General features: G+C 54.8%; 2 protein-coding genes and 1 non-coding gene across 10 annotated transcripts in view; 1 reads left to right on the top strand and 2 right to left on the bottom strand.

The window, feature by feature from the left end:
- Positions 1 to 6,693, bottom strand: part of RHPN1 (rhophilin Rho GTPase binding protein 1) — a 13,253-nt gene extending 6,560 nt beyond the window's left edge. For 2 of the 5 annotated variants that reach the window (XM_055287504.2, XM_055287503.2), the window contains exons 1-2: positions 6,469 to 6,693; positions 516 to 631 (exon numbers count right to left, since the gene is read on the bottom strand). In XM_055287504.2, the coding sequence (XP_055143479.1) occupies positions 516 to 631; positions 6,469 to 6,528 (176 nt within the window). In that variant the 5' untranslated portion in view covers positions 6,529 to 6,693. Of the gene's footprint in view, positions 1 to 515; positions 632 to 1,865; positions 2,111 to 6,468 lie in introns of those variants that run through there. The other 3 variants (XM_055287500.2, XM_055287501.2, XM_063643646.1) reach the window with 2 other exon arrangements.
- Positions 6,694 to 25,103: 18,410 nt separating this feature from the next.
- Positions 25,104 to 25,210, bottom strand: LOC129487032 (U6 spliceosomal RNA). The gene has a single exon (XR_008659170.1). It is a non-coding gene; the product is annotated as a U6 spliceosomal RNA (small nuclear RNA).
- Positions 25,211 to 43,886: 18,676 nt separating this feature from the next.
- On the top strand, positions 43,887 to 68,333 carry TOP1MT (DNA topoisomerase I mitochondrial). Of its 4 annotated transcripts, none has more exons than XM_055287498.2 (14): positions 43,887 to 44,081; positions 47,399 to 47,514; positions 49,283 to 49,404; positions 52,493 to 52,615; positions 53,304 to 53,491; positions 54,207 to 54,351; positions 54,699 to 54,842; positions 56,102 to 56,287; positions 59,566 to 59,634; positions 59,834 to 59,948; positions 61,588 to 61,715; positions 61,893 to 61,987; positions 67,470 to 67,619; positions 68,145 to 68,333. In XM_055287498.2, the coding sequence occupies exons 1-14, from the start codon at positions 43,960 to 43,962 to the stop codon at positions 68,245 to 68,247; spliced, it is 1,806 nt and encodes a 601-aa protein (XP_055143473.1). In that variant the 5' UTR covers positions 43,887 to 43,959; the 3' UTR covers positions 68,248 to 68,333. The 4 variants fall into 4 exon arrangements, with proteins under 4 accessions (XP_055143473.1, XP_063499068.1, XP_055143472.1 ...); XM_055287497.1 differs by lacking the exon at positions 43,887 to 44,081 and adding an exon at positions 46,133 to 46,302; XM_063642998.1 differs by lacking the exons at positions 67,470 to 67,619; positions 68,145 to 68,333 and adding an exon at positions 62,437 to 63,874 and having other exon boundaries at positions 43,923 to 44,081.
- Positions 68,334 to 68,754: the final 421 nt, after the last annotated feature.

Genomic DNA, 68,754 nt, shown 5'->3' with positions numbered 1-68,754 from the left:
CCCTCTGTGCCTGCATCAGGGCCTGGCAAAGGGACCAGAGGTCCCCAGGGAAGGCCAGGATGGGGGCAGGGAGGTAGCAGGTGCTAAGGGGACCGAGGGGCACTCACAAGCACATGTGCGGCTCACAGGCGGCGTGCTATAAGGAAGAGACAGCCCAGGTCTTCCACCCCTCTCCCACGTCCCCAACCTTGGGACGCGCCGTCACCTGCCACAGCTCAGCCTCAACCATGCCTCTTCTGAGAAGCTCCCACGTGCACTGTTGGGGCTTCCCAAGCTGCACAGTCGGCAGGGACACTGGTTTCCTGGCACCTCCGGCCCAGCACAGAGGCCCATGGGGGCAGGTCTGTGAGGGTCATAGCTGAGCATCACGTGTACTGTGTGCCCATCAGGACCCAGCTGCTCATGCACCTGTCTCTCTGACCCGGCCATGGGGCAGACATCTGCCTGGGTGGCTGTCCTGTCCCCCTCACCCAGGTGGGCCCTGCTCCCGGGGCCGGGCGGCCTCAAGCACTCACCTGTAGAGGTTCTCAGCGCCCGTCCGCATCTGCAGCTCCTTGTCAATCTGCTGGTGAATCTGGGCCCTGCGGCTCTGCAGCTGGCCGCACTGGATCTGCGTCAGGGAGTCATAGCCCTGCAGGGAGGCCACAGGCGATCACAGCCCGACCCCGTGGAGCCCATACCAGGCTGTTACTCACAGCCACTAAGAGGAGTGCATCCTGCCCATGGGTAACGGGGTGGTCACCATGGGCTGGGGCTGGAGCTGGCCTCACAGGGAGGAGCTGGACAGAACTAGTGTGAACACGGGCCTGGCTAGAGCAGGACAGGAGGCAGTCAGTGCAGAAGGACATGGTCGGGGGGGGGGAACGCTGCTGACTCGTGATGGGGGTCGGTGGGGAGGCTGGCACCTGCCAAGGACACCAGGAGCCAGGGTCTCACCAGGCAGCCTGGACAACTAGGGGCTCCAGGAGCCCTGCAGGAGGCAGCCCACTGCTCCTCACAGCCTTCCTGCTGCACTTCTGGATTTCATTCTGGATCCCCCCCTCGCCCCTCCCAATTTTTTTTCCATCCAACTCACCCACGCCTCCCAATCATTCCCGCGTGGGTTTAGGCGTGGGCTCAAAGGACAGGGTCCCCGAGGCTCTGGGGGCGGCCACTGGCCCCCGATGGTTGGTGCAGAGGCTGCGGTCTGACTTTGGGAATGGTTCTCGAAGTGAACGCACACCTGTGCACTCCGTATCCACAGAGAAATGACTCTGAGCCTTGCACCCACAGACTGCACCCCCGCGGCCCTGCCCAGCACCAGCCATGGCGAAAGAGTGGGGCATGCCCGGCAGGGCCCCTTCTGGACTTCAATGACTCCTGTGTCTTCAGTGGTGCGAATGTGCTGGAGCTTAAATTTCACTCCAGGGCGATCCAGTTTCATGCCTCAGCCCACCCCACCCTTGTGGTGTTGGGGTCCTGCCTGCGTGATCCTCACGTGTCCCTCCCTCTCACCATGGCCCCCCGCACCCCCCTTCCCCATGGCCGCGTGGGAATGCCTGCGTCTCCACGCCAACAAGATTCTTTGCAGCTACCTGTGGCTGTCCCCTGGGCTGGCTTGCCTCTCCAGCACCCACTCCTTCCACGCTTTGAGACCCACAACGCCGCTCAGGGCTCGCTGCTAAGGGACACTGACTCCCACCTAGCCCTGGGGCGAGCCTGGTCTGTGTCAGGTGTGGCCATCCTGGCCATTTCTGCCAGTCAGCAGCAAGACAAGGCCTCTGGTGGCTCCTGGGACTGCTTCCCGCCCTTGTCGGGAGACAGGACCTCTTCTTCCCCAGGACCTTGTCGCGTCTGAAGGTGAATCTTGCCACCATGAAACTGACCTACCACTGCACGAAGCTGCAGACTCATGGGGCCAACACGCACATGCACTGGGTCTTCCCTTTGTGGACCTGACACCCTCTCCACGCACACACGTCTCTCAGGCCTTCCTGTCTTCCCCGTAAAGAGCTCGCACGTGTTTTCCGGGGTTTTCTCCTAGATATCTGGAGAGAGTTCTTTTTGCTAATGTGAACGAGATCTTTGCATTTTAATTAGTTTATTCCCATTATACAGGAATGATTTGATTTCCTAGATAGAAGCCCTGCTCGTCTGGCCCCCCAAGCTCACAGCAGCCAGCTGAGCAGGTGACCGTCTATTATGGGTGAACTGTGTCCCCACAAAAGACAGGTTCAAGTCCTAACTCCCAGTACCTGTGAGTGCAATTTTTCTAGAAATAGGGTCTTTGCAGATATAATGAGTTAAGATGAGGCTACCGTGGAGTAGTGGGTCCTTAATCACAGTGACAAGGGTCCTTACACGAGGTGGGAAATTTGAACACAGCCACATGGAGGTGGCCATGGGAAGGCAGAGACAGAGACTGGAGGATGGCGCACCGTCCCCTGGAACCCACACCATCCCCAAACCCCCACACCGTCCTCTGGAACCCACGCCATCCCCCAAACCCCCACACCATCCCCTGGAACCCACACCATCCCCCAAACCCCCACACCATCCTCTGGAACCCAAACCATCCCCCAAACCCCCACCCCATCCCCTGGAACCCCCGCCATCCCCCAAACCCCCACACAGTCCCCTGGAACCCACACCACCCCTCAAACCCCACCCCATCCCCTGGAACCCATGCCGTCCCCAAACCCCTGCACCATTCCCCGGACACCTATGCCATCCCCCAAACCCCTGCGCCATCTGCTGGACACCTGCACCATCCCCCAGACACCTGTGCCATCCCCCAAATCCCTGCACCATCCCCCAGACACCTGTGCCATCCCCCAAACCCCTGCGCTGTCTGCTGGACACCCATGCCATCCCCTGGACACTGCGCCGTCCCATGGACACCCACACCGGCAGCCTCCTACTGAATGCTGGGGTGAGGGAGCCTGACGGAGGTCCCTGAAGTGAAGATGAGCCGGCGCTTAGGGGCTGGGGGGAGGGACACAGGCGCTGAGAGGAGGGTGTGCTGGCCCAGGACCCTGGCCTCCCCCAGCCCAGTCCTGCCCCCGTGGACAACACCCAGCAGCGGACAGGCCGATGTGCACTTGGGAACCCTCACCCTGCTCCCGTTTCCCACTCCTGCCTCCTCCAGAAAAGAAATTCCCTCCAGAGCTGCTTCAGGGGCTTGGGCTGGAGAGGCCCACAGGTGGGAGAGAGGCACGGGCGCCTCAGATCTGAGAAGCTCCCCGAACCTGAGGCCCGCCCACCCCCGCCTCCCATCCCTACCTTTCCCACCGGCGCTACCACCTCGAGGGCCTCTGCCCAGTACCTAGGAGACCCCCGTGCCACCCATCGCAGCTACACCCCCTCCCTGCAAAGGCCCCGCTGCAAGGCTCCAGCGGCTTTAAGGGCTCTGGCTGTGCAACAGGCATCAGACACCCAGCCAGGTCCCTGCTCCCCTCCTGGCCCCAGGAGAGCTGCGGGGAGCCTGGCCCCTTGGACCCCCACAGGCTCCTGCTGTGACCCTGGTCCATTCCTCGGCCTCCCTACCCGCAGTGCTCCCTGCAGGCCAAGTGACTTCCCGGCCTACACGTGGATGAGCAGACCCGAGCCGGACCTCTGAGGCTGGGTCGACCTTGGAAGTGGGCAGCCCATGCCCCACTTTCCACACTGGGCTGAAGGTTGTGCCCAGTGGAAGGGGTGTGGACACAGGCGTTCAGCCCCCTGCTCCTGTTACAACCTCCCCACCCCCACCTCCACGGTGCTCTGACATCCCACTGTGGCCATTTCTGCCTTGCATTAGGAAAGGGCAGAGAGGCTGTGGTCTGTGGGGGTCCCGAGAGGCAGCCACACATGAAGGGCCTGGCCATGCCTCGATGGAGAGGGACGAAGAACAGAGAAACAGCCCCCCAACCCTGACAGTGGGGCTCCTCTGCCCAGGAGGAAACAGTGTGGCCGTGGCCAGAATGGGGTTGACCTGGGGACTGGCATAAGGCGGAGATAGTTATCCCAGCCCAGGTCTGGGAAGAGCAAAACATCAGAGCAGGGCCAGACCTCCATCCTCCCCCAGGGTCCCCTGGCCCTGGGCCAGGCAGTCCCCAGGGAGAGGCCACCCACCTGGAGCAAACCAGCTTCTTCCCCTCACAGCCCTGGCCCTGGGCACCCTGTATGCTGATACCCACCCATCTCAGGTATGCCTCTCCTCTGCCCCCACTGAAGTCTCACCTGAATGCAAGAACTGGAAGCCCCAAGAGGGTGGAAGCCCAGCACCTGCCCGACCCACCATCTCTGCCCCCCACTGATGAGGGAACAGAATTCAATGGGCATTGCTGCACAGGGGTCTCCTGGGACACAGGGCTATAAGCAGCACGCACGCCAGAGGAATCATAGACTGGCCACTCACACCAGGGACCCCCACTTTCTCTGATGCTCCCTGGGGCACCCAGGCACTGGTGGTTCCTCAGCACCCCTCTTCCGGAGCCCAATCTACCTGGGCAGGGGCCTGGGAATCTGTAACCAGCACCCACAGGCTGCTCCTGTCCAGCCAGGCTGGGGAACCTCAGGCTGACCCACTTGGCATGCTGGAGACCAGGTGAGGGGGGCACAGCTACCCTGCCCACCTGCGCTCCAACGCTCTCCCTCCGCAGCCTGCTCCCCCTTCTCCCACTGGCCTCCCCAGGAAACCATAGAACCTGCATACAGCCAGGCTGTATTACCTGTGGTCCTCCCCCGGGAGCTCCTGCAGCCCCTGCAGGAGGGACGGGAGCTGGGTTGGCTGCCCTGGGCCGTGCCAGGCTTCTCCCCTTCCCAGCTTGGCAGCCTTGGCCACTTATCCTGTTCCTCAGACGGGCTGAGGCCCAGGGCTTGGGAGGCACCAATGGCAGGACTCCAGCTGCGGCGCTGGCCCTGGCACCAGGTAAGCGCTTGCTGGAAGCCCGCTCTCATCACGCCTGGGGCAAATACAAGTCACCCAGACCTGTCCACAGGGCCTCAGGCCCAGGCGTGGCCTCTAAGTGGACGAACGACCGACCCCTGACCCACTGAACTCTGAGCTTTAGGGCCAGTTTGGGGGCCAGCCTGATGGGGGTGGAATAGGCCTCACTGTAGCCCGGCAGCAGGCATCGAGGAAGACTTTCCAGATGGCAGGACAGCCTGAGTGGTGCGTGTGTGACACAGGGCCTGCCTCCGCCCCACTGCCACCTCCCACGGGCCCCTCCCCAGTACCCTGACTGTGGGGTCATTTCTGGACGCTGCGAGAGATGAGGCAGCCTGGAAACAGCTTCTCCCCGACTTTCCAAGGTGGCAGCCCAGGGAGGGCCAGGACAGGGAGCCCAGGCACAGCCCCCAGCCTGAAAAGCGTCAGCTCCGGAGCCCTCTGGGACATCTTGTTTGTACAGCCTCCCAAACATTCCACCCAAAACAACATGTGCCGTCCCAGGCCACCTGCAGGCATGGCCGCCCTGACAGAGCGAGTTCACAGGGGGCAGACACTGGCTGCCTCTCTCCCTCCAGTGCCCAGGAGGTGCTGCAGCCTCTGGCACACCTCGGGGTGGGCAAGAAGGGAGTCCTTGAGGGCTATGGTCAGCATCACCAGCCCAGTGACCTGAAGCCAAGCCCTGGCTGATAGCACCGCCTCCTCCTCTAGGAGACCTAATCCCAAACACCAAAGCTGAGTAGAACCAGCCCAGGGACGACGCAGTCCGACGTCCCAGAGGGGAGGAGGGCCGTGCCCTATCAAAGGCTCACCCGGGGCGAGGAGCAGGAGCAGCCCCCGGCTGAAAGCCTGTGGCGGGCGTGGGCGCCCAGGGCCTGGCAGGAGGACTGGGGCAGCCTCGAGCTGGTCCGCAGGGAACAAGTAGGCTCTGGGCTGCAGAGCAAGGCCCACAGACGTCCCCTCCTTCCTGGGCACAGACTCAGCAGGTCTCCATAGCCCTGCCCACCCCTCCCACTTGCCCAGTCAGCACCCCGGGTTAGGGACTTCAGAAGGGAAGGAGGTTTGGGAAGTGAGGAGAGGCCAGCCGGGAAGACCTCTCTCGGTTTCCCATACCCAGGAGGCTTCGCTGCCCGCTGCTACCAGTGCACCCAATGGGCACGCAGTTCCTGAGCGGGTGCAGAGGGAGGACTGAACTAGGGAAGGAGGCCGTACAGGTGCCGGAAAGGAACACGATGGCGGGTGTGGGGAGGGCGCTCACAGAGCCCAGCCCTACACCCGCCCGGAAGGGGGCCACGAGGAGAGCGTCCCCCCGACCCGCTTCAGCGGTGAGGATGATCCAGATTTTGGCTCCCCGCATTTCCCGGCTCACATGAGTGGCCTGAAAGCACCTCCACCGAGCTCAGAGGAGGAGGGACGCAGGCTCTGGCCTCAGTTTCTCTGCCTGCGTCCAGGCCGAATGAGACGTACGAGGGGGGCGCCCGGAACGCGCCTCAAGGCGGGGGCAGGAAAGGGCCGGGATTCCGGGCCCCTTCTCCCGCCGCCGCGCCAGTCCTGCGCACCTGCAGCCGCGGGCTCTCCTCGCCGGCGCCCGCGCCGTCCGGCCTCTCCTCCAAGATCATCGCCGCGCCCGCCGCGCTGGGGGTCCCTCGGGTTCAGCCAGCCCGCCGCTCGCGCAGCGCTCCGCAGCCGGGCCAGGGCCGCCCGCACCACCCGGGCCGCGGGCTCCTGAGTGCCCGCGCCGGTCCCCGACTGTCCCTCCTGGGTGGGGGCGGCCCCCCGGCGCGGCTGGGCGGGGCACGGGTCTGGCGTGTGAAGCAGGCCGTTGCCCAATAGGCGGCAATGCCGCTTCGACGGACAGCTATATCAGCCAACCAGAGTTCCAGGAAGGCGGGCTCTGGACGGCCAGCCCCGCCCACCGCGGGACGGTAACCCCTGGCAACCGCGGCAGGAACGCCCGCGGCTGGCAGGCAGGTAGTACTGCGCATGCGCCGCAGCGGCCGCTGAGCTTGCGGGAGAAGTTCGGGAAACGGAGAAAAAAACTATACGGAACGTCCCAAGCTGAGCGTCAGGGCGGACCTGGACTCGGCGCGCCTGGCTCTTCGGCTCCTTTTGCGGGGACTCCAGGAGTCTGCCCGCTCGCGCCGTTTCGTCCTGTCACCCCGGCAACGGGACCCTCTAAGAGGCTTGTTCCAAAAATGTTCACAATGGGGTTTTTAAAAACGGTTTTGTTAGGGACAAGTGCTTGTGTGAGTTCTCCGACAATGCCTGCTTTCTTCTCTCTGCCCGCGGAGCGGAGGCTCCAGGCCTGGCCCCAGTCCGAGGCGCCTCTGTCGGGGTCGTCCTGCTTCCAAAACCGGCCTCCAGAACCCGCCTCCTTCCAGAACCTCCGTCCAGAACCCACGTGCTTTCAGAACTACCTGTTTGTAGACCTTGTTTCCAGAACGAACCTGCTTTCCGAATCTTTTTACTTCCAGAGCTTGCTTCCTGGACTGACCTATTTTCAAAACCTACTTTCAGAACCAGCTTGCTTCCAGGACTACCTGCTTGGAGAACTGGCCTGCAGCCCCAGGACTGGACGCCTCGAGCCTGCACAGCTCCCTGCGGGGCTCACCCGACTGTGTGTGTCCTTCCGGGCCTTCCGTACTTCCCTAGGTGTCTGGTGACTCCGGAGCCCGCTCAGATTTCGTGTGGGTCTCGCCTCAGCTCAGAACACATCCTTTGAAGGGCAGGAAGACCAGGGCATAGGCGGTACCCACGGCTCCCGTTCATCAAGTTCCTCTGAAGCCCAGGCCTTGTCCACGTTCACTGCCCCACCACAGGCCCAGCGGAGCCTTGGAGCTGAGCTCTGGGATCACTCTGGTTCCTGTGCTCCCGGCTCCGCAGCAAGCACACGTAAGCCTGTCATCCCCAGATCTAAATCCTGAAGGCTAAGCTCCGTGGTCTGCCGCAGCCATCTGCAGCAGGCCCCTCCCAGCAACAGCCTTCTCATAAGGCCCCTGCCAGCCACGCCAAACCTCCTGGCCAGGGCCTGTCCTCCACTCCTGGCCTTTTGAGACAGGGTCTCACTCTGTTCCCCAGGCCGGAGTGCAGTGGTACCATCACAGCTCACTGCAGCCTCCACCTCCCGGGCTAATGTGATCCTCCCACCTCAGCCTTCTGAATAGCTGGGACTACAGGCTTGCACCACCACACCCAGCTAATTTTTGTATATTTTGTAGAGACAGGGATTCGCCACATTGCCCAGGCTGGTCTCAAACTTCTGGGCCCAAGCAATTCGTCTGCCTCAACCTCCCAAAAGTGCTGGGATTACAGGGATGAGCCACCACATCCGGCTTTTTTTTTTTCTTTCTCCTGGCCTTTTGGGGCCCTTGAAGTGTCTGCTCCCTGGGAGCCCTTCAGCTTGTTGTCCACCTGGTGGGTTCCCACCTGTCCTTCTCACTTCTGCCTGAATCACACAGGCTACATGAGACCTTCACCTGCCCCCTTCACCAGCAGCTGTGTGGTCCAAGTTTCCTCAAGGGCAGGGGCTCCTGGCCATCTTACCTGTGGGCCTGAGCATGGGCCGATGCTTCCAAAGCTCACACTGGGTGCACTTGTGTGGGGACTTCCATGTGAGTCATCTCCTTGCAGGCTGCCAAGGTCCTGTACAGCAGAGACCCAAACCCTCTTCGCAGTCTTCAGAGTCTGCTATGTGTACAGGAGGTATTGCCATGTCAGTGACCGTCAGCAAGCATGTGTGACTGTAATGGCATCCAGTTCTTACATATTTGTTTTGCAGGCTTCTTGGTTCAGCAGACAGAGGCCATTGGGAAGTTAAGAGCGGCTCTCAAACTTTGAGGGTCATAAGACTTCCCCTCCCTGCAGGGTGCTGTTTCCTGAAGGAAAATATTCAGTTATTATTTTATTTATTTATTTTTTGAGATTGAGTCTTGCTCTTGTCGCCCAGGCTGGAGTGTGTGTGTGTGTGTGTGTGTGTGTGTGTGCGTGCGTGTGTTGGAGGGGCTGGTGCTGCCTTTTTCTTTGCATGCTTCTGTATTACTGGATTTGGCACAGCAAGAATGTATCACTGCACTTAAAAAAATTTAGAGTTTCCTTTTAGTTTTTAAAAATTATTTTAGATTTGGAGGTACATGTGTGGGTTTGTTACATGTGTATTGTGCAGTTCTGAAGTTTAAAAATTTAGGGGGAAAAATGAGAGGATGGGAGGTGAGAAAGTAGAGGAGAATTTTGGTGTGACAAGCAGGGAAATGGACAGCGGCAGGAGGGGCACGGCAGTGAGCGCAGGGACCTTTTGCAGATGAGATGATAATTGCTGATGGGGCTGCTTTATGCTTGTTTTTTCTTTTGTAATTTATTAAAAAAAAAATTGAGACAGGGTTTCGCCCTGTTGCCCAGGCTGGTCTTGAACTGCTCCAGTGATCTGCCTGCCTTGGCCTCCCAAAGTGTTGGGATTATAGGTGTGAGCCACTGTGACTGGCCTTTTTTCTTTCTTGCTTTCTTTTTTTTTTTTTTTTTGAGACAGGGTCGCCCTCTGTTGCCCAGGCTGGAGTGCAGTGGTGTGATCATGGCTCACTTCACTGCACCCTTAACCTCCCAGGCTCAGGCAATCCTCCCACCTCGGTCTCCCAAGTAGCAGGGACTGCTTGCACGCGCCACCACATCCAGCTAATTTTTGTATTTTTTGTAGAGATGGGGTCTCGCTGTGTTGCCCAGGCTTGTCTCAAACTCTGGGCTCAAGCAATTGGCCCATCTTGGCCTCCCAAAGTGCTGGGATTACAGGTGGGAGCCACTGTGCCTGGCTTGCTTTATGCTTTTATGTGGACCAGTACTTTGCAAGTGTGAGCCTGGCAGGCTCTTGCTGCAACCAGGAACATGCAGATTTTCCAGATGGGCAGGAACCTGGGCTCCTTTCTGAGCCTCCACATGTCCTGGGTGAAGACCCCAAGGTCTGGAGAGACTGACTGACTCACCCAAGGCCCAATGGCTGTGAGCAGGAAGCCAGGAATCCTCACAGCGCCAGCTTCTTCCATGCATGCCAGCCCATCTGCAGAGCCCGGTCAAGCTCAGGGGAACGCCACCACTGAACCAGAGAGGCAGCCGGGAGGAGGGGGTCTAAATAGAGAAATCTGGAAAAAGCAGCTGATTCCAGAAATTTCCTGCTTGGCCTGAATTAGGCCATGCTGGGGACTGGCTGCCCCTTGCCCAGTGGGTGCTGAGGCATTCAGGCTTGTGGTCTTTTAGGTCAGCCCTAAAAGTTGATTTGATGCCGATCGCTGGTACTTACTTCAGCTTTCCTTCTGGTTGGAAGCCTTAATTAGTGGAGGTTGCTGACACTGTTTATGCACATCAGGTTTTTTTTTAGAATGTGGAGCGGAAGAGGTAGGCTTTGGAGGACTGGCTAAATCCAAAGAATTTAACTGGCCGTGTATTTTGGCCACTGTTGCGGCCTATTAAGATCTTGGAGTATGGGTTTGCACCTGTATTTAGAGGTGCACAAACCCACACAAATTCAAGGATAAAGAACATGCTGTCCCGCTGCATGCGAGCCACTCGTCTATGATGAATGGAATAACACGTACCACGGGGCGACCAGGAAGCCTTCATCAGTGGTGGTAATAGCCACCAATGCATCATCCATGTAGGCGTCACGAGGGACAGCTGGGGCAGAATCAACAGAACGTGAAAATGAATTGTTTGTAAATAACAATCAACAATTTTGTGTTCGTGAGAAAGCCATTCATCATTCAGAAACCACCTTTAGTAAAAGATGCACCTGGCTTCCCGGTGAGACGAGGCCATTAATCCCTCCCCAGTCACAGGGTCAGCTCGGGGCTGCCTAAAACCCCAGAGAACAGACACACATATTTATTCTTATTTGAAAATACGAGTCGTTAAAAAAAAAAAAAAGAGCCACTGAGAACATTAGCTTGCCGGGAGCGTGGTAGAAGGAGCCACGTGGGGAGAGAGAGCTCTTTAAAGCCCTCATCTTCTGGGTGCCCTGACAGGCCCTGGTGGTGGGCCCTCCGTAAGCAAGGAGCACCCAGCCTGCTCTGGGACCTTCCCGGGCTGTGTGTGCTCATGTCCCTCCCGGGTGCTGAGGTGCTGAGTGTGCTTGGGGAGGGAGGGAGACGCCCATGGTTGGCCTGCTGGCTTCTGGAGAACTGCACTTTTCTGGCAAATAAAAGGAAAAGGATATGGGGAAAGGGAACACATGATTGTCCTCGGAATGTGGCAGAATGGCCTGCTGTGGGCTTTCTTCTGGTTGCCAGTTTCATCTTTAGGATGGCACCTTGGTGAGGGTGCCCCAGGCACAGTGCGCTGGGTGTCTGCAGCGGGCACTTACCTGCACTGTTCCCGGCAGCTGGATGCACCTGTGGCGCGTTTTATACAACTGAAGCCACCCATGGCCTTCCATGGTCCAGCCTGGTGCAGAGCCCATCGCCATAGAGCAGTGAAACTGGAACGGGTGTGAGGGTTGCTGGTGGGTTCCACGGGGCGGTGAGAGGAAGAGGTGTACAGGACTCAGACACTATTTTGGCCTTGGCAGCTCAGAGATGGCTGGTGTGACCACCAGATGGGGACGGTTTGGGAGGAGGAGGTTTCCGTAGGCAGAGCCTTGGGTTCGGGATGCTGGGCTGGAGCTTCTGTCACACAGCTCAGGGGAAGGGTCCTGAAGGCTGCCGAGTCTCGAGCTCAGGGGCCAGGCTGGAGGCCAAGGTCCACACTGTAGATGTCTTTGCTATACAGTTGCTGGGGACAGAGTGCCAGGATAGTTCACGACAGTGGGCCCAAGGAGGAGGGCAGCAGAAACAGGGTCAGGTGGCCCCCAGGAGCCCAGGGAGGAACCAGTTCCAAGGGAAGCCAGTGACCAATATATGCGCCATCCTGCGCCATTGACAAGAAGACCAGGCAGCCAAGAGTGGAGGAGGCCGGTGGGGACCCTGTTGGAAGTGGTCTCAGGGGGCTTTGAGAGTGAGACCCTTTCTTTTTGAGACAGGCTGTCTCACTCTGTTGCCCAGGCTGGAGTGCAGTGGTGTGATCACAGCTCACTGCAGTCTTGAACTCCTGGGCTCACAATCCTCCTGCCTCAGCCTCCCAAGCAGGTGGGATTACAGGCCTGCGCCACCATGCCTGGCTCATTTTTGTATTTTTTGTAGAGACAGGGTCTCCCCATGTTGCCCAGGCTGGTCTCGAACTCCTGGGCTCAAGTGATCCGCCTGCCTCATCAAAGTGTTGAGATTACAGGCATGAGCCACTGCGACCAGCCAAAGAATGAGAGTGCTTTAATGGGGATTAAAGTGAGCCAGAAGAGCAGAAACGGCCATAGGGAGTGGGCACACCTGAATTCTGAGGACAGGTGCAGTACTGTTTGTGGGGCCAGGGGAGGGCTGATGGGTGGCTGGCCTTTAATAGGAGGTGTGAAGAGTTCAACCACCGTAACAGGAGAAAAGATAGAGGGGAGCAGAGATTTGGTGGGTGGGGGGCACAGGTGGGACAGATGCCGTGTTGGGAGTGTGGGGTACCTCTGTGGATTGTTCCCAGGTGTCAGTGACACAGGAAGCAAGGCCTCTGCCCAGAGTGGCCAGGGAGGGGAAGCGGGCACGACGGGCTAAGGACAGGGGCCGGGGCCCAGCCGAGGTACATGGAGGCTCAGAAGACTGAAGGTTGGGCTGGACCAGGGCTTAAAGGGAAGGAGAGGGGCAAGGGCCAGCCCCATAGTGGCTCGGATGAGGATTGTGTCTCGCTGAAGTATTGTGATGCACACACAAGAAAAAGGTTCTTTTTTAAAAAATATTTTATTTTATTTTATTTTGAGATGGAGTCTTGCGGCCAGGCATCATGGCTCATGCCTGTAATCCCAGCACTTTGGGAGGCTGGGGCGGGCAGATCACGAGGTCAGGAGATCGAGACCATCCTGGCCAACATGGTGAAACTCCGTCTCTACTAAAATACAAAAAATTAGCTGGGTGTGGTGGTATGTGCCTGTAATCTCAGCTACTTGGGAGGCTGAGGCAGGGGAATTGCTTGAACCCAGGAGACAGAGATTGCAGTGAGCCGAGATTGCGCCACTGCACTCCAGCCTGGCGACAGAACAAGACTCTGCCTCAGAAAAAAAAAAAAAAAAAAAAAAAAGAGACGGGGTCTTGCTCTGTTGTCCAGACTGGAGTACAGTGTTGCGATCTTGGCTCACAGCAACCTCCATCTCCTGGGCTCAAGAGATTCTCCTGCCTCAGCCTCCCGAGTAGCTGGGATCACAGGCACCTGCCACCACACCTGGCTAATTTTTGTATTTTTAGTAGAGACAGGGTTTTACCATGTTGCCCAGGCTGGTCTCAAACTCCTGGCCTCTAGAGATCTGCCCGACTCTGCCTCCCAAAGTGCTGGGATTACAGGCATGAGCCACCACACCCGGCCAAGATAAAAGTTTTTAATTCCAAGGACTGTTAATCATTTGTGACCTAATCTAGATTCAGTCTGGATGGAGTCTCTGATATCATTACTGAATACCTTGTTGTCGGACATTTTTGGATACAATTTATAGTTTTTGAGCCCTTCCCAGACAGTCAAGTGAGGCCAAGGCTTTTACCCCAAATCTGAGCCCACCTAGGCATAGCTACCCTCGAAAATGTACATCATCAGGAAATATGGATCATCTATTTACCAAGCAAAAGAGGGGGCATTATTCAGTGGAATCAAAGCCTTCTTCTCCCTGAAAACCTGTTTCTATTTTCCACGTGTGACTAATTTTTAATCTTGGTGACTGAGCGGTAATGGTGTTGTCACTGATGCTGACGATGGGCTTTTTAAAAAGCATATGATCTATGTTGCCTTCATAGTATCCTTTTTTGGTTATTGTTTCTGTGGCTTTCTGAGTAAAATAAGCTCAGTGTCTGTGTGGCTCTAGCAACCCCGGAGCCTTCGTAGAGATGCCATCTGCATGCATAGGTTCTGCGGTGCCTGCTCCACAGAAGGCTGCCTCGCCTGGCCATTACTCACCACAACAGGAAAACAGCTATCTGCCTAAGTCCATTTGTTAAGAAGGCAGTAACATGGCATCTTTAATAACCTCAAACAAATGCACTAAAACTTATCACAAACTAGCCAAGTTGTTAAGTGAAGGTGTGTTTGTAATAACCTCCTCTGTCTTCCCCAAGTGTACATTTTCCAGGCAGTTCTCCTTGCCGTGACAGGGCTTTAGGGCCAGAAGACAGCGCCACTCACCCGACCACCCAAACTGGAAGCCTGGTCACCATCCTCAACTTGCTCATTCGCATTCCCACACCCTACTAATTATCAGACACCTCCCCTCAACCTCTGCAGGCCTGCGGTTTAGGCTCCTACTGTCTCTGGCCTGACCAAGCCGTTTCCTCCTGACCTGCGAGCAGTGTGCCCACTGGTGCCATCATCTCTCTGCAACATACAGGGGATCATGTAGGGGTGGTGCTCCCCGGTGCCCGCACCATCGTGTCCACACGCGTCGGCCCTTCCCCAGCCCCAACACGCACACACATGCAGTGCGGCTGACGCTCCAGCACCCTGCCTTTCCCATGCACCCCAACGCCCCCTCCCGCCCCCCCGCACCTGCAACTTCCTGCCTGAGGGCTTTTCTCAGTGCTTAGGGGTGCTGGCCTGTGCCCGGGGCCTGCTGGAAGTACAGCTGGCAGAGGTGGGGGCGGCGAGGATGGCCCCTAGAAACCAGAGCAAACCAACTCGGAACTGTGTCCTGTGCTCTCCCAGAGGCCTCCAGGAAGACTAGTCCAGGGGCCCCGGCTCTCACCTGCTCCCCAACACGTGTGCTTCCTAAGTCCACCTCCCGGATAAAATACCTGCAGGAAGAGCCTGCTTTGGAGGGAGCCGTACTCCACGCTGGCCACCTGTGGCCACTTGCTGTGCCCTTGTCCACACAGTGCCCTCTCGGCCTGGGGGCCTTCATCCATCCTACTACCGTGGCCACATCCGCTCAATTTTCCAGACTCATCCTCTGGGATCTCACGTCACCCCAGACCCACGGACCCCGACGTGGCGCGTCCTGCACCCCACAGGTGTGGCCTGGCGGCCCTCCTCCTCCCACGCACTACGTTCAGGCTGAGTGGAGACTTTTGCTAGCAATGTGCAGGCTGCTAAGCAGATGCGACCCGGTGACAGCTTGCACCTCAGGCCTTGCTCCTTGAGCTCCGTGCTCCATGATCTTTTCTCAAAATACGATCCTCTTTATCTTCAGAGTCGCAAAAGCGCTGCAGGGACTGGCGAGGCTCCACCACGTGGCGGAAGCCAACAGCATGGCGGCCCAGGAACGCCCCTCCACCCTGGCTGGCCGCCTCCCACCCACCTCCTGGGTGCTCGTCAGCACCGTGGCCCGCGGAGCGCGCGAGCCCAGGTGCCCAACCGAGCGCAGCCACCAGATGCCCCGCGTGGCCACCGCGTGGGCCTCTCCTGCGCCTGCGCAGCCCGCCCCCTTCCCGGCAGCACCTGCGGCGTCAAGGCCAGGCACGTGGCGGCGGCTGCGCATGCGCGGGCTCGGGGCCTTCCCAGCGTCTTCACGCAGACCTCGGGGAAGCGGGGTCCGGTGGAGCCGTGGTGGAGTGGCTCCGCATAGGTCCTGGAAGAGCTGCAGAGGAGGTGGGACTCGGCCTGAGGGCACGGGGCCGCCAGGAGGGAGGGGTCAGGCGGTGCCCTCAGCGGCCCTCTTCCTGTGGGTGACCCAGGTCGCGCTCTTGGTGACGACCTCCCACATCCCTCGCCGCTCCGCGACTCCTCCGTGTACCTCCCCCTCCGTGCACTACGCCACCAACGTGTCCCCTCCTCCTCCTCCCCCGCCCCTCCTCCGTGTCCCCCCTCCATGTGCTTCACCCCTCAGTGTTTCCTCCACCTCCGTGGGCCCTCCTTTGGTGTCCCCCCTCTAGGCCCCCTTGTTCTCTTCCCCCTTCGCTTACCCCTCCCCCGCCACAGCCCCTGCCCCTCGCTGTGCTCTCCCCCCCGCTGCCCCACCCCTCCTCATCGCTCCCTTGGCTGCTGACTTTCTGCTTGGGCCCTGCACCTGACCAGCGGTGGCGCTCTGGCTGCCTAGGAAGAGGGTCTGGAAACGGCCGTCGCTGATGGGATCCCACTCTGTCTTCTGCCCCAGAGTGACGGCTTTGGATGTGCTTTGTTCCAGGGCCTTTCGTCATGGAGTTAGCTTTTTCCCTGCCCTTCTCTTCTCCTGGTGCGGTGACCTGCCTCCCTTCTCCTGGATCACTTTGCTGGCGGCCACCTTGTAACACCACAGGTTTGCAGCTGTTTTTCTTTTTCTTTTGGTCTGTCTGACGCATCTAAAGCCATAAGTTCCCAGCTAAACCACGAACAGACTATTTTCAGGGGAGTCTTTGCAGCATTCAAAATAGTCTACTTAAGGGCCAGTGCGGTGGCTGACACCTATAATCCCAGCACTTAGGGAGACTGAGGCAGGAAGATCTTTTGAGCTCAGGGTTTGAGACCAGCCTGGGCAACATAGTGAGACCCTGTCTCTAAAAAGAAAAAAAAAAAGTTTTACTTAATAGTGATTTAAAAAACATGAACATGATGGCATATTACACCCAGGAATATACTCCAGACCGGCTAATGGAAACTTTCCAGTGAACCTGGTTGCGTAGTGATGGGGTCAGGAATAAGCACCATCCATTGGTGGTTGGAGCCAACAGAGGCTCGTGGCCGGTTGCCTCCTGCTGTCTCAGCTGCTGCTGTGTTTTTGGTGTCACTCCAGCCACAGGTGCAGCAGTGTCCCTGCTGCCTGGGTCCAGGCTCACCTCTGTGGAACGGTCCTGCCACTCACCCCAGGGCCCTGGGGACATGTGTGTTTTCTTGCAGGTGGGGACACTCAGTTGCAGATAGGCGACGGGAGACTGTCAGGGGCCCAATTTGAAGCAGTTGCCGGTGGATGATAAAGTTGCTCTCAAGAGGTAGCAAATACTTTTGGGAAGCAGTGGCCTTTGCATGTTTATGATGATGGATTTTGTTGCTGGGGGTGCTTCACCTGCTTGCCCAGCTTTTGTAACATTCAGGTCTAACCTCATCACTACAGCAGTAGAGAATGGGGTGGGAGGAGCTGTCTTGGCTGTAGGTGGTGTCTGAACCACAGCCCAGGATCAGAACGGGAGGAATGGGAGGGGCGTGATGTCACTGCTTTCCTGTGAAGTTTATGTTTCTTCCTGTCAAAAACATCATTTTGGCATTGGTGTTGCTGTTTCTTCTTTGGAGTTACAGGAGCATATTTCTTTGATTAAAGGAACAGAGAGAGTACTGGACAGATAAGGCTGGAAAATGCAAAGAAGCTCAAAGCGAAGGAGCCAAAGCAGAAAAATCAGGGAAGACAGGGCGAAGACCAGGTTCCAACCTTTTATTTACTGCGAATGTTTCATTTTTATTTATTTATGTTACTAATTTTGTTTAGAGACAGAGTCTTGTTGTGTCACCCAGGTGGGAGTGCAGTGGTGATCATAGTTTACTATAACCTCAAACCCTTGGGCCCAAGTGATCCCCCACCTCAGCCTCTCCAGTAGCTGGGACCACAGGCGTGTGCTACCATGCCCAGCTAATTTTTTTTTTTTTTGAGATGGAGTTTTGCTCCTGTCACCCAGGCTGGAGTGCAATGGTGCAATCTTGGCTCACTGCAACCTCTGCCTCCTGGTTTCTAGCGATTCTCCTGCCTCAGCCTCCTGAGTAGCTGGGACTACAGTCGGGCGCCGCCACACCTGGCTAATTTTGCATTTTTAGTAGATATGGGATTTCACCATGTTGGCCAGGCTGGTCTAGAACTCCTGACCTCAGGTGATCCGCCCGCCTCAGCCTCCTAAAGTGCTGGGATTACAGGTGTGAGCCGCCGCACTTGGCCTAATGTTTTTATTTTTATTTTTGTAGAAACAAGGCCTCACTATGTTGCTCTGGCTGATCTTGGACTCCTTGCCCCAAGCAGTCCCTGCCTCAGCCTCCCAAAGTGCTGGGATTACAGACGTGAATCACCACACCTGGCCTTAATGTTTCATTTTTAAACTCACAATCTTCAATATGTTCAATATGTTGTATTCTTAATTTTTGTCTTTACTCATGAACTTTTTTTTTTTTTTTTTTTGAGACAGGGTCCCACTTTATTGCCCAGGCTGGAGTGCAGTGGTGATCATAGCTCACTGCAGCCTCAACCTCTTGGGCCCAAGTGATCCTCCCACCTCAGCCTCCTGAGTAGCTGGACTACTGGTGTGCACCATCACGCTGGCTAATTCTTTTTAATTTTTGTAGAGATGGGATCTCCTTATCTCCCTAAGTTGCCCAGGCTAGTCTACAACTCCTAGGCTCAAGAGGTCCTCCTGCCTCAGCCTCCCAAAGTGCTGGGATTACAAGTGTAAGCCACCGCGCTCAGCCTCATGAAGCTTTTTTTTTTGAGATGGAGTCTCACTCTGTCGCCCAGGCTGGAGTGCAGTGGCACGATCTTGGCTCACTGCAAGCTCCGCTTCCGGGGTTCATGCCATTCTCCTGCCTCAGTCTCCTGAGTAGCTAGGACTATGGGCGCCCACCACCACGCCCGGCTATTTTTTTCTGTTTTTTAGTAGAGATAGGGTTTCACTGTGTTAGCCAGGATGGTCTTGATCTCCTGACCTCGTGATCCACCCTCCTCGGCCTCCCACAGTGCTGGGATTACAGGCGTGAGCCACTGCACCCGGCCTTTTTTTTTGTTTGTTTGAGACAGAGTCTCACTCTGTTGCCCAGGCTGGAGTTCAGTGGTGCGATCTCAGCTCACCACAACTTCTTCCTCCTGGGTTCAATCTATTCTCCTGCCTCAGCCTCCCGAGTAGCTGGGACTACAGGTGCACGCCACCGTGACCAGCTAATTTTAGTATTTTTAGTAGAGACGGGGTTTAACTATGTTGGCCAGGCTGGTCTCAAACTCCTGACCTTGTGATCCGCCTGCCTCAGCCTCCCATAGTGCTGGGATTACAGGCGTGAGCCACTGCGCCTGGACGAACCTCTTTTAAATGAATATTTTACAAGTATAAAAAGCTTTTTTGATCATTTACTTAGATAAATTTAAAAATACGTACTTTGTGTTCACACAAGGTGCATTTATGTCAGATTTCAGGAGGGTTGGATCTGCTGCCAGCATGCTGCCTGTGTTGTGTGTGGGGTGTAGAAGGAGCTGGAGTTAGGTGTGGGGACTGCACGCTTGTCCATCCTGGGAGGGTTGGTTACTGGTTATCTGGAATCCTTTGACGGCTGCTGCCAGGCTTTGGTTGAACTGTAACGGCAGCAGCCGTGGGCCGGGGAGTGAGTGGCCTGGGCCTGGCTGGCCCTGTCCTCAGAGTTGTGTCTGTCTGCCCACTGGCCACATGCAGGATGCTATGGTGGGATTCATCCTAGTGTTTTCACAGAAGTTCTGTTTATTATGACATGGAAATGTCCTCAGCGTACCCGTGTTCTCTTGTGACTTATAGCAGTGCTTGAGAGAAGAAAATAAATTCTCCATTTCAAAAGAAAATCCAGGGTGGGACAATCTTACTGTCGGGTAAGGTTTGTTCTCTTTATCCCTTTTCTAAGAGCGAGGTGAAATGGGGCGGTGAGGGAATGGGGGGAGCGAGGGCACGGGGTGAGATCAGCTTTCGTCCTGAGAGCCTGGCCTTTGCAGTGGAATTAGGACCTGCCTCCTGTTCCTTTTCCAGTCTTTGTTTCCGCTTGAGCGGAGTTAGGAATCCACAGGACTGTGGAGCAGGTTCGTAACGCGAGCTGCCTCTGACGGGTGCAGAAATCTGGCTCTTGCACATTCGTGTCGGGGCCCAGATGTAACAAGGGGGTCTGGCATCTCCCTCATGTGCCAGGGGCCCTTTCTGTTTGTTTTTGTTTTAGATAAATGATCTTGTCAGATTGTTAGTGTGGTAACAATCAGTGTGACCACATCTTTTTCAAAGATTAGAACCAAAAAAAGGTTGAAAGGCATTAGGCCTGCAGTCCTCACTCACCTTTCTCTCCCTCTGCTCTCTTCTCTCCTGCTTTCTTGTGTCAGATAATCATGTAAATAGCTTTCTGTGTCCAGCAGAACAAAGAAAAGAGCCCGATGGAAAAATGGTTAGCTTTTGCTTTTGAGAAATGTGGTACCTCCATGGCTTGATGGCAGGCTGTGTGCATCTGTTCACGGTGAGTAGAATCTAAGGTAGGATGAGTCAGTTTGAGCTAATTGTGTCGTTTTAAATAAGGTTTCCATAGATGAACTAAGCAGCTGGCCTTGGAACGCAGGAGTTGTTTAATGTGGTGTTTGCTGATTTCCGGTACCTGCCCTCTGGTGAGGAGCTGGGCCGTCCCTGGTTGTGTCTGCCATATGCCGCTTCTGCGCTCTCCTGCCATCCCGGCTGTGAGCTGGGAATGTAATTCTAAGTAGGCAGGTGGTGCACAGGCCACACCTCCCAGGTTGCTGAATCTGTTCAAATGAAGGCAGAAATGGAGACTTTTATGGTGAAGTATCCCAAGCATTAAATGTTGCTGCAACTTCACAAACATGCGTGGCTGTTTTCTGTACGTCACTTTCCTTTTTTCTTTTCTTTTTGTTCTGTTTTTGTCTTTTTCATTTTTTGTCACTTTTTTTTCTTTCCGTAAGTGTGGTCTGACCATGCAGCAGCCCCGGACTCTCTCTGGACCTGTTCTGGTTCTGGGAGCTGCCCAATTCTCGGGTGACTCTTTGCTCAGTTAAACTTTGTTAAATTTAATTTATCTGAAGTTTTTCTTTTTCTTTCTTTTTTTTTTTTTTTTTTGAGATGGAGTTTCGCTCTTGTTGCCCAGGCTGGAGTGCAATGGCATGATCTCGGCTCACTGCAACCTCTGCCTCCCAGGTTCAGGCGATTCTCCTGCCTCAGCCTCCCTAGTAGCCGGGATTACAGGCTTGTGCCACCACGCCCGGCTAATTTTGTATTTTTGGTAGAGACGGGGTTTCTCCATATTGGTCAGGCTGGTCTCGAACTCCCGACCTCAGGTGATCTGCCCGCCTCAGCCTCCCAAAGTGCTGGGATTACAGGTGTGAGCCACCGTGCCTGGCTGAAGTTTTTCTTTTAATGTTCCCATTCTCCGTTCCCCCAGCCCCTGGCAACCACTAATCTACTTTCTATTTCCATGGATTTGCTTATTCTGGATATTTCCTGTAAACAGAATCCTACAGTATTTTTCCTTTTGTGCCTGGCTTCTTTCATGTCAGGTGTTTTCAAGATCCATCTACACTGTGCTGTGTTAACACTTCATTCCCTTTCACAGCTGAAAACACCCTGCTGCATGTATATCTGGGATTCGTTGATCCGTTCATCTGTTGATGTACATTTGGGTTGTTTCTACCATTGGGCTATTGTGAATAATGCTGCTACAAGTATTTCTTTATAAGTATTTGTCTGAATACCTCTTTGCAGTGCTTTCGGGTACATACCTAGAAGTGGAATTTCTGTCTCCTATGGTAATTTCATGTTGAATTTACTGAAGAACCAACAGACTTTTTTTTTTTTTTTTTTTTTGAGATGGAGTCTCTCTTTGTTGCCCAGGCTGGAGTGCAGTGGCGCGATCTCGGCTCACTGCAACCTCTGCCTCCTGGATTCAAGTGCTTTTCCTTCCTCAGCCTCCCGAGTAGCTGGGATTACAGGCACCCGCCACCATGCCTGGCTAATTTTTGTATTTTTAGTAGAGATGGGGTTTTACCATGTTGGCCAGGCTGGTCTCGAACTCCTGACCTCAAGTGATCCCAAAGTGTTGGGACAGGCGTGAGCCACCATGTCCGGCCCCAACAAACTTTTTTAAAGCAGCATTACCATTTTACATTCCCACCAGCATTGTACAAGGAGTCCAGTTTTTACACATTCTTGCCAATACTTATTTTCTGTCTTTTTCATTATGGCCATTCTGGTTGATGTAAAGTGGTAACTCAGTGTAACTCACTGTAGATTTGATTTGCATTTCTCTAGTGATTAATGATACTAAGCATCTTTATCTTTTCATGTGTTTATTGGCCATTTGTATCTCATCTTTGAAGAAATGTTTATTTACATTCTTTACCTTTTTTTTTTTTTTTTAAAGAGACAGGGTCTCACTTTGTTGCCCAGGCTGGAGTGCAGTGACAACCATCATAGCTCACTGCAACCTTGAACTCCTGGGCTCAAGCCACCCTCCCACTTCAGCCTCCTAAGTAGCTGGGAATACAGGTGTGCATCACCACGCCCAGCTAATTTTTTAAATTTTTGGTAGAGATGGGGTCTCCCCATCTTGCCCAGGCTGGTCTCAAACTTGTGGGCTCAAGTGATCCTCCCACTTTGGCTTCTCAAAGTGCTGGGATTACAGGTGTGAGCCACCCTGCCTGGCCCTTTACCTGGTTTTAATTGGGTTATTTGTTTTTTATTGTTGAGTTGTAAGAGTTTTTTTGTATATTCCGAATACTAGACGCCTGTCTGTGGATTGTCTTTTTGCTTTCTTGATGGTGTCTTTTGAAGCACAAAAGTTTTCAGTTGATCTGTTTTACCTGAGTTCAATTTATGTGTTTTATCTTTGATTGTTTGTGCTTTGCGTGTGTGTGTTTTTAAAAAACATTATCTGCCTATGATCCCAGCACTTTGGGAGGCTGAGGCAGGAGGATCACTTGAGGCCAGGAGATTGAGACCAGTCTTGGCATTGAAGTGAGACCGTGACTCGACGAAAAATTTAAAAATCAGCTGGGCATTGTGGTGAGCACATGTAATCCCAGCTATGGTAAGCTGAGGTGGAAGGATTGCTGGAGCCCGGGAGTTCAAGGCTGCAGTGAACTATGATTGTGCCACTTTACTGCAGCCTGTGTGACAGAGTGAGATCCGGCCTAAACAAACCAACCAACCCAAAAACCATGATCTAATTCAGGGTCATAAAGATTTATACCTATGTTTTTTTCTAAGAGTTTTATAGCTTTGGCTCCTACATGTAGGTCTTCGATCCACTTTGAGTTAACGTTTGCATTTGATGTGAGGAAGAGGCCTAACTTCATTCTACGCATGTGGACAGTTAGCACCCCTTGTTGAAAAGACTGTTCTTTCCCCATTGAGTGGTCTGACATCCTCGTTGAAATCAGTTGCCCACAGGTGTGTGGGTTTATTTCCAGACTCTGAGTGGACCCACCGATCTCTGTGCGTGTCCTTCTGACATTGCCCCGCTATCTTCATCACTGTAGCCCCGAAGTTTTGAAATCAGGAAGTATGAATCCTCTAATTTGTTCTTTTTAAAAGATTGACCCTGGGTCAAACAATCTGGGTCCTTTGTGTTTCCCTGTGAATTTTAGGATCAGGTTGTCAATTTATGCAAAAACACTAGCTGGAATTTTGATGGGGATTGCATTGAGTTTTTCGATCCGTTCGGAGAGTATTGCTGTCTTTTATTTATTTTGAGACAGAGTTTCACTCTTGTTGCCCAGGCTGGAGTGCAATGGCACAATCTTGGCTCACCACAACCTCCCGGGTTCAAGCGATTCTCCTGCCTCAGCCTCCTGAGTAGCTGGGATTACAGCATGTGCCACCACACTCAGCTAATTTTGTATTTTTAGTAGAGAGGGGGGTTTCTCCATGTTGGTCAGGCTGGTCTCGAACTCCCGACCTCAGGTGATCCACCTGCCTTGGCCTCCCAAAGTGCTGGGATTACAGGCATGAGCCACTACACCTGGCCGAGTATTGTTGTCTTAACCATATGAAGTTATCTAGTCCATGAACACAAGATAGCTGTTCATTTATTTAGGGTGTCTTTAATTTCTTTCGGCAATGGTTTACAGTTTTCAGAGTATAAGCTTTATATCTCTTTTGTTAAATTTATTGCTCAGTATTTGATTTTTTTGATGGTATTGTAAATGGAATTGTTTTCCTTTCCTTTTCTTTTCTTTCTTTTTCTTTTTTTTTTTTTTGAGACAGGGTCTCACTCTGTCCCCCAGACCGGAGTGCAGTGGCATGATCTTGGCTCACCGCAAGCTCTGCCTTCCAGGCTCAAGTGATTCTCCTGCCTTTGCCTCAGCCTCCAGAGTAGCTGGGATTACAGGCACACGCCATTACTGCCAGGCTAATTTTTGTATTTTTAGTGGAGATAGGGTTTTGCCATGTTGGCTGCGCTGGTCTCGAACTCCTGACCTCAGGTGATCCACCCACCTCGGCCTCCCAAAGTGCTGGGGTTACAGGCCTGAGCCACCGCGCCTGGCCAAGCAAGTTTTTACAACACTTGTTAAAGATGGTAAGGCAGACTTTTCCAGGAGAGGCTGCTGTAATGGGGTTTTGCAGTAGGGGAGAGAGATTGAGCTCAACTCCAAATACAACAAAGACGTGGGGATGTACAGCCAAGAAGCAGAGTTGGAAAGTTACCATGAGGAGACATCTGGGGTAGGGGTTCTTGCTGAAGGCAGGCCAGGGTGATGAGCTGTAGAGGCTGAGGGAGGAGGAATTTAACCTGATGTTGAAGGAGATCAGATACCAAGGTGGGCGTTTTCACTGAAGCGACCAGCAGGAGTCTTGCTGAAACTGGACTAAGTAGGTCAAGGACTAAGCCAAGGTCAGGGCCTGGTCGAAGAGGAGGACCCAGGAGCCAGACTCAAGTGTGGTCGAGGACAGTCTCTGTCAGTGGGGAGTGCTTATAATTGTACTGCATATGCTTGAAATTTTCCAAAATAGTAAGTTTTCTAAAAATTTAAATTGAAGTAGATTACATTAAAAATAAAAAGAGACCAAAAAGTCTATTCAAATGCATTGGACTTTGTTTCAATTCTGATATACAGAAAGATTTTTTAAATGATGAGGCAGTTAGGGAATTTGAGCATTCCGTGGATATTCGATAATAAGGAATTTGTTTTTTAAAGTGTGATAGTGGGCCGGGTGCAGTGGTTCACGCCTGTAATCCCAGCATTTTGGGAGGCCTAGGCAGGCGGATCACTTGAGGTCAGGAGTTTGAGACCAGCCTGGCCAACATGGCGAAACCCCATCTCTACTAAAAATACAAAAATTAGCCAGGCATGGTGGCAGGCGCCTGTAATCCCAGCGACTTGGGAGGCTGAGGCAGAAGAATCACTTGAACCCAGGAGACGGAGGTTGCAGTGAGCTGAGACCGTGCCACTGAACTCCAACCCATGTGACAGAACGAGACTCAGTCTTAAGAAAAGAAAAGAAAAGAAAGAAAGAGTGATGGTGTGTAGTGGTTGTGTTCTTTAATTGTTTCTGTGGAGAGCGTAACGAATTTGCCTGTCATCCTTGCACAGGGGCCTTGCGAATCTTCTCTGTATTGTTCCACTTTTAGCGTATGTGCTGCCAAAGTGGGCACGTGGTTGTGGTCTTTAAAGAAGAATTCGCATCTTTGGACATAATTGGAAATGTCTGTGGGTGAAACGATGTGCTGTCTTGGAGTTGCTTCAGAATAACCCAGTGGGGAGAGAAGAGGGTGGGCACTCAATGGAAAGAGATGGGATGTAAGCTGATAAGTTTTGAAGTGGTATAATGGGGTTGTGGGAGTTTATTAATACTTGTCAAACTCAAATGAAAATACACAGATGAGGCCCAGCACGGTGGCTCATGCCTCTAATCCCAGCACTTTGGGAGGCTGAGGTGGGCAGATCACCTGAGGTCAGGAGTTCAAGACCAGCCTGGCCAACATGGCGAAACCCTGTCTCTACTAAAAATACAAAAATTAGCTGGGCGTGATGGTGTGTGCCTGTAGTCCCAGCTACTCGGGAGGCTGAGGCAGAAGAATTACTTGAACCCACGAGGCAGAGGTTGCAGTGAGCTGAGATCATGCCACTGCACTCCAACCTGGGTGACAGAGCAAGACTCCGTCTCAAAAAAAAAAAAAAAAAAAGTGTACAGACGAATCTCTAAACAAAATGTTTTATTTGGAAAAACAGAATTGCAATTCAGGCATACACAGAGACCAGAGTGGTCTTTGGTCCCAAGAACAAAGAGCATGCTGAGGGGTTTATTGGAAAGAGAAATGTTACCTGTTGTTTTGAAAGAAAACACATTGGCACTAGTGAAGTTTTGGGGAGCTGGCAAGCTCGGGTTGGTGAAAGACACAGTAGGTAAACCTAGTCTTTGGGTCAGGTAGGTTGTTCTGGCAGCCATTAGGTACACCCGGTCATAAGGTTGCAGCAGTTCATTTCAGCAGGTAGATTTGCGGGGGGAGGGGGGTGGAGGGGGGCTCTGGGAGCAGGTGCCGTGTGCCTGAGAGCTTTTCCTGGGTCCCTCGACTCTGATTTGGTTGGGTGTGGTAGGAAAAGCTCAATTTGTATAATGAGTTTTCATAAGCCTTTCTCTCTCTGTTTGTGTGTGCTTGAGATTTTCTCTAATGAAACATTAAACAGAAGAGGCTCTGGCCCGCCTGTTGGCCTCTGGCGGGTGGTTTTGTGGTGAGGAGCTGAGAACCTGCCTCCTGAGGAGAGGCTGCTCAGGTGATTTGGCTGCTGCCCTGGAGACCGCGGCTCTGCCCTCTAAGCCCGCGACGAGCGTTCTGTGCAGGTGATAAGCAATGCCTGGCCATAGCTCACAGTTCTGTAGGTCAGATGCTCAAGTGGGTTTGGCGGGATTCTCAGCTTAGGGTGAGTTGGGGTGTGCTGAGCCAGGGTGCCCTGGCCGGGCTGGGCTCCTGCCTCAAGGCACCAGGCTCCTGGGAGTTGGGTCAGTCCCTGCAGCTGTGGGACCAAGGGCCGTTTTCTTGCTGGCTGTCAACTGGGGTCTGTTCTCCGTGCCCCTCCATTTGGCCCTTCATCCTCACAGCCAGCAGAGGCACCCGAATCCAGTCTCTGACTCTCCCTGTCACCACCTGGAGGAAACTGCTTTTCAGCGGCGCATGGGGCTAGATCAGGCCCACCTGGAGGGCCCCCCACCCCCACACCCTGGCTGGCAGTGAGTACAAGAGTGACACAGGGTGAAATGTGCTGGTCTTCTTAGGACCCTCCTGCCATACCCCTGCAGGGCACCCCTTTACATGGCAGGATTAACAGGCTACACAGGTGGGCTTCTGGGGGAGGTCAGTGGGGGGTGTCTATCAGGTGAGTGTGGGACAGAAGGGCCACAGGGTCATGTGGAGTCCTGAGCTGCAGCTGCGGCTCAGGGCGTGAGGTCCTGGGCCCTCTCAAAGCCGTGACTGGGTTTTCTGTCAATCCTCTTGTTGCCCCGGGTGGTCTCATGGCCTTACCACCCCTTGTGCTGTCCTCTGTGTGGACATTTTCTTGTGATTTTCTCACATGTCTGCTGCTCACTATTTGTGACAACGACTGAGGGACTTTGGAGCAGGGAGCTGGTGGGAGTGTCTCTGGATGGGGCGGGCCTGGGTTTACCAGTGGCCTTTGTCCTGACTGGGGCCTCTCCAGGGTGGTAGGGCTTAGGGGGCAGGACTTTCCAACTCCAGGAACTCCACCCTTAGCACAGAAGGAGGCCCTGGGTGGAGGTCCCCTCTGGCTTGCAAGGCTGCTGTGGGATGCAGAGGCCCTGGTCAGGCCCCACATCTCCTGGGCACCCTCCATGGCAGCCACCCCTCGTCACCCTCCTCAGCGTGGGGAGACCCCTGGCTGCTGCAGCTGCATCACAGAAGAACCTGCTGAGCTCCAGGCACCCGTCCTCACCTCGGTGCCTGAGCTTCGAGGCCTGGCCTGCTGTGGGGCTGGAAGAGGTGGTCCCGCACAGCCCACCTTGGACTGAGGGTGGCTCTGCCCTCTCTCCCATTGTGCTTTATAAAGTTCCTGGATTGTTTCAACTCTTCCCGCTGGCTGGCTGGCTGGCTGCTGTGGTTTCAATGTTCCTTCTAAAACTCAGGTTGCAATTTAGTTGCCATTTGTAATACTTAATACTAAATAGTAACTACTTTTAAGAGGTGAGGCCTGGCCAGGCACGCCTATAATTCTAACACTTTGGGAGGCCCAGGCGGGTGGATCACTTGATGTCAGGAGTTCAAGACCAGCCTGGCCAACATATAGTGAAACCCCGTCTCTACTAAAAAATACAAAAATTAAGGCCAGGCGCGGTGGCTCACGCTTGTAATCCCAGCACTTTGGGAGGCCGAGGCGGGCGGATCACGAGGTCAGGAGATCGAGACCATGGTGAAACCCTGTCTCTACTAAAAATACAAAAAATTAGCCGGGCGTGGTGGGAGGCGCCTGTAGTCCCAGCTACTCGGAGAGGCTGAGGCAGGAGAATGGCATGAACCCGGGAGGCAGAGGTTGCAGTGAGCCGAGATCGTGCCACTGCACTCCAGCCTAGGGGACAGAGCGAGACTCCGTCTCAAAAAAAAAAAAAAAAAAAATACAAAAATTAGCCGGGAGCGGTGGCTCACGCCTGTAATCCCAGCACTTTGGGAGGCCAAGGCGGGCGGATCACGAGGTCAGGAGATCAAGACCATCCTGGCTAACATGGTGAAACCCCGTCTCTCCTAAAAATACAAAAAAATTAGTTGGACATGGTGGCGGGCACCTGTAGTCCCAGCTACTTGGGAGGCTGAGGCAGTAGAATGGCGTGAACCCAGGAGGCAGAACTTTCAGTGAGCAGAGATCGCACCACTGCACCCCAGCCTGGGCGACAGAGCGAGACTCCATCTCAAAAACAAAACAAAAATTAGCCAGGTGTGGTGGCGCATGCCTGTAATCCCAGCTGCTTGGGAGGCTGAGGCAGGAGAATCGCTTGAATCTGGGAGGTGGAGTTTGCAGTGAGCCAAGATTGCACCACTGCACTCCAGCCTGGGCAACAGAGCAAGACTCCATCTCTCAAAAAAAAAAAAAAAAAAAAAAGAAGTGAGGCTTTTGAAAGGTGATTTGACTCTACCCTCATGAATGGACGATGTTGTTATCTTGAGAGTAGATTTCTTACCATGGGAGTTGGTTCCTGATCAAAATCGTGAGTTTGCTCAGTGTCCTCCCTCTGCCCTGTGCGCTGGTTCATCTTCTCCCCCTGGGGTAATGCATCAAGAAGGTCCTTGCCAGATGCAGCTTCTTGATCTTGGCCTTCCCAGCCTCTGGTGAGCCAGATAAATTTGTGTTCTTTATAAATTGCCCAGTCTATGCTATCTGTCACAGCAGCAGAAAATGGACTAAAATACATCCCTCTTCCTTCTCTTTTTCTCTTTTTTGGAGATGAGGTCTTGCTGTGTTGCCCAGGCTGGCTTCCAATTCCCGGGCTCTAGTGATCCTCCCACTTCAGCCTCCCTAGTAGCTGGGACTGCAAGCATGCTGCCACACCCAGCACAGCCCCCTTTCTTATTCTCCAGTGCTGCTTTGTTTGTTTAAATTATATCTTTTCTAAAAAATCATTTTGGCCAGGCGCGGTGGCTCACGCCTGTAATCCCAGCACTTTGGAAGGCCGAGGTGGGCGGATCACCTGAGGTTGGGAGTTCGAGATCAGCCTGGCTAACATGGTGAAACCCTGTCTCTACTAAATATACAAAATTAACTGGGCATGGTGGCGCATGCCTGTAGTCCCAGCTACTCGGGAGGCTGAGGCAGGAGAATCGCCTGAACCCAGGAAGCAGAGGTTGCAGTGAGCTGGGATCACACCACTGCACTCCAGCCTGGGCGGCAGAGTGAGACTCTGTCTCCAAAAAAAAAAAAAAAAAAATCATTTTGTGGGGTCTTGGCAAGGGAAAGCAAATTTGAGGGGCAATACCTGGTCCAAGAACCAAGTTCCTGGGTGTCTCAATATCCCATTAGTTGGGTGGTAAAGGTCCTCCGTGAAGATAACCCCTCTGGGTGTTCTGTTCTTGCATTGCCTGTGAGGAGTTTGGAGCAGCCGCATATTTAGGAACCTGGCATTTCCTCCTCACTCCTGAGCTTCAGGAGGCCTGGCATTGCCTTCGGAGCTGTTCTGGAGGTGAAACAAACCCTTGGCCAAGAGCCAGAAGAGCTTTCCATTCTCCTGGGCTCTGGAGTCACACAGGAGCACTTTGTGAGAAGTGAGCTTTACAGACACATTATCTACGCGTGATAAATTGTACTTGTTGACAGTGACCATTGGATGAGTTTTGGCAGAATTGTCCCTCTGCAAAGCCACTGCCACACTCAGATTACAGACATGTCCACACACACTTGACCATCACCCCTGCCCCCAGCGTCTCCTTGGTTATGACTTTCTGCAGATGTTTCCTGCTGACGTGGTGATAGGGCAGAATCAGACCCCTCCCGAGTCTACCCCATTACCAATGGGTTGTTAGATAACGGTTTGTTTGAAAAGCAATGCAATAATAAATGCTTTGTGGGACTTCAATTTAGAAAAAGTGTTGATGATTTGGATTTTGCCATTTTACTGATGACTGACTTTATTAGTATAGTTAAAGTGTGAATTACTTTATCTCTTTTCTGTGTTCTGGTACTATGTAATGTATTCTTATATATTTTATGAAAGCCCTGAGTTGGTGCTAAACTTTTCTACTAAATTAATGCAGGCCTTATCTGTATTTTAATTTAAAACAGTGAAAAACTCTCTGCTGAAGTGCCAGCCAGAGGTGTAGGAGTATAGCCCGAGAGGCCCTGTTCCACGTGGGGTGTGAGTGACACCTCCCAGCCGCGCATGGCAGCAGGAGCTGGAGGGGCCAGCCTGCTTCTCTCTGTCTGTGTAGAGTTTGCAACTGTGTCCTCCAGAGCCCAGCAGACGCCTCGGGCTGGCATTGCTGGGCTCCTGTGCCCAGTGCTGGTTCAGACCTTTCAGCCACCAGGGACGCCCTGTGGACCTGCCTCCTGCAGGGCTCTGCCAGGTCAGGCATGGGGGTGACCTTGGCTGCCAGTGGGCTTGTGGGCTCTGCCTTTCAGTGCGTGGCTCCGCCCAGTAAGGGCAAACTCCTTGGGAAGGACTGGCTGGTGCCTGCAGTGTGGTGCATGTCTGTGTTTGGGGACCAGGACCTGTCTATGGGGAGTGTTCCACGGGTACCCTTTTTACCAGCCCCTGTGCTGGCCCACGTGGAGCCGGAACTGTGTCATTGAGTTGGGATGGGGTAGAGAATGAGTTACCTTTTAACACGGCCCCTGGGTCTCTTACCACTTAAAACTGTAACGTTTCCTTCTTTCCGATTTTTCTACCCCAGACTGCAACCTGTGCTGATGACTGTGGCTATGATGAATTCGTGCCTGTGACCACAGCAGCTCTCCAGGTGCTGGGCGGGCTCTTCCCGTGGCGCCCATCCATTCTGTCTCCTGCTTGGCCTTGTTCACTGTTGCTCACCTCGCTCAGCTGAGGTGGCTCCTCCTCCTCCGCTGTTGGGTGTCCTTGCCAGTTAATTACCCTTAGGTGCTGGGCCCTGCACTTAGGGACAACACGGAGCCTGGCTTGTTGACAGGACAGCGTCTGCGCCTCTCCGTCTACACCCCCCACGACAGGGGTTACTGGGGAGGGGGCGTCTGGAAGTGACAGGGATCGCTGCGGGGTCCATGTGCCCATCAGCTGTCCCTGTAGCTGGGGAATGGTGCTGCGCGGCGGGTGGGTAGCACAGTGAGCAGCTGCAGGTCCTTGCTGAGTAAGGGAGCGGCTGGGGAGTGGGGAGCCTTGCCTTCATCTCCTGGGTGGGCATGGGGCTGGGGGAGTCATGGAGACCTGGAGGACCAGCTGCTGCTGGCCAGTGGGGGGTGGTGTCTCAGGGCCAGCCCAAAGCCTCCTGAGCTCCTGCCACTGCTCCTGAGTGCTTCCTAGCCTGTCCCTCTGGTGTATCCCCTCCTCCTCCTTCCTCAGGCAGGAGGGCTGGGCTGGGCTGGGGCAGAGGGGGCCTCCCACGGCTTCCCCGTGGGACTCTACGCCTCTGCAGTCAGCACATCCCGAGAGGAGCATGGGTGTCTGCCGCCCTTCCCTCCCTAGTCCTCTCGTTTCGTTGAAGCGGCTCCTTCTGTCTTCTCAAGCACAGACCTTGGTGTCATCTTTGAGGGCCCCATCCTTGAGGGCCTAGATTCCACATGAAATCCATCTATTAATCCTGCTTTCCAGCTGTGTTACGACAGGGCCTCCTGTCACCTTTCTCAGCTGGCCCAGGCCTCTGCCTCAGTAGGGCTCTAACATGATTTTCAGAAATCTCACAGGTTTTTCCTTGCAAGACACGCGTTTCACTGTGTCTCCTGTCTGCATTGATGTGGGTGTGTGTTGTGATGTTCAGGTGGTGCAGTGAGAGCAGCCGTAGGGTGAGGTGTGGGTGAGGGTGGGCAGTCAGCCGATGAGTGGACAGGTTCAGACCGGGGTGCCTGGCGCCCCCATAACCTCCTTGGGGTTCCCGGGGACAGCGCCTCTGACCCAGTGTGCAGCCCGAGGTGGGCCCTGTGCCATTCCCACTTAAGCGAAGTGTCTGTTCCTCTCTCTGTTCAATGTGGGTTTTGTTTCTGAATATATTTTCTCACACTTCAAAAGTTACTTTGGAGGGACTGTTTTTCCAAATTGATTATTTCGGAACTGCTGTGGCTGGTGGGGACAGGGATGGGCCTAGAGGGGACCTGGGAGCTGCCTTTTACTGCCCGCCCACTCTTCCCGGCGGTCGGGAGGTGCCTGAGATGTGCTGGCAGCTTCTGGCCTCGGGTGAGGACTTCCACCACCAGCTGGTGCTGTGCTCAGAGTCAGAGGCTCCTTGATGCCCCAGCACGTAGGTCACCAGCAGCTTTGCCAGGTGTACTTTCTAAAAATGAGAAAAGGGTCATTAAGAGCGTGGGAGGGTTCCATGAGGTGGTTTTGACTCTGTTGTTAAAACGGCAACCCTAGATGAGCTGCAGAGTTGCATATTTATGTATAAATTTGTATTCTAGATTTGCACAGATCACCAAGCCAGTGAACACTAATAACCATGAAAAGCCACCCAAGAAAAAGGCCAAGTAGGCATCTCAAATAGTAAATAAACGTGTGACAGGCACTCACGCCTGGCGAATGCTTATTCTTGCAGATATGAGAAAACAACAAATGAACTTAGTGTCTGATTTTCTTCTAAGATTTTATTGTGAAATAAGTTAGCAGGCCAGGCGCGGTGGCTCATGCCTATAATCCTAGCCCTTTGGGAGGCGGAGGTGGATGGATCATCTGAGGTCAGGAATTTGAGACCAGCCTGTCCAACATGATGAAACCCCCTCTCTACTAAAAATACAAAATTAGCCAGGTATGGTGGTCGGGAGGCTGAGGCAGGAGAATCGCTTGAACCCGGGAGGCAGAGGTTGCAGTGAGCTGAGATCACGCCATTGCACTCCAGCGTGGGTCACAGAGCAAGACAGAGTCTACATGCTGTGTAGACCAGTGCTGGGAGGGGGGATGCTGTGGATGATGATGGTGATGATGATGATGATGCTGCTGGGGGGGGAATGCTGTGGATGATGATGATGCTGCTGCTGGGGGGGGAATGCTGTGGATGATGATGATGATGCTGGGGGGGAATGCTGTGGATGATGATGATGATGATGCTGGGGGGGAATGCTGTGGATGATGATGATGATGATGCTGGGGGGGAATGCTGTGGATGATGATGATGATGATGCTGCTGGGGGGGAATGCTGTGGATGATGATGATGATGCTGGGGGGGGAAATGCTGTGGATGATGATGATGATGATGCTGGGGGGGAATGCTGTGGATGATGATGATGATGATGCTGGGGGGGAATGCTGTGGATGATGATGATGATGATGATGCTGGGGGGGAATGCTGTGGATGATGATGATGATGATGATGCTGGGGGGGAATGCTGTGGATGATGATGATGATGATGATGATGCTGGGGGGGAATGCTGTGGATGATGATGATGATGCTGGGGGGGGAATGCTGTGGATGATGATGATGATGATGCTCGGGGGGGAATGCTGTGGATGATGATGATGATGCTGGGGGGGAATGCTGTGGATGATGATGATGATGATGATGCTGGGGGGAATGCTGTGGATGATGATGATGATGATGCTGGGGGGGAATGCTGTGGATGATGATGATGATGATGCTGGGGGGGAATGCTGTGGATGATGATGATGATGATGCTGGGGGGGAATGCTGTGGATGATGATGATGATGATGATGCTGGGGGGGAATGCTGTGGATGATGATGATGATGCTGGGGGGGGAATGCTGTGGATGATGATGATGATGATGCTGGGGGGGAATGGTGTGGATGATGATGATGATGATGATGCTGGGGGGGAATGCTGTGGATGATGATGATGATGCTGGGGGGGGAATGCTGTGGATGATGATGATGATGATGATGCTGGGGGGGAATGCTGTGGATGATGATGATGATGCTGGGGGGGAATGCTGTGGATGATGATGATGATGATGATGCTGGGGGGGAATGCTGTGGATGATGATGATGATGATGATGCTGGGGGGGAATGCTGTGGATGATGATGATGATGATGATGCTGGGGGGGAATGCTGTGGATGATGATGATGATGATGATGATGCTGGGGGGGAATGCTGTGGATGATGATGATGATGCTGGGGGGGAATGCTGTGGATGATGATGATGATGATGCTCGGGGGGGAATGCTGTGGATGATGATGATGATGCTGGGGGGGAATGCTGTGGATGATGATGATGATGATGCTGGGGGGGAATGCTGTGGATGATGATGCTGGGGGGGGGAATGCTGTGGATGATGATGATGATGATGATGCTGGGGGGGAATGCTGTGGATGATGATGATGCTGGGGGGGAATGCTGTGGATGATGATGATGATGATGATGCTGGGGGGGAATGCTGTGGATGATGATGATGATGCTGGGGGGGGAATGCTGTGGATGATGATGATGATGATGATGCTGGGGGGGAATGCTGTGGATGATGATGATGATGATGATGCTGGGGGGGAATGCTGTGGATGATGATGATGATGCTGGGGGGGAATGCTGTGGATGATGATGATGATGCTGGGGGGGGAATGCTGTGGATGATGATGCTGCTGCTGGGGGGGGAATGCTGTGGATGATGATGCTGCTGCTGGGGGGGGAATGCTGTGGATGATGATGATGATGCTGGGGGGGGAATGCTGTGGATGATGATGATGATGATGCTGGGGGGGAATGCTGTGGATGATGATGATGATGCTGGGGGGGGAATGCTGTGGATGATGATGATGATGATGCTGGGGGGGAATGCTGTGGATGATGATGATGATGCTGGGGGGGGAATGCTGTGGATGATGATGATGATGATGATGATGCTGGGGGGGAATGCTGTGGATGATGATGATGATGCTGGGGGGGAATGCTGTGGATGATGATGATGATGATGATGCTGGGGGGGAATGCTGTGGATGATGATGATGATGCTGGGGGGGAATGCTGTGGATGATGATGATGATGCTGGGGGGGGAATGCTGTGGATGATGATGATGATGCTGGGGGGGAATGCTGTGGATGATGATGATGATGCTGGGGGGGAATGCTGTGGATGATGATGATGATGCTGGGGGGGAATGCTGTGGATGATGATGATGATGATGCTGGGGGGGAATGCTGTGGATGATGATGATGATGATGCTGGGGGGGAATGCTGTGGATGATGATGATGCTGGGGGGTAATGCTGTGGATGATGATGATGATGATGATGCTGGGAGGGGGAATGCTGTGTATGATGATGATGATGGGGGGAATGCTATGGATGATGAAGATGAGATGAAGGAGGAGGAAGAAGAAAAGAAGGAAGAGGGAAGAAGGAGAAAGAAGGAGAAAGAAGAAGAAGGAAGAAGAAGCAAGAAGAAAGCAGTAGATGGGACAGTGGTGTCGGGATAGTGCAAGAAGAAGAAGTAAGCAGTGGATGGGGCAGTGGTGTCAGGACGGTGCTCTGTGACCTTCCCTTTCTGGTGTTTTGTGCCTGGGTCAGGGTGGACGCTGGCAGCATGGCCTATTGCGGCCTGCACCTGCTCCAGAGTTGGGAGCGGCCCCAAGCTGACCCCGACCCCTTTGTTCACTGCCCTTGGTTTCTGCTCCTGACAGAGACCACAAGGGCTGAGATCAAGAAGCCATTTTCCAAAGCTCAGTTAAAAGCATCTGTTAGGCCCATGGAGGGCAGTTGTTGCTGGGGTGGGGAAGGTGAACCTTCCCTCCTCCTCTGGCGTCTCCAGGTGGGTATGTTTGTGGCTCTGTGGCCCTTCTCATGGTGTGTGCTCTCTGTTCTGGGCAAGGTCCCAAGGCCACATGGAGGTTCCTGCAGACGAGATGAAGATGGCCCTCGGTGGATGTGCCCGGGGTCCTGACACCCAGGAGAAGAGATAGAAGGACACGGCCTTGCAGGTGGTACCCAGCCGGAAGGGGGTTCTGGAAGAGGACCTGGACTATGAGCTCACAGACACTGGCTGGGGCAAGGGCTGTGTGGAAGAGAGGCACAAACCGAGAAAAAAGAATATCCGAAGAGAAAGGGGAGAAGGGGCTTCAGGACAAACGTGTGGGGAGATGCACTGGGGCGGCAGCACGAGAATAGGGTGGCGGGGACGGGAGGGGCAAGCCTGAGACCCTCAGCTCTGGGGAGCGGAAGAGGGCAGGGGCCGCATTGGGAGCTGGGGAGAAGCGCGCTCTGGGCGGTGGGGATAGACAGAGCGGCCTCCACAGGAGAGGTGCAAAGCGTGGCCAGGAGCAGGTGCACAATGAGGGCGTGGTGCTCACCCCAGCACGGAGGATGAGGCGGGGCCACACTGAGGAGAAAGGAGAGTTACGGGCCAGGAGACAAGCACAGAACGAGGACGAGGAGGGAAAAGAAGTGTGGGTGGGAAAAACCAAAAAAGAAGAAAGTGACAAATTAAGTAGTGGCACAAAAGTGGGACAGGAGGCCTTGGTTTCCAGAAAAGAAAAGAAAAGGGAGACAGACAAAGCTGGGGAAGAAGGGACTCGAAAACCAAAGAAATGAAAATTAAAAGCTCAGGACCTGGAGGAACACAGACAAAGCTGGGGAAGAAGGGACTCGAAAACCAAAGAAATGAAAATTAAAAGCTCAGGACCTGGAGGAAGACAGACAAGTGCAGTGTGGGAGTGAGCTGGACGGGGCGCCACAGCCAGCGGCAGGGCCTCACCATTGCCCTGGGGCAAAGGGGGACTGGGAGGTGGGGGGCCTGGTGAAGAAGCCCCAAGAAGCAGAGAGAAGTGGAAGGAGGAGCAACCAGTTGATGCTGGGGTATCCAGAGGGAAAGAAGAAAAATGGCCAGGAGGCACCTAAGCCGCAGGAGGAGAGCCAGGAAGGGTGGGAGAAGGCCGAAGGCAGCAGGTGGAAATGGTATGTACCCCACCCCACCCCTTCTCTCCCTCCATGTCCCGATGGGGTGGTGGGAATGCTGTGTAGACCAGTGCTGGGAGTGTGGGAATGCTGTGTAGACCAGTGCTGGCCTTTGCCTGCCCACTGTAGGTTGCCAGGGAGCCTGGGTGCCCCCCAGAGTGCCCTCTTGCATCGGCAGCTTTGAGCTGTGGGTTGTAAGGTACTGGGAGCAGCCAGCAGTGAGCGAGTGTTTGCTGTGTGTCTGGCATTGCTTTTGAAGTAGGTACTGCTATGTCCATTTTTCAGATGACGAAACTGACGTACAAAAAGGTTAAGTAACCGGCCCAAGGTCACACGGCCACAAGTGGGCCACACTGCAGTTGTAGCCGTCACCCCGCTCTGTCCTGTACGCAGCCACGAGCTGCGCAGCTCTCCCAGTGGAGACGTGCTGGGGGTGTGACACGCATGCCTGCTATGAGAAGAATGATGCGTACCATTGCATTAGCATATTATGTTGAAATGACAGTATTTTGGTTGAAATAGTTGGAATTAAGTATATCGTTAAGGTCAAAGTCACTGTTTCTTTTGCAGTGTGGCTTCTGGATGGGCTAAACCACCACTGCTTGCAGCTGTGTCTGCCGGGTGGCACTGCCTCCCATGTGGGCAGTCCCTGCATAGCCTTGGAGCTCCGGCTTCCGGGTGGGAAAGGTCTTTATGGGTATCAGCTCCTGCATTCAGCACCTGTTTGATTCTGGGAAAATTCTTAAAATTTTCTTTTTTTTTTTTTTTTTTTTTTTGAGACGGAGTCTTGCTCTGTCGCCCAGGCTGGAGTGCAGTGGCGCAGTCTCAGCTCACTGCAAGCTCCGCCTCCCGGGTTCACGCCATTCTCCTGCCTCAGCCTCTCCGAGTAGCTGGGACTACAGGCGCCCGCCACCACGCCCGGCTAATTTTTTGTATTTTTAGTAGAGACGGGGTTTCACCGTGGTCTTGATCTCCTGACCTCGTGATTCGCCCGCCTCGGCCTCCCAAAGTGCTGGGATTACAAGCGTGAGCCACCGCGCCCGGCCAAAATTTTCTAAACCTAGTTTCCCTCATGCGAAACAGGAGTCCTCTTACCTGCTGTGAGGAAGAGTGCGTGAAGCCTTGCCCCTGCTCCCTTGGGCAACCCCCGAGTGGCCTGGGGAAGAAGAGGGCACAAGGGGAGGAGGCGCCAACCCCAGGAATATTGGCAGACAGTTCATAGAAACCCTTTCTGGTCTGCAGGCCCAGACTCCCCAACTGTGTCTCTGGCCTTGTGCAGTGGGTGCTACTTTTCCACACCCTCCCCAGCATGTTGACTGCAGCCACACAGATGTGAGGTGACCTCACTGTGGGTTGGATTTGCATTTCTCCCATGGCTGATGATTTTGAGCATCTTTTTACAGGATTGTTGACCTTTTGTATCTCATCTTTGGAGAACTGTCTATTTAGATTATCCCCCTTTTTTAAATTAACTTTTTTTTTTTTTTTTGAGACAGAGTCTCACTCTGTTGCCCAGGCTGGAGTGCAATGGTGCAATCTCAGCTCACCACAACCTCCGCCTCCCGGGTTCAAGTGATTCTCCTGTTTCAGCCTCCCGAGTAGCTGGGATTACAGGCATGTGCCACCACGCCTGGCTAATTTTGAATTTTTAGTAGAGACGGGGTTTCTCCATGTTGGTCAGGCTGGTCCTGAACTCCCGACCTCAGGTGATCTGCCTGCCTCGGCCTCCCAAAGTGCTGAGATTACAGGCGTGAGCCACCAAGCCCGGCCAAAAAAAAATTTTTTTAAAAGATGGAGCCTGTTGTTCAGGCTGGAGTGCAGTAGCCTGATCATAACTCACTGCAGTCTTGAACTCCTGGGCTCAAGCAATCCTCCCACTCAGCCCCCTGAGTAGCTAGGACTACTGTAGCAGGACAGGTTGCAGACAGAACCTCTCGGACACCAGTTTTAGGGAGGAAGAGGCTTTAATCAGCTGGGAGCATTGGTAGAATCGCGTCTCAAGATCCGAGCTCCCCAAAGTCAAGATTCCTGTCCCTTTTAAGGGCTTACAACTCTAAGGGGTCCATGTGAAAGGGCTGTGATACATGTGCAAGCGGGGGCTGGGTAACTGGGGCCGCATGCACCGGTGATCAGAACACAACCAAATAGGGAGTTACACAATGCTTCCTCATACGATGTATGGAATCTATAGATAACATAGGCGATTAGGTCAGGGGTCGATCCTTAACTACCAGGCCTGGGGTGTGGTGCCACGCTGTTTGACTATTGAATTTCACTTCTGCCTTTTCTTTAACTCCTACTTTTTCTTTCCTTTGAGGCAGAAGTTAGGCAGAAGACAATATGAGAGGTGGTCTCCTCCCTTACTGCAGGTGTACACCATCATGCCCGGCTAATTTCAAAATCTTTAGTACAGATGGGGTCTTGCTGTGTTGCCCGGGCCAGTTTTGAAGTTTTGAAATCGGCAAATATGAATCCTCCAACTTTGTTATTCTTTTTCAAACATTGTTTGGCTATTCTGGGTCCCTTGTATTTCCCTGTGAATTTTAGGATCAGGTTGTCAATTTCTGTAAAAGTGCCAGCTGGAATTTTGATAGGGATTGTATTGAGTTTTTGGATCAGTTTGGGGAGTACTGCTGTCTTTTTTTTTGAGATGGAGTCTCACTCTGTTGCCCACGCTGGAGTGCAGTAGTGCGATCTCGGCTCACTGCTAGCTCTGCCTCCCAGGTTCACGCCATTCTCCTGCCTCAGCTTCCCAAGTAGCTGGGGCTACAGGCGCCCACCATCACACCGGGCTAATTTTTTTGTATTTTTAGTAGAAACGGGGTTTCACCGTTTTAGCCAGGATGGTCTCGATCTGACCTCGTGATCCGCCCGTCTCGGCCTCCCAAAGTGCTGGGATTACAGGCGTGAGCCACTACGCCGGCCAATGCTGTCTTAACCATATGAAATCATCCAGTCCATGAACACGGGATGGCTGCTCATTTATTTAGGCTGTCTTTAATTTCTTTGGGCAATGTTTTACAGTTTTCAGAGTATAAGCTTGATACTTCCTTTGTTAAATTTATTGTGCAGTATTTTATTTTTTGATGCTATTGTAAATTATTTTCTTAATTTCATTTTCAGTTTGCGTATGGCTACTACGCAAATACAACTGATGTTTGCATATTGATCTTGTACCCTACAATTGTGCTGAATTCATCTATTAGCTCTACTAGTTTTTGTGGATTTTTTTTTAATTTTATTTTCTTTTTTTTTTGTTTTTTTAATTTTTTTTTGCACACAAAAACAAACATTTTCTAAAAATACATACAAACAAAAAGATGCGTATCAAACATATTAGGAAGGTTGCACATGGGAAGTCGGGGAATAAAAATGGGGGGTGGGAGTTAAAATAAATGAGAGAGGGACTTTATGTGGGTCAGTGATAATAACTCAATCCTCTATTTGACAAAGAAGAGGGAGAAGGAAGAGGAAGAAAAAGAAAGTGGGATAAAGGATCAGAAAGGGAGGAAAATAGAAAAAATTAGAGTATGACTCCAGGGTAGACCTGTTTTGTTGTCACTGAGTTGGTTGGTTGGTTTGTCTGTTGTATTTTTCATGTTTCCCCAAGTTGGCCAGACTGGTCTCGAACTCCTAGCCCGAAGTGATCAACCCGCCTCGCCCCCCAGAGTGCCGAGACCACAGGCGTGAGCCACCACGACCAGCCCCCACATTGCTTCTGGCCTCCGTGGTAGACCTCCCAGACGGGGCGGCCAGGCAGAGACGCTCCTCACCTCCCAGACGGGGCGGCTGGGCAGAGGCGCTCCTCACCTCCCAGACGATGGGTGGCCGGGCAGAGGCGCTCCTCACCTCCCAGACGATGGGTGGCCGGGCAGAGGCGCTCCTCACCTCCCAGACGATGGGTGGCCGGGCAGAGGCGCTCCTCACCTCCCAGACGATGGGTGGCCGGGCAGAGGCGCTCCTCACCTCCCAGACGGGGCGGCCGGGCAGAGGCGCTCCTCACTTCTTCCCGGACGGGGCGGCCGGGCAGAGGCGCTCCTCACTTCTTCCCGGACGGGGCGGCCGGGCAGAGGCGCTCCTCACTTCTTCCCGGACGGGGCGGCCGGGCAGAGGCGCTCCTCACTTCTTCCCGGACGGGGCGGCCGGGCAGAGACGCTCCTCACTTCTTCCCGGACGGGGCGGCCGGGCAGAGGCGCTCCTCACTTCTTCCCGGACGGGGCGGCCGGGCAGAGGCGCTCCTCACTTCTTCCCGGACGGGGCGGCCGGGCAGAGACGCTCCTCACTTCCCAGACGATGGGTGGCCGGGCAGAGGCGCTCCTCACTTCCCAGATGATGGGTGGCCGGGCAGAGGCGCTCCTCACTTCCCAGACGATGGGTGGCCGGGCAGAGGTGCTCCTCACTTCCCAGACGGGGCGGCCGGGCAGAGGCGCTCCTCACTTCCCAGACGATGGGTGGCCGGGCAGAGGCGCTCCCCACCTCCCAGACGGGGCGGCGGCCGGGCAGAGGCGCTCCCCACCTCCCAGATGGGGCGGCGGCCGGGCAGGGGCTGCAATCCCAGCACCCTGGTAGGCCAAGGCAGGCGGCTGGGAGGCGGAGGCTGCCGCGAGGCCAAACCACGCCACCGCACTCCAGCCCGGGTAACACCGAGCACCGGGTGAGCGAGACTCCGTCTGCAGTCCCAGTACCTCGGGAGGCTGAGGCGGGCAGAGCACTTGGCGTCAGGAGCTGGCGACCAGCGTGGCCAAGATGGCGAACGCGTGCCTGCAGGCAAAGGAGAAAAAGCAGGCAGCGGTGGCGCGCGCCGGCAGTCCCAGGCGGTGCGCGGCGCGGGCAGCAGGGAGCCGAGTAGATTGCAGCCTGGCCACAGAGGGAAAGAAAGAAAGGAAGAAAGAAAGGAAGGAAGGAAGGAAGGAAGGTTAAATTTTATTTTCTATAGAGATAGGGTCTCACTGTGTTGCCCAGGCTGGACTTGAACTCCTTGGCTCAAGTGATCCACTTGCTTTGACCTCTGAAAGTGCTTGGATTACAGGCATGAGCTATGGTGCTCGGCCAATTTTTGTGGATTCTTTGGGATTTTCTATATACAAGATTATGCCACCTGCAAATAGAGATAATTTACTGCTTTCTTTGTGATCTGGGTGTCTTATTTCATCTGCTTGCCTGTTTGCTCAGTTAGGGCCTCTGCTACCATGTTGAGAGGCAGTGGTGAGAGTGGACATCCTCGTCTTATTCTTGATTTCAGCAGGAGCGTCCAGTCTTTCTTCTGGCATATGAGGTTAGCTGCGGGGTTTTGTAGATGCCACTTTTCAGGTCAAGTTTCCTTCTGTTCTGTTCTTGAGTGGGTTTTCCATTCTGTTTATCATGAAATGGTGCTGGATTTGTCTGCTGCTTTTTCTGCATCTACTGAGAAATCTTAGGGTTTTTGTCCTGCCACACTCCCTCTTAGAAAACCTGAGGAACCAGCTGAGCATGGTGGCTCACACCTGCAATCCCAGCACTTCGGGAGACGGAGGTACTTGAGCCCAGGAGTTCGAGACCAGCCGGGGCAACATAGGGAGACCCCATCTCTACAAAAAGCAAAAAACAAAAAATGAAAAACCCTTAGAAACCTGAACTGGAAAACGCACTGACCTCGGGATTCTGTTGAAAGAATGGTGGGCCTGGGCCAAGGCCCTCTTCTGGTTTGTAGAAAGGGTTATCTGAAAAAATATGCATCGCTGTTCCGCAGCCCCTGGGAGGAGGTGGCCCACCCGGAGAGTCAGCTGCTGTGTCCTGGTGTGTGTGTACCTTCCATTGCTGAGCTGCTCATTCTGAAATGATGGGACACCTACCAGGTCTGCCTGGGCCCTGAGAGCCAGCGCTTGGCCTCTGCCCGTGGCTTCCAGCAGCTAGATGACATGGACACTTTGTCAGTTGGTGGCAGGGGAGGGTCGCTGAGGGTGTGCGGTGGCAGCCCGGACTCCTTTCCTGCCCGTGTCTACTGCATTCCCACCAACGGTCACAGTGAAAGTGCAGAATGCATGTGAATTCATCTGCTTCCCACGGTCTTGGTGTCTGGGTTTTACTGGAGAAGACCAAGGCTGCAGTGCTGCTAGAGGTGAGCGGTGTGGCCTGTTGTGGCTCAGGGCCTGCCACCAAGTGCTGGTCTAGAGGTTTTGCCCCTTGGCCATGCTCCCCAGTGAAGACACTGGGGTTAAACCCTGGTCAGGGTCAGCAGTCACGCTGGGGACCGAGTGCAGGAAGGAGACTCCAGCTGTGCCTGGTCTCTGGTCTCCTTGGGAGTGAGAGGCTGGTTGGCAGAGATGATTTTGCAGGACTTCCTGTGACCTTTGTCCAGAGGCACCACCTCTGAGGGGCTGCTGTGGGCTGGATAGCAGGTACTTCTGCCTGTTTCTGTGTCCTGGAAGTGCTGCCGTTTGTAGGGGATGAGGTAGGGGGCTATCTGAGCCTGTGAGGTCCCTTCTCCCGAGCAGCGGAGCATGTACTTAGGAAGGACCTGCCAGGTGCCCCTGCCTTCAGAGGCTCTGGGAGAGAGCTGTGTGCAAGCCCTGAGCAGGAGTTCACTGGCCTGGTCGTGTGACCTGTGGGGCATCCTGACAGCCAGCCCTGTGCTGCAGAGGTCAGTGGGACTGGGTTTGGATCTGGGTCCCCGCCCCAGCGTGAAGGGGCGCTGGACCACGAAGGCAAGGAAACCAGGGGGAGGCCGGCAGGGCAGTCAGTGGTCCTGCTGCCGCACCCCTGTGCAGGCCTAGACCGCCCAGCCTTGGGATGAGCGCCGCTAGGGGCGGAGGCCGCGCTCGGGGGCGGGGCTGGTCGCTGGGGGCGGAGCGGGGCGGGCCGCTGGGGCGGGGCCCAGCTTGTCTCCCTTTCCAGGAGGCTGGCAGATGCGCGTGGTGCGGCTGCTGCAGCTCCGGGCGGCTCTGACGCTGCTCGGGGAGGTCTCCCGCCGTCAGGCCTCCCGGGGCGTCCCGGGCTCGCGCAGGACGCAGAAGGGCAGTGGAGTCAGGTAAGGTGGCCCAGTGAGCAGGCAGCGAGGGCCCTGAGCACCGGGCTGGCGTAGGTCCAGAAAGGGGAGTGACAGGCCTCGTGGGACGGCCTTGCCCTGCTTCCGGTTTTCCCAAAAGTCGGGCCGGGAGAGCATGCGTGCCGCGGTGTGACCGGCCCGCCTCCTCCCCGGGGTGTACAGGCCCCGCCATGACGTCGCCCCTGCTTCCCCAGGCACTACCCCACCAACCCTATTTGGGGAAATCTCCCCTCTTTTTTTCCGCTTGTGGTTTCATCATTTGTGTAGCTGTGCCTGGGCCTCAACACTGTAGGGTTTGGTTAGGTGCTTTATAAAAAGCTTATGTTGCTGTGCGTGGTCTTTTGAGACCCGTTCTTTCCTGGAGTCGGTTCCCGGGTTGTCTCCAGGACCGATTCTGCATGACCGCGGGCACTCACTGTCGTATCTACATCACCAGGCACATGCCGCATGGATCCAGTGGCCCTGGTGGCCGTTGGTGGTCCCAGGCGCTTTCCTGGGGGACATGTGAGAAGCCCTGCCGGCGCATACTGGGCCTGGGGTAGCCGCATGGGGATGGGTCTCTGCGCATGAAATGCTGGAGGTTTCCGAAGAGCTGGAGAGTTGACAGCCTCACTGGTGCGTGGGAGATCCTGCGGGAGATCCTGCGGGAGTTCCCGCCAGTTCTCGCGGTTTACCATCATTCACTTAGTGCTTCCAGCGCGGCGTGTCTCTGTGACCTGGTGGTGCGCTATCAGCATATCCATTCACAGCGGAGGGCCTGCACAGCTGCCTGGGGCCATGTCGCAGAAATGTCCTGTCTGCCTGCAGGAGCTTGGGACCCAAAGAGAGCCCAGATGGGGGAGGGTGTCTTGAGGGGAGGGAGTTCTGGCCTGTGCGTGGAGCTGGGGCTGGCTGTGGGCCCTGCACTGAGGCACATCTCTCCGAGGGTGCACAGGCAGGTAGGTGCTTTCCAAAACGTGCTGCTGAGCTACAGTCGCCCAGGTGGGACAGGTGGGTTTGGAGCAAGGTCTCTGGCTTTGAAAGCTAGCTTGTGTCTGATGATGGTGCTTGGTACCCTGGTCTCTGCAGGGGTGAAAGAATGTCACTACAACGTGCAGCCCTCAGCTGCAGCCAGCAAGTTGTTTCACCTCAGTGTCTTCATCTGTGAAATGAGACTGATGGTGTGACTACCCTAGAGGCTTTGTGGAGAACTTGGCAGTCAGGGTTACTGTCAGTCAGTTCTTTGTTTTTATTTTTATTATTATTTTTTGAGACAAAGTCTTGCCCTGTCACCCAGGCTGGAGTGCAGTGGTGCAATTTCAGCTCACTGCAACCTCTGCCTCCTGGGTTCAAGCGATTATCCTGCCTCAGCCTCCTGAGTAGCTGGGATTACAGGCGCCCGCAACCACGCCTAGCTAATTTTTGTATTTTTAGTAGAGATGGGGGTTTTGCCATGTTGGCCAGGCAGGTCTCGAACTCCTGGCCTCAAGTGATCCGCCCCCCTCGGCCTCCCAAAGTGCTGGTATTATAGGCGTGAGTCACCGCGCCTGGCTCCTATCAGTTAGTTCTGAGATACATGTGGTTTCACATTTTCTCACACGTGATCCATCTTCCCTTATTCTCTAAGAAGGCGTTGTCTAGGTTTGCATCCTTCAGGCACTTAGTGGTGCAGCCTCCTATCAGCCCCACCCTAGACATGCTGTGTTAGGGCTGGTGGGCTCTCTTGAACTCCTAAAACCTGTAGGAAAGGTGAGGCTGGTCTCACCTGACGTGGAAAAGCTCTGCAGAGTCAGCAGAACCCCCCTCCCCCTGACTCTCCCTCCAGGCTCCAGCTGCCTGCAGTATCTGCCCGCTAGTTGTTTTGTACTGTCGCCATGTTTGCCAGGCTGGCCTTGAGCTCCTGAGCCTGCCTCAGCCTCCCAAAGTGCTGGGATTACAGGTGTGAGCCACCACGCCCGGCTCCACCCTGGAAGGTTCTTGAGCCCGTTAACTTCTCCCTACTTTATCAGCTCCGTCTCTACCTCTTCTAACCCTGCCCATTCTCTCCTCTACAGAAACAGCCAGAAAGGCCCTTTCAGAAATGTCTGTCGCACATGCTTTCCCCTCTCAGACCCTTCAGAGACTTCCTGTTGCTCCGAGGGCACTCATCCCAGCCGAGCAGGCCCACCAGGCCCCAACAGCACTACCTGGCTGGGGTCACATGCGGGTCTCCTGGCCCTGGCAGGTGGGGGTGTGCTCTGGAACCTTCTGTCCTTATGCATCTGAGGAAGGCTCAGAAGGCGTGCCCATCTCACTCTCCCCCATTCTGGTGGTGCTGCCACCCTCCCGCTAAAGCCTCTCCCACAGAGGCCTTTGCACTGGCCATCCTGGGTGCTGGACTTGCTCTTTCCGCAGCCCTGCTGACCGAGCCTGCCCACTGCCTGCCAGCCATGCCCCGTCTCGCTCCTCTTCTCCCAGGCCCATCTCAGCGTCTAGGTTCAGTTGAGCCCTTCGTATGGGTTTTGGTGATCTGCATCTGCAGGACCCTGTGCAGTGCTGGCTCAGGGCAGGCTTGGGCTTGCCTGAAGCCTCAATGGATAGATGATGACTGGCCTGGAGAGTTAGGATGGGCTGTAGCCGCCACGCTGGCTGTGTCCCTCCACCCCCCCAACCTCCAGAGCTGGGCTTGCCAGGAGGGGGCGCCCTGGGGAGGGGGACCTTGGCAGGGAGCCCTGTGGAGCCTCATCGTGTTAGTGCCTTACAAAAGGAGCCCTTCCCTGAAAACCCCTGAGGCTTCTGGCTTTAGGGCCTCCCCTCTGTGCCCTGCCTCCTCCACCCTTCCACCCTGCCCGATCCTCTGTGGGCAGTGGTCCTACGCCCTGCTGTGGTGCCTCTCCACTGGCTGTACTGCTGGGCCCCTCCACCCAGCTCCTCAGAGGCAGGGCTCTCTCATAAGCAGCCAGGTCCTTTGTTTAGCAAATGAAATGGTCCCATGGAGAGGTTCCCGAGGATTCTAGACCGGCTCTGAAGGGACCCATCTGGGGAGAGGCCCTAGAGCCTGGGAGAGGCATGTTGCCTTTCCCGCTTAGCTGGCTTGGTGGGATCCGTGACTCAGCAGCACACGGGCCGCTGCGGGTGTGGGGCATGGGCGGGTGCACGGGCATGGGGTCTGAGGTCAGGTGGGGTTGCCTCCCTCTGCAGGCCTTGTTTTCCTGCCCCGTGAGGTGGAGGCCACACTGCTCGCCTGCTGGGAGCCACAGGGAGGAGCCACCGTGGGAGGGGGCAAGAGGCTCATGCAGGGCCTGGCCCAGGAGAGTGACATGTCCTGTCTCCGTCTTTAGGTGGGAGGAGGAGAAGCACGAAGACAGGGTGAAGTGGAGACAGCTGGAGCACAAGGGCCCGTACTTTGCACCCCCATATAAGCCCCTTCCCAATGGAGTGCGTTTCTTCTATGATGGTAAGGACGCAGGGAGCGGCTCGCTCCCTCAGCCCCGCTGCAGGCTTCCGGCTATGAGTGCTCTGTGCCCTCTTCTTGCAGGTGGTGCATGGGGGCTGCTGACCGACTGACCCATGCTCAGAGGGTGGCAGTTCGGGGGCTCCTGTCCCTGCCTTTCCTGCGGAGCCTGCACTGGCTGTGCCTGTTGTGTCCAGGACCCTCTGGGCAAGGCCGACCCCACCTCCCTCCCCCCACACCACTGTGTTCCCTGTGTGTTCCGAGTATACACAGTACATACACTGCGTGTACACACGTAGATCGCAGAACGGTTGCTTGATACCAGCTTGTGATTCTCAGCAAGAAGCAGAGCCCGTGGTTGACATGAGCGCTGAGCCACCATCAGAGGCAGGACCTGGGGGCTCTGGGTCAGCAGGGGCCACACATCCCTTCTGCCCTTGAGCCCTCCTCTCTACCCCAGGGCCGAGGAGCTTCGGCTTTGCTCTTGTGCTGCTGATTTTAGCTGCTTCAGCCCATTTTCTTCATCTCTGCTAGAAGGCATCCTTCTCTCCCCTAGGGCGGGCCCCCATGCCATGCTGTGCCCCTCCCACCAGCCCTCCCGTGGGCCCCCTGCCAAGTCACATGCACACTTGAGTTCGCTGAGCTCCTTTGATGCAGTTTTTTGTTCAAAGCCTGTTTTTTCGGAGCTGGACTGGAGCTTCCACACATGCACACCTGAGTTTGCTGAGCTTCTTTGATACAATGTTTTGTTCAAAGCCTGTTTCTCTGAAGCGGTGGTACTGGAGCTTCCACAGGGACAGAGGTTCTAGCTGTGTCTGTTGGGGCTGCCCACGGGACGCCATGGGGCCTTACTGAGCATCTCGCGCTGTGCCCCTGTCCTGATGTAGCGGCCGCCTCACCTGCCCCACAGCGGCCCTGCAGGACCTCCCTGGCCAGGAGGGACGTGGCAGGCGAGGACTGCCTGTGCAGGGCCATGGTGGACAGTCCGGGGAGCAGTGGTGTCGCGTGGGTCCCAGTGGGGCCAAGCCTCGACACGGGCAGCGGGAGCTGAGCCCCTCGGGCCTGTGCTGCTGGCCTCTGAACCTCTTGTCCTCTGTCCTGAGAAGCTAGTTTGGGGAAGGATTGCTGCTGTTGATCAGGAATGCCTTCTTCCTTGTTACCAAATGATTACTCATTTATTTCTCTAAAATTTTCTCATGAAAGCTTTTCAGACATGCAGTTGAAAGAATTCCTGGTGAGCACCCTCGTTCCCACCACGAGCCTCTCGCTCTGCTCGCCTGGTCCCAGCTCACCCCCTGCATCTCTAAACCATACTGATCTTAGAATAAAACGCAGGGAGTGGTGGGACAGAGGCCAGCAGAGTTGTAGAAGGTTACACCTAGTTATTCAGTGTTCTGCTTTGAAGCCTTAATTTTTATTTTGCTTGTGTAATTTTGTGGAAATTGGTGTGTTTTAAAATTGTACATGTTCCATTTTCATGTAATATAAATGTAGTAGCAAAGTTAAGTGGTAAAGGAGGAGAAATCAGTAGCGCCTGAAATCTTCTGCAGTGTTCTCACGACCCACTTCAAGAGCACTGTGGTCGTCACCTCCACGTAGGTTGATTGTCGTGTGTCATGCAGAACATGCTTCTGAACTTACACAATAAGGCCTAGCTTCTTGTTCTTGGCATAGTACGCATGAAAGCGTAGTTTAAAGCAATGAAGTCATGTCAGCTGGAGGCCGAGCCTGTGGCCGCTCTCTCATGCGACGTGTCTTTCGATGCCTGCAGGAAAGCCTGTGAGATTGAGCGCGGCAGCAGAGGAGGTCGCCACTTTTTATGGGAGGATGTTAGATCATGAATACACAACAAAGGAGGTTTTCCGGAAGAACTTCTTCAATGACTGGCGAAAGGTAGGTATCCTGGGCGGCCGCCACAGCTGTCCTGGACCTGGCTGGCCAGGCGCCTGCGGTTCTGCAGTGCTGCCTCTGGACGCCCCTTGCAAGTTCTCTGTGGCCCGTGTGAGCACTCACAGGTGTGATCACGGAACTTTGCAGCTTCGAGCTCCTGGGCTCAAGCCATCCTCCTGTCTTGGCCTCCTGAGTAGCTGGGACCATAGGCGGTGCCAGTGTGTCCGGCCTAGTGCGCCTCAGACCTTTCCCTTCCCAGGCAGGCTGTGGGTGCGGAGCCTGACTTGTGGTAGCCTTACTCCACGGACCACTGAAAGGACAGGGGTCTGGCATATAAGAAGGAGAGTGGAGGAGGCCACGTGCCATTTGCTAGCCCCCAGAAAGACATGTTTGGCGAGAAGCTCTTTGGAGGGGAGGGTGCTGCCTCAAGGATTTTTCCTTGCTCATTTTCAAGGTGACTTCCCTTCGCCCACGGCCTGACTGGGTTTATGTGTGTGCTGTGGGCTCTGTGCCCTCCGGGGTTTCTGTCTGCACCACACCTGCGAGGCTCGCCCCTGACTTGCTTGTCCCGCAGCATTTGCCTGGCTCTGGCCAGGTCGCGTTTCCTCCGTTGTGTGACTCATGCCAGTCCATTTCCCTATTCATGGGTGTTTGATTAATTTCCTTTGCATGTGTAAAGCTGCCATGAACATTCCCACGTGGGTGAGGGCACATACGTGTGAATTGCCTCTGACAGGACTTGGGGTGAAATTGCTGGGTCACGAGCTACATGTGTGTCCAGCTTACTAGAAACACCAGGCTGAACTGTCAACACGCCCGCCGCGGGTGCGAGGCACCTTTCTAGTGGGCACGAAGTGACACCTCACCGTGGTGTGGTTTGCGTTTCCCTAATGACAAGTGATATTAAGCATCTTTTGGTGTACCGATGTGTCATTTCAATATTTTCTTTTGTGAACCTTTGTCTATTTAAAAAATCGAGTTGCTTGCATGTTCCTCGCTGATTTATTAACAGACTTCTAGAAACGCGTTCTGGATGCAGGTTCTTTGCCAGATGCACATGCTGTGAATATCATCTCCCAGACTTTGCCTTTTCACTTCTCAGTGAGGTCTCCAAACAGAAAATTGTAACTTAGTTATTCAGTTTATCAATCTGTCTTTTATGGTGAGTACTGTTGTGTCCTGTTTTAAGTCCATTATCAGAAATATGATTTGCAAAAAAATTTTTCACGGTGTTTGTTGTTTCTATTTGCATTCTCTTAACGATGTCTTTGGAAGGTCAGGAGTTTGGAATACTGATAAGGTCCCACGTTTCGTGTTTTGTCACAGGTTGTGCTTTTGTTGTTTTGTCTAAGCAATCTGCTGAATTCAGCAGCACAGACATTTCCTCCTATGTTTTTCCTAGAAGTTTCGGTTTTAGGTTTCCATCAAGGTCGGCTTGGTTTAGGTGGAACTCAGTTAATTGTGGTTACAGTGTGGGGTAGAGGCCAAGGCTCGTGCGTTGCATGTGGGTGTCTGACTGCCCCGAGCCAGCTGCTGGAGCCTGTGCTTCCTTGTCGCCTGTGTGGGCTCTGCTTCTGGACCCTCTTCCTCTGTCCTGATGCCACCCCCCTGCCTGTCATGACAGATTTGTGAGGTGGTGCCAGCTGCCTGGCGTCCTCATTCTCCCCCTGGTCAGCACTTCTTCCAGTCACTAGCAGAGCTAGGAAGGGAGGCAGTGTCGCAAAGCAGCAGAACAGGAGCGGGTGGCAGATCCGACGGCCCTGGGAGACAGGGGGACACACCCTGAACCCGCGGTTATGGCCGAGCAGGGCTCCATCCCGGCACAGATGGTGTCATACCTGAGCTCCTCGGAAGAGGCAGATCGTCCCCATCCCACAGCGAGACACGTTTAGCAGCAGCTCCTGAGGTCTCACACGCCTAAGTGGCCGAGCCTGGACTGGGACCATGAGCTGGTGCCCGCAAGCCTGGGCTTTTGGCCATGAGCTGTGCAGAGTTTTTGTTGTGTAGGAAATGAAAGGAGAAACAGTTGCCTGTGATCTGCGGCTCTCCCTCAGGTCAGTGTCTCCTGTTCCCGTGTCCTGGCTTTTCCTGGGCACTAGTTTTCGTGTGAGTGTGATCAGTGTGCATGTCATGTTTTCCCCACTTAGCATTTTATCCTGCTTAGTCTCCACATGGGTAGATCATCATCAAACTGTTTTCTGTTGTGCTTTCCAAAATTCACCTTGAAACTGAGTCCCCAGCACCACAGGACAGAGGGAGGGCCTTTAGGAGCTGATTGGGCTGTGAGGACTCCGCCTTGCAGCCCTTAGGATTAATTTAGGGCCTTAGGGCAGGGCTGGGTGGAATTAGCTGGGCCCCTTCTGTCCTTCTGTCCCCCTCCACTGTGTGAGGATGGCCTTCAGGGCACCCTCTCAGAAGCAGGGACTGGGCCCTCCACAGACGTCAAATGCTGGGACCCTGACCCCAGCCTTCCAGCCCCCAGAGCTGTGACTGTGATTTATAACTGACCAGTCCCCGGGATTTTGTTGCAGCAGCACGTATGGACTGAGACTTTGCCCTCGCGAATCCCGTCACGTTCACCAAATGAGCTCCCGACCATGTATCCTGCTCTGTCTGGTCATGGCGTTTCTGCGGTTGCCCTTAGTGCCGTTGTCATCCTGGTTTTCATAGTGGAGAGTTTATTTAGGATGGATTTCAAAGCGGAATTATTGGGTCAAAGGTTTTAGCCAGTTTTACTACTGACTTGTGAAGTTGCTTTTGGAGAACTGTGCCCTCGGCTGCCCCACCACACTCCACACCTGCAATAACAGAACCAGCTCTATCTGTGGGGTCTGCGGGGAGAGGCTCCATTCACGGGGCCGCGGGACTGTGCGCAGGTTCTGCCTGTCGCATGCACGCCTCTGTCAGACATGGTGAGAGCGTGTGTCTGTCCGTCAGACATGGTGAGAGCGCGTGTCTGTCCGTCAGACATGGTGAGAGCGCGTGTCTGTCCGTCAGACATGGTGAGAGCGCATGCCTGTCCGTCAGACATGGTGAGAGCGCGTGTCTGTCCGTCAGACATGGTGAGAGCATGTGTCTGTGGTTTGTGCAGGAAATGACGGTGGAAGAGAGGGAAGTCATCAAGAGCCTGGACAAGTGTGACTTCACGGAGATCCACAGATACTTTGTGGACAAAGCCGCAGCCCGGAAAGTCCTGACCAGGGAGGAGAAGCAGGTTGGGCTGCCTCGAGCGTTGTGTGACCTGAAGTGGCCCCTGGGAATGAGAGGCTGGCCTGGCCCAAAGGCTGAGAAAGGCCTGTGGCCTTAGAGAAGCCCCTTCTCACAAAGCTGCTCTTTTCTCGTCAGCCTTAGCGCTTCCGCGTGTGCTTAAGTGTCGTTCTGCTTCCCCAGAGCACATTTGAGAGTAAACCCAGTTTGAAATGGATAAGTAATTTATCATTGTTGATCAAGGGTGGGTTCCCAGATGAGCTGTGGGCTGAGGGCAGGGCTTGTGCAGGCCAGCCAGCTTCTTGCTGTTCTGTGCTGTGCGTCTCCCTACATCTAACCAGAACCTGCTGTGCTGTGATCTCCGTGTGGCCTTCTCAGGGATTCCCTTAGCCCTCCTCCTCCATGGCGGGCAGCCACGCTCCCTCCACCTGGCTTTACTGCTCAGGCCTACAACGGCTGAAGCCTGTGCAGGGGCCGGGGAGTCCAGGCCATGGGGTGGTTAGGCCATGGCTCTCGGTGCCTCCTGCATGCCCACCTGCACTGTCCCCTGCCCCTGTGACCTCCATGGATTGTGAAGGGCTTTGAGGGTCCAACTGAGTTAGCCAGAGCAGGGTGGCCCCAGGTTAGCAACAAGGGACTGAGGCCTGTTCTGTTCTCTTCACTGCTAATGTCCACTGACTGTTTTATTAACTCAGAAGCTAAAAGAAGAGGCAGAAAAACTTCAGCAAGAGTTCGGCTACTGTATTTTAGATGGTCACCGAGAAAAAATAGGCAATTTCAAGATTGAGCCGCCTGGCTTGTTCCGTGGCCGTGGCGACCATCCCAGGATGGGGATGTTGAAGAGAAGGATCACGCCAGAGGATGTGGTTATCAACTGCAGCAGGTGTGTGGCCGGGCGGGCAGCAGGCGGGCGCTGGACCCCCACCACCTGGGTGAGGCTGGCTTTTCTTCACCTCCTGGGAGAGGGAGGCACACCGAGAAACGTGTGGTTGGTGACCTCCACACCATGCCTGTGGAGCTCAGCCTGCGGGCGTGGCTGGGCAAGGGCAGCCCTCCCAGGGTGCTTCCCACGGGGTCAGGAGTCCTCGCCTTGCTGTGGCTGAGACTTTCTCCCGCCAAGGACACCTCCGTGTGGTTTTCGTATCCCACACCATCTGGATGGCACAGTAGGATTAGGTGTTTTGAACTTATTGGAGGGACATTCCAAGTGGTGGAGAGGGGACCGCTGGGCCACGTGTTGTACTGAGTGACTGCAGCGTGGAGTAGGGACCCTGCCTGCCGGACCCCCAGTGGCCAGGCTGTGTGGAGCAGGGCACTTGTCGTCCCAGTTGGTGCTGAGAGGTCCATGCAGAGCGGTGCCTTGCTTGGGTGGCCGCCCAGCCTCCTGGTGCACTGTGGCCTTCCTGTGTGTGCAGAGGGTAGATTGAGCGGCTGCTTTTGTCTGAGCTGCCAGGCAGGCCACCTCTGATGCCAGACTCGGTCAGGAGCCATGCCACCACCACAGCCACCACGTGGGACGGTTGACCAGAGCAGCTCATTTGCTCGCATTCCAGAGAACAAGGTCTCCAAGTTATGTTTGGGTCATTGTTCTGCTGCAGGGACTCGAAGATCCCCGAGCCGCCGGCGGGGCACCAGTGGAAGGAGGTGCGCTCCGATAACACTGTCACGTGGCTGGCAGCGTGGACCGAGAGCGTTCAGAACTCCATCAAGTACGTCATGCTGAACCCTTGCTCGAAGCTGAAGGTGAGCGCGGGGCTTGGCAGGGTGTTTCCTCCCCGGGAGGTCCCCCTGAGGACGCCGGCAGGGAGGTGTGTAAGCCCGGCGCCGGCAGAGGCTTCTGAGATGGGCTGGGAGTTGGCCAGCCTGCGCTGAGGTCATGCTGTGCCAGCAGCCACAAGCCCCAAAGCCAGGAGTGGGCAGGGCATGGGTGCTCACTGCCAGCATCACCCAGCTGGATTTGCTGCCCCAGCCCCTGACCACGCCACCACCGAGTGGAGAAGCGCGAGGTTTGGGGGAGGGAGAGTTGGCAGCCTCCTCCGTTATTTAACAGGAATGCGAATGTTTTCTTTCCTGTTATTTTCTTCGTTTAGGGGGAGAAAGCTTGGCAGAAGTTTGAAACAGCTCGACGCCTGCGGGGATTTGTGGACGAGATCCGCTCCCAGTACCGGGCCGACTGGAAGTCTCGGGAAATGAAGATGAGACAGCGGGCGGTAGCCCTGTATTTCATCGATAAGGTACGCGGCCTTCTCGCCTCCTGGCGGCTCTTCATCCTGGTTCTCCTGGCGAGGACACCCAGTTGGATGGCGCAGTGTGGCGACGTGGGCCTGTGTGGGGTGGAACCTCATTCTGATGGGGGTGTGTGTGCGTGTGCACACGTGTGTGGGTATGAACATGTGTGTAGGGTTTGCATGTGCATTGGTGTGTGTGTGCACCTGTGTGTGGGGCATACATGTGTGGTGTGCCTGTGTGTGTGGCATGCCTGTGTGTGGTGTGCCTGTGTGTGTGGCATGCCTGTGTGTGGTGTGCCTGTGTGTGTGGGGTACACGTATGGCATGCCTGTGTGTGTGGCGTGCCTGTGTGTGGCGTGCCCGGCGTGCCTGTGTGTGTGGCGTGCATGTGTGTGTGGCGTGCATGTGTGTGTGGCATGCATGTGTGTGTGGCATGCATGTGTGTGTGGCGTGCCTGTGTGTGGCATGCATGTGTGTGTGGCGTGCCTGTGTGTGGCATGCATGTGTGTGTGGCGTGCCTGTGTGTGTGGCGTGCCTGTGTGTGTGGCGTGCCTGTGTGTGTGGCGTGCCTGTCTGTGGCATGCCTGTGTGTGTGGCATGCCTGTGTGTGTGGCGTGCCTGTCTGTGGCATGCCTGTGTGTGTGGCGTGCCTGTCTGTGTGGCGTGCCTGTGTGTGTGGCGTGCCTGTGTGTGTGGCGTGCATGTGTGTGTGGCGTGCCTGTGTGTGTGGCGTGCCTGTGTGTGTGGCGTGCCTGTGTGTGGCGTGCCTGTGTGTGTGGCGTGCCTGTGTGTGTGGCGTGCCTGTGTGTGGCGTGCCTGTGTGTGTGGCGTGCCTGTGTGTGTCGCGTGCCTGTGTGTGTGGCGTGCCTGTGTGTGGCGTGCCTGTGTGTGTGGCGTGCCTGTGTGTGTGGCGTGCCTGTGTGTGGCGTGCCTGTGTGTGTGGCGTGCCTGTGTGTGGCGTGCCTGTCTGTGGCGTGCCTGTGTGTGTGGCGTGCCTGTGTGTGTGGTGTGCCTGTGTGTGTGGCGTGCCTGTCTGTGGTGTGCCTGTGTGTGTGGCGTGCCTGTGTGTGGCGTGCCTGTCTGTGGTGTGCCTGTGTGTGTGGCGTGCCTGTGTGTGTGGCGTGCCTGTGTGTGGCGTGCCTGTCTGTGGTGTGCCTGTGTGTGTGGTGTGCCTGTGTGTGTGGTGTGCCTGTGTGTGTGGCGTGCCTGTGTGTGTGGTGTGCATGTGTATGCACCACCCACTTTGACGGTTCCCCACCAACTAGCTGGCGCTGAGAGCAGGAAACGAGAAGGAGGACGGTGAGGCAGCTGACACCGTGGGCTGCTGTTCCCTCCGCGTGGAGCACGTCCAGCTGCACCCAGAGGCTGATGGCTGCCAACACGTGGTGGAATTTGACTTTCTGGGGAAGGACTGCATCCGCTATTACAACAGAGTGCCGGTGGAGAAGCCTGTGAGTGCCCTCGCGCCGACTGCCCCTCCCTACGTGACACGTATTTGCTCTGGATGTCTTTAGGGGCGTGCCAGAGCTGCCGTGGGGTCTGTGGCCCGTTTGCCACGTCCTGTCTGCTGGGTGAGGCCTGCTGTGCTGGGGCTGATCAGGGTGAAGGGGAAGGAGAGGCTGTGCCCCATGGCAGACCCAAGGGGTCACAAGGGAGCTGGTCAGGGGCTGAGCAGGGCGCGTGTGTCACACCAGCTTCATCTCCTGCCCCCCGGCCGGAGCATCTCCCAGGACTGCTGGCAGAAGGCACTGCAGACCCAGTGGTTTAACCACAGACGTTTATTGTCGCTCAGCCCTGGGGGCCAGAGTCCGAGTCAAGGTGCTGGCGGAGCCGCATGCCACCCACACTCGGGGAGGGTCCTCCTGCCTTCCCAGCATCTGGTGGGGCCACGGATCCTGGATGTCCTTGGCCTGAGGCTGCCTCACCCCAGTCTCTGCCTCCGTTGTCACATGGCCATCTTCTCCCTGCGTCTCTGCCTCTGTGTGTTCTCACAAGGACTCTGTCGTATTGGAGTGAGCGCCCACCCCACTCTTTCTATGACTTCATCTTAACAGTCTCTAAAGACCCTATTTTTAAATAAGGTCACATTCTGGCCAGGCATGGTGGTGCACTCCTGTAATCCCAGTGCTTTGGGAGGCTGAGGTGGGAGGATCACTTGAGCCCAGGAGTTTGAGACCACCTGGGCAACATAATGAGACCCGGTCTCTAAAATAATAATTTAAAGAAACAACCGGGCACGGTGGCTCACGCCTGTAATCCCAGCACTTTGGGAGGCTAAGGCGGGCGGATCACGAGGTCAGGAGATCGAGACCATCCTGGCTAACATGGTGAAACCCCATCTCTACTAAAAATCCAAAAATTAGCCGGGCGTGGTGGTGGGCGCCTGTAGTCCCAGCTACTCAGGAGGCTGAGGCAGGAGAATGGTGTGAACCCGGGAGGCAGAGCTTGCAGTGAGCCGAGATCACGCCATTGCCCTCCAGCCTGAGTGACAGAGTGAGACTCCATCTCAAAAATTAAAAATAAAAATTAGCTGCACATGATGGTGCATGCTTGTGGTCCCAATTACTCTGGAGGCTGAGGTGGGAGGATCGCTTGAGCCTGGGAGGTTGAGGCTGCAGTGAGCCTTGATCACCCCACTGCACTCCTGCCTGGGCAACAAAATGAGACCTGTCTTTTTTAAATTTTTTTTTCTTTTTTCGTGACGGTGTCTCACACTGTTGCCCAGGCTGGAGTACAGTGGTGCGATCTCGGCTCACTGCAACCTCCACCTCCTGGGTTCAAGCGATTCTCCTGCCTCAGCCTCCAGAGTAGCTGGGATTACAGGTGCCTGCCACCACGCTCAGCTAATTTTTGTATTCTTAGTAGAGACAGGGTTTCACCATGTTGGCCAGGCTGGTGTTGAACTCTTGACCTCGTGATCCACCTGCCTCAGCCTCCCAGAGTGCTGGCATTACAGGCATGAGCCACCGCGGCTGACCGAGATCGTGTCTTAAAAAAAAAAAAAGAAGAAAGGTTACATTCTGAGGTTCCGGTGAGGATATGAATTTGGGGAACACTTTTCACCCCAGTACACCTGGGAGGGGCTGCCCTCTTTCCTCTGCTGCAGGGGCTAGTGGCTGCCTACCACCCCCACAGCCTCTTGCTCCACCAGCGTCAGTGCCCAGAGGGATGAGTGTGGTTGGGAAGGGCTGGGTAAATCTCTGGTCTCCAGACTGGCTTGAAGGGAGATTGGAACCTGGGGAGCATCCTCACCTTTGAGTGGCTGTCCTGAAGAGTCACAGTGTCCCCTGTCTGGGTGGGCGCCACATCACAGTGACGTTGGACAGATCCACGCATGAACTCCCTGCACCTCAAAAGCACAAATGTAACTCAGGCCGGGTGCAAGGCCCATGCCTGTAGTCCAGACACCTTAGGAGGGCTCAGTGGGTGGGTTGCTGGAGCCCAGGAGTTGGAGGCTGCAGTGAGCTATGATCATGCCACTGTACTCCAGCCCAGGTGACAGAGCCAGACCTAGTCTCTAAAAATTAAAAAAAAAATAAAAAAATTAATGTGACCCAACTGTGAGATGGAGTGGAGCCGTTCAAAAACAGAAATGGAAGTTTGGGGACAGGTGTTGAGGGCAGCAGAGAAACAGGAGTCCCTGGCAGGGCCAGGCCTCAGGCAGTCTGGTTGGGAAGTCAATCCTAAGGAATGAATTAATCGGAGGTAGGAGACAGAAGCCAGCACACGAAGAGGCAAGGAGGTGCTCACCACAGTGCCCCGGCCGTGGTGAAGCGTCGGCCGCGGTGCAGTCCTGGACGGGGAGTCGCACTCTGTCCAGACAGAGGACCAGCCAGCCATTTACAGTGCTGTCGAGAGGAGCACTCGGTAACGGAATGCACGTGATGTAAAGAAAAAGGCGGGACATAAAGCCTCGTCACGATCAGTGGTGTGAAACCAAACGTGTAGAGGAAGATGAGGGAAGAAGCCAGAAGTCGGGAGCTGTGGGCCGGGGCTTCCTGCCGTGTCCCGGTGCCTGTGGGTTTGTAGAATGGGGTTCATCAGCCGTGGTGCCAGGCTGGTGAGGGGGCCAGTTGGGGGTGCGAGGCCTCTTGCCTGTGTCTGGTGAGGGAGGGCTGCCGTGCTGGTGCTGGAGAGAGCAGCGCAGAGGCCACAGCAACCTCTGCCCTGGAGCCGATGCCCAGCACTCAGGGAGGCCGCCTGCCACTTGTAGGAGGACCAGCAGCTGAAACCGAGGGGAGGGCAGGCACGGGTGCAGGTGCAGGCTGGCGTTTCCTCGGAGCAGGGTTGGTCTCTCCAGAAGGGAATTAATGTTCTCTCCCCAAAGGGACTGATGGAGGGAGGTTGGACACAGACACCCTAAGGGCCCTGAGGTCCTGTGATGTCAGATGAGTGTCCCACATTACAAGGGTGTGGGCTCACCTGACGGAAATCCGGCATTGATGGAAGAAGGAGCCGGGGACTCCACCACGGTCACCCAGGGGGTTTGCAGGGCAGGAGTCACACCCGCCTCCTGAGCAGGCCACCTGTGCATGTGGTAGCGGTGACTGCCACACTGGAGGGTGGGGGCTGTGTCACGGGAGGATGCCGACAGGAGACAGCGATGCTGCTCGGGCCACCTTCCTCAGGGAAGCCTCCTGTGGGCTCCCGGGCTCTGTGTAGACGCCCTACAGGTCCTCACTGGATTCGGGTTTTTTCTGTCCTCTGAAATTCCTTCTTTCTCCTTCAGGTGTACAAGAACTTACAGCTCTTTATGGAGAACAAGGACCCCGGGGACGACCTCTTCGACAGGCTGACCGTAAGCCGGCTTGTGTTTCCTCAGCAATGGGCGGTGGCAGGACCCAGCGAGAGGGCGTGGGCGCTGAGTCTGGCTCCATCTCTCATAGCAAGGCCCAGGGTTTTGTCCTGACCCAATGGCTGAAATGCCCTTTCCTTCCTGCGGGAGGCTGGGACGGCCCCGCAAAACCACGTCATTATAGAGACCATTTCCTCCCCAGACGACCAGCCTGAACAAGCACCTCCAGGAGCTGATGGACGGGCTGACGGCCAAGGTGTTCCGGACCTACAACGCCTCCATCACTCTGCAGGAGCAGCTGCGGGCCCTGACGCGCGGTGAGCAGGCCCCACGCCCACACTCAGCGCGGGGGAACATGGCCCCTGCCCCAGGCCAGGCTCCCCGCCTGGCCCTTGTTGAGCGAGCCTCGGGGTGGGGCTGCTTCTTTGGGAAACGGGCAGAGGTTGTGGGCTGGCTGCTTGGCGGCCTGGGTGGCCAGAGTCCTGGGGAGGAGGAGGGAGGTTGTGGCTCTCGGGACCCCAGGCATCCCAACCATGTTCTCCCTGCGGGCGGCCCCTGCTGCTGAGCCCTACTCAGGCCCCGTGGCCAGGCGTTGTTCCTCGGCTGCATCCCAGCCACGTGCTCCCTGCGGGGCAGCCCCTGCTGCTGAGCCCTACTCAGGCCCCCGTGGCCAGGCCTGGCGTTATTCCTCAGCTCCTCCTCAGGGTTCTTTCTTGAAGGCCCAGGAGGCCTCTGCACTTTCCAGTGGTTCTGTCCCTCCCGCCCTCAGCTGTCTGAGCACCCCGACCTCTGGGCCTCTGTCCACAGCCCTGTCTCAGCTTCAGGGCCCTCTGCTCTGTGTCCCCTGCCATCAACCTGGGGATGCCATCTAAGCTCGGCGAGGGCCTCTCCTCCCTCTGCCCTCGGCGCTGCCCCTGCTCCGTGATGTCCGGGCTGCTCTGTGATGTCCGGGCAGATTGGACACGCAGACTGTGTCCGGAGGGTGCCTCCCACCCCAGCGCCCACCATGCTCCCCAAGCAGGGCTTCCTGGAGGAGGCGCCGAGGCTGGGTGCTTAGGGGCGCTGACGCTCGCTCGGCACGTGTTTTGTGTGCACCTGTGGGCCTCAGAGGCTGGTGCTGTGCTGCCTTGGGGACACCCTTGGAGCTGGGGCAGCATTAGGGCTGTAGGATGTGGAAGAGCTAGCTGGCATCCAGGTGAGAGCCCCAGCAGAGGAGACGCCCCCTCCACCGAGGGAGGCAGAAGATTCTGGGTGAGGGCGTAGGGGCCGAGGCCGGGCCTGGGAGAGGAAATGAAGGTGCCGGGCCCACTGCGGACGCGCTTCCAGAGCTGGGTGGGCCATGCAGGAGGGGCGTGAAGGAGTGGCCGCTCCAGTAGGTGCCTTGGGGCCAGTGCTTACGTTCTCTGAACCTCGTTCTTGACTGGAAAATGGAGACAACATGGTACCTTGAGGGGATGTCGCCAGGGGAAGCTGGGTGCTGGGGACTTGTGACAGGCAGGGACCCACAGACGTGCCAGGGGAAGCCGGGTGCTGGGGACTTGTGACAGGCAGGGACCCCACAGACTCGTCAGGGCAAGCCGGGTGCTGGGGACTTGTGACAGGCAGGGACCCACAGACTCATCAGGGGAAGCCGGGTGCTGGGGACTTGTGACAGGCAGACTTGCCTGTCCAGGCGGCTGGGCCTCCTTGCCATGGGGCCTGGGAAGGCCTGGGTGGTGCTACCTGTGCTGTGGCCCCACCTGAGGCCTTGTTGTTGTGGTTAAAGACGCTGGACCCTGCTCTCGGGGCCACCTCGGAGGGTCACTGACCCTCGGCCCTCGCTCTCCCCATCCCAGTGGGTGCCTGTGTGAGTGGAAGGGGCTGCACTGTGTGGCGCGTTGAATAAGTCCGGCTCAGGGCAGACAGGGAGGGTGGCTGGCCCCATGGGTGCTGCTTCTGACGGTCCGTGCCTCTCAGCCGAGGACAGCCTAGCAGCTAAGATCTTATCCTACAACCGAGCCAACCGAGTCGTGGCCATTCTCTGCAACCATCAGCGAGTGACCCCCAGTACGTTCGAGAAGTCGATGCAGAATCTCCAGACGAAGGTAGCAGCTCCCAGGAGAGCCCCCAGCCCAGCCCTTGAGGGACCCCTCCTCCTCCCCGGAGCCTCGGCACAGGCCGGGGAGCCAGCTGCGGTGGGCATGTAGGGGGTGGGAGGGTGTGGGTGCAGGGGCTGCTGCGGGACGGGGAGGGGCAGCCCTGTCTGGACCCTTTCCCTGCAGATCCAGGCAAAGAAGGAGCAGGTGGCTGAGGCCAGGGCAGAGCTGAGGAGGGCGAGGGCCGAGCACAAAGCCCAAGGGGATGGCAAGTCCAGGAGGTGAGTACCCATGCCCTCAGATGCCTCCTTCCAGGGCCCTGTCCCAACCTGTAGGGTCCAGCCCCACAGGGTCGGTGGGAGACGACCCTTGTCGCCTCTCCTTGTGCGGAGACGAGAGATTGTAGAAATAAAGACACGAGACAAAGAGATAAAAGAAAGGACAGCTGGGCCCGGGGGACCACTACTACCAATGTGTGGAGACCGGTAGTGGCCCCGAATGTCTGGCTGCGCTGTTATTTATTGGATACAAAGCAAAAGGGGCAGGGTAAAGAGTGTGAGTCATCTCCAGTGATAGGTGAGATGACGTGGGTCACATGTCCACTGGACACGGGGCCCTTCCCTGTTTGGCAGCCGAGGCAGAGAGAGAGAGAACAGCTTATGCCGTTATTTCTGCATATCAGAGACTTTTAGTACTTTCACTAATTTTGCTACTGCTATCTAAACGGCAGAGCCAGGTGTACAGGATGGAACATGAAGGCGGACTAGAGCATGACCACTGAAGCACAGCATCACAGGGAGACAGGCCTCTGGATAACTGCGGGCGAGCCTCACTGGTGTCAGACCCTCCACAAGAGGTGGAGGAGCAGAGTCTTCTCTAAACTCCCTGGGGGAAAGGGAGACTCCCTTTCCCAGTCTGCTAAGTAGCGGGTATTTTTCCTTGACACTGATGCTACCGCTAGACCAGGTCCGCCTGGCAAGTGATGTCTTCCCAGACGCTGGCGTCACCACTATACCAAGGAGCCCTCTGGTGGCCCTGTCCGGGCGTAACAGAAGGCTCGCACTCTTGTCTTCTGGTCGCTCCTCACTATGTCCCCTCAGCTCCTATCTCTGTATGGCCTGGTTTTTTCTTAGGTTATGATTGTGGAGCGAGGATTATTATAATATTGGAAAAAAAACAGTAATTGCTACAAACTAATGATTAATGATATTCATATATAATCATATCTATGATCTATCTATAGTATAACTATTCTTACATATTTTATTATACTGGAACAGCTCGTGCCCTCGGTCTCTTACCTCAGCACCTAGGTAGCTTGCCACCCACACCAACCCAGATGTGGCAGCTTCAGATGTGCCTTCCCACGGCCAGTTTTGTTTTCCTCTTCAATTGTTATTTTGTGATTTTTTTTTTTTTGAGACGGAGTCTCTGTTGCCAGGCTGGAGTGCAGTGGTGTGGTCTCAGCTCACTGCAATCTCCACCTCCTGGGTTCAAGTGATTCTCCTGCCTCAGCCTCCCAAGTAGCTGGGGTTACAGGCGCCTGCCACCACACCCGGCTCATTTATTTATTTGGCAGAAACGGGGTTTCTCCATGTTGGCCATGCTGGTCAAATTCCTGGCCTCAAGTGATCCTCCTGCCTCGGCATCTCAAAGTGCTGGGATTACAGGCATGAGCCACTGCACCTGGCCAACTTTGTGATTTTTAAAAATACAAACTGTATGCCTTGTGGACAAGAGTGGGACCTATGGAGCCGTGGGAGGAGGAGACCCTGGCCGCCGAGGAGGTTTGTGATTGTCATTGTGGAGTCAGGAAATGAGAAGAAGGTGCTGGACTCTTCTCCAGGGCGGCAGCACCATCCCCTCCCCACCAGCAGCACGTGAGAGCTCTGAGTCCTCTGTCCCGGTGCCACTATAGGCTCAGTTTTCCATGTGTCGATTAGAGCCCAGTGGGTGTGAAGGAGCGTCTGATCGCGGGTGCTCTTTGCAGGTGCTTACTGCCCGTTTCTGTATCGTCTGGAGAATGACTGCTCAGGTCCTCTGTCCGTTTTCCGGTCGGGTTGTTGTTTTATTATTGACTTGTAAGAGCTTGTCAATGTTTCTCCCACTCTTGGGTTGTCCTTTGTTCATTTTTTTTTTCCTTTAGAGACAGAGCATCGCTCTGTCACCCAGGCTGGAGTGCAATGGCATGATCTCGGCTCACTGCAATCTCTGCCTCCACGGTTCAAGCAATTCTCCTGCCTCAGCCTCCTGAGTAGCTGGGATTACAGGTGCCCACCACCACGCCTGGCTAATTTTTTTGTATTTTAGTAGAGACCGGGTTTCACCGTGTTGCCCAGGCTGGTCTTGAACTCCTGAGCTCAGGCAATTTGCCCACCTCAGCCTCCCAAAGTACTGGGATTACAGGTGTGAGTCACCACTCCCAGCCCCCCCGCCCCTTTTTTTTTTGTGATGGAGTCTTGCTCTGTCACCCAGGCTAGAGTGCAGTGGTGTGATCTTGGCTCACTGCAACCTCTGCCTCCCGGGTTCAAGCGATTCTCCTGCCTCAGCCTCCCGAGTAGCTGGGATTACAGACACATGCCACTATACCTGGCTAATTTTTGTATTTTAGTAGAGATGGGGTTTCACCATGTCAGTCAGGCTGGTCTTGAACTCCTGACCTCAGGTGATCCACCCACCTCGGCCTCCCAAAGTGCTGGGATTACAGGTATGAGCCACCACGCCTGGCCATGTCTTTGTTCTTCCTTGTTGGTGTCCTGTGACACATTTAAGATTTGGATGAGTCAGCGTGTCTGAGAAGGCTTTGCCTAACCCAAGGCCATGAAGATAGATTTCTGTTTTCTCCTAAGCGGTTTATTGGTTTACTCTTACATTTAGGTCATTGGTTCTGAGTTAATTTTTGTGTGTGGTCTGAGGGAAGGGCCCAGGGTCATTCTTTTGCATGTGGACAGCCAGATGTCTCAGCATCATAGCTCACCATAGTCTCAACTTGCTGGGCTCAAGCAATCCTCCCACCTCAGCCTCCTGAGTAGCTGGGACCACAGGTGCGAACTGCCACACCTGGCTAATTTTTACACTAAGAAAATTTTTGTATGTTGCCCAAGCTACTCTTGAACTCCTGGCTTTAAGCATTCCTGCCTGGGCCTCCCAGAGCTCTGAGATTACAAGTATGAGCCACCGTGCCTGGCCCTTAGGACTGTATCTATAAAGGCCATATTGTATGCGAACAGAGATAGTTTTACTTCTTCTTTTCCAATCATATGCCTTTTATTTCATATTTTTGCATTATGGACCTGGCAGGAATCTCCAGTACACTGGACATGAGTGGGCAGCCTTGCCTTATTCCTGATACTGGGGGCAAAACTCTCATGCTTTTATCATGGAATATGATGTTCACTGTAGGTTTTTCACAGAAGCTGTTTGTCAAGTTAACAAAATTTACTTCTATTCCTAGTTTGTTGAGGTTCTTTTTTTTTTCATGAAGAGCATTGGATTTTGTCAAATGATTTTTCTGCACCTGTTGAGATCTTGTTTTTGTCCCTTTCTTATATTGATAGGATGTATTATACTAATTGATTATCAGATATGAAACCATCCTTGCATTCCTGGGATAAATCCTACTTGAGCAATTGTGTAATCATTTTTGTCTGTTGCTGGATTCAGTTTGCTGATATTTTGTTGAGGTTTTTTCATCTGTATTCATGAGCATGTTAGTCTATAGTTTTCTTATGCTGTCATTGATTTTGGTATCAAGGTAATACTGGTAACGAGTTGAATAATATTTAATATAATATCTAATATTTCATGAAAGTTTATGAAAAATTGGTGCCTTTTTAAAGAGAGAGAGTCTTGCTGTGTTGCTCAGGCTGGTCTTGAACTCCTGGGCTCAAGCAATCCTCCCACCTCAGCCTCCCGAATAGCTGAGACTATAGGCTTGCACTGCTCTGCCTGGCTAGGGTCAGTTTGTTAAATGAATTCACCAGTGAAACCATCTAGGCCTGGGCTTTTCTTTGGGAGAAGTTTAAAGTTACTGATACACTCACTTGTTATAGTTCTATTCATATTTTCTGTACTTTGTGAGTCGGTTCTGGTAGTTTGTATCTTTCTGGAAATTTGTTTAGTCTAGGGTGTCAAACTGGCCGGTGCCCAGTTATTCATAGTATTCCCATATTATCTTTTTTCTTTCTTTAGTGATGTTCCCTCTTTAATTCATTCCTCATTATTGTGGCTGTGGTTCTTTTTTTTGAGACAGAGTCTTGCTCTGTTGCCCAGGCTGGAGTGCAGTGGCATGATCTCGGCTCACCACAACCTCTGCCTCCCGCGTTCAAACGATTTTCCTGCCTCAGCCTCCTGAGTAGCTGGGATTACAGGTGCATGCCACCATGCCTGGCTAATTTTTGTATTTTTAGTAGAGACGGAGTTTCACCATGTTAGCCAGGATGGTCTCAATCTCCTGACCTCGTGATCCACCCGCCTCGGCCTCCCAAAGTGCTGGGATTACAGGCATGAGCCACTGCTCCTGGCATGGCTGTGGTTCTTAAAGGGTAAGAGCTTTCTCTTCAGGACGAGCATCCTGAAATGCAGGGGTCTGTTTTTAATAGTGGCGTGTGCGAAGGAAATGTCAGTTGGACCAAAGGGTATTCAGTGAAAAATAAGGCTGTGACCCACCCCTGACCTCCTGTCCCCAGAGGCAGCTGCTATGAAATTTCTTTAGCATTTCCTGGCCAGGCAAGGTTGCTCATGCCTGTAATCCCAACACTTTGGGCAGCCGAGGCAGGCAGATCACTTGAGGTTGGGAGTTCGAGACCATCATGGCCAACATGGTGAAACCCTGTCTCTGCTAAAAATACAAAAAAAAAAAAAAAAAAAAAAAATCATGTGCGTGGTGGCACATGCCTGTAGTCCCAGCTACTCAGGAGGTAGGAGAGTCACTTGAACCCGGGACGGCAGAGGTTCCAGTGAGCTGAGATCGTGCAACTGCACTCCAGCCTGGGTGATAAAGCAAGACTCCGTCTCAAAAAAAAGAAAAAAAATTTCTTAAGCATTTCCAGAAGGACTGTGTGTGCATGCTGGCTCTCCGTCTGTTTTCCCTCCTTTTTTTCCACATAAACAGCAGCCCCTCATGTGCCCCTCTGCCCCTGGGGATGTGGCTCATGCTGGGAAGGCACTTCCCAGGGCCTAGGCTTCTGGCCTGGCGGGCTGCCCCATTCTTGGCCGTATTTCTGCAGGCGCAAGTGTCTTTCCACGCACATTCGAGTGTTTGTGGCACAAATTCCTAGAAGAGTTGGGGTCACAGGTTGCGTGCGTGGGTGATGTTGTGGCGTTGGAGGGTGCGAGTAATGTGGAAAGGGCATCTCTGTGCTGAAATTTGCTTTCCCTAAGGAGGCAGGAAGGAGGGCTTAGCAGCTTCCCGGAGGTTAAAGGACATTTGTGTTTGCTGTCTTGGGCCTGGTCTCGCTGCCCTCCTCCTGCTTGGGCCGCCCTCAGTCTGTTGTGTCGAGCATCTCACCCTCCTGCGAGTCAGGTCCTGACGGGCTGCTCACCCTCCGCCCAGGGCCCTCCTCTGTATGTGACTTGGCAGCTGGGGTGGGGCTGGGCTTCCACCTTTGATCCTGGCTGGTCTTTTGCTGTGGTGGATGACTGATGACAATGGCAGGGATGGGGCTGCACCGGGAGGGAAGGCGGCAGGGCTGGAGAAGTGCAGGTCTCCTCAGGTGGCACTAGTCCAGCACGGGGCCTCGTGGCCTCCTCTTCTCTTGCCAGTGTCCTGGAGAAGAAGAGGCGGCTCCTGGAGAAACTGCAGGAGCAGCTGGCGGGGCTGAGTGTGCAGGCCACAGACAAGGAGGAGAACAAGCAGGTGGCCCTGGGCACGTCCAAGCTCAACTACCTGGACCCCAGGATCAGCATTGCCTGGTGCGTGTGCCTGGGGTCTCAGTTCCCATCTGTGGCCTTTGGGGGGCCTGGGTTTTCCAGGAGGCCTCTGTTCAGTCCCAGCATTGCCCCTGTCCCCTGTGTCCCCTGGGGTCAGCACAGGCCCTCCCTGTGACAGGGACCCCTGATGCTGAGTCCCATGTCATCAGCTCTCCCTGCCCTGAACGTTGGGATGCGCAGGGTGAAGTGGGGGTGCTGACAGTGGCCTGGGACTCGAGTCATCAGGAGGGCCTGTGGAGCTCAGCCTGCCCACTGGGAGTGGGAGGTGGCTGAGCGCCCTGCCCGGTGGACATCTGGGCCACAGCAGGTTGTCTTTGACACCTCGCTGATGCTCCAGTGTGGCAGCATGCATAGGGTGGGGCTGGCCTAGAGGAGCAGGCCCCAGCTACACCAGGAGGCTCTGGTGTCTCTGCTGCATGGAGGACGCTTGCCTTTGCCGAGCGCCCTGACCTGGCCTTCAAGGTGGGTGAGTTGCCTGCTTGCCTGGGCTGACGCTGCCTCCCGCAGGTGCAAGCGGTTCAGGGTGCCGGTGGAGAAGATCTACAGCAAAACACAGCGGGAGAGGTTCGCCTGGGCTCTCACCATGGCAGGAGAAGACTTTGAATTCTAACGACGAGCTGTGTCTGTGTTGAAACTTCTTTGTGTGTGTGTTTTTTTCACTATTAAAGCAGTATTGGGGAATTTTGTACAATAAAATGTTGTGTGCAAGTGTTCATACATCACTATAGAAAAAGTCCCCAGGCCGGCTGGGCGCGGTGGCTCACGCCTGTAATCCCAGCACTTTGGGAGGCTGAGGCGGCGGATCACGAGGTCAGGAGATCAAGACCATCCTGGCTAACATGGTGAAACCCCATCTCTATTAAAAATACAAAAAACTTAGCCGGGTGTGGTGGTGGGTACCTGTAGTTCCAGCTACTGGGGAGGCTGAGGCAGGAGAATGGCGTGAACCCAGGAGGTGGAGCTTGCAATGAGCCGAGATCACGCCACTGCGCTCCAGCCTGGGCAACAGAGCGAGACTGTCTCAAAAAAAAAAAAAAAAAAGAAAGTCCCTAGGCCAGGCACAGTGGCTCATACCTGTGATCTTGGCATTTTAGAGGCCTGAGGCTGGAGGATCGCT

The sequence above is a fragment of the Symphalangus syndactylus genome, chromosome 7, assembly GCF_028878055.3.
Source record: "Symphalangus syndactylus isolate Jambi chromosome 7, NHGRI_mSymSyn1-v2.1_pri, whole genome shotgun sequence".
NCBI lineage: Eukaryota > Metazoa > Chordata > Mammalia > Primates > Hylobatidae > Symphalangus > Symphalangus syndactylus.
Note: the sequence above shows the minus strand (reverse complement) of the source record. Positions and strands in the feature narration are given on the sequence as shown.

Excerpts from the sequence above, each read along its gene's own strand:
- TOP1MT (XM_055287497.1), top strand. The coding sequence starts at position 46,172 with ATGCTTTCCCCTCTCAGACCCTTCAGAGACTTCCTGTTGCTCCGAGGG. Across the intron at positions 46,303-47,398 it reads GGGTCTCCTGGCCCTGGCAG|GTGGGAGGAGGAGAAGCACG; the intron begins GTGGGGGTGTGC and ends CTCCGTCTTTAG. Across the intron at positions 54,843-56,101 it reads CCCTGTATTTCATCGATAAG|CTGGCGCTGAGAGCAGGAAA; the intron begins GTACGCGGCCTT and ends CCCACCAACTAG.